A 56,321-nucleotide genomic window follows, 5' to 3' on the forward strand; every position below is an offset into this window, starting at 1 on the left:
AAATGTATGTTGTCTTTTCAGAGATATTCACAATCAAATATCTTAGAACACTGAAAAAAAGACACAACTAACTTATAAGTACCTTTTCAGCAAGCTGTAGAGAGATGTTTTAAGTAAATAATAGCAAATATAACTCAATACATTGGCAGATTATTTCACTTGTAACAAAGGGAAAATGTCTTGTTATAAATTTAATGATTTGCCAGTGTAAGGTTTTCATTATTATTAAAAAATCATTTACTTAAAATATATTTCAAGTGTACTATATCTTCCTAAACTACGGAAGAGGATTAGGGCCACCGCAAAAAAAAAAAAAAAAAAAAAAGAATTCTGACTGAAGTCAGAATTCTAAGATTAAAGTCAGAATTCTGAGATTAAAGTCAGAAATTCAGAATTCTGACTTTAATCTCAGAATTCTTTTTTTTTTTTTTCGGTGGCCCTAATCCTCTTCCATACTAAACACTTTCTTGTAAGATAGTTTTTATTTTATTTCCAGTGTACTAAGATACTTGCACTAGAAACTACCATAATATGTGGTAAGATTGTGTTTTTGCAGTGCAGTTAAAGGCGATCAATGTGTTTGTTCACACATTAATCACTCACACTCTGCTCCTCCCATCCTGCTCTCACTACAAGACACAAGGGTGTTATGTTGTAGTGAGACACCTTGTGTCTCACTACAACACAACTATGTCTCACTACAACATAGTGAGACATACTGCAGTTATGTTGTAGTGAGACACCCTTGTGTCTCACTACAACATAACACTGGGAACATAACACTGGGATCTGCCTCAGGCCCACCACACACACACTCCCACACACACACGCACGCCCAACCCCGCCTACACACGCACACACACTTTCACACCTACATCAGATGTATTAATATCTCCCCAGGCACGAGCGGCACTGTGATGCTCTGACATATGTGCAGTTAAAGGCGTCTTAAATGTCCATATCAATCTGTGGCGCTGTCAGCTCAACAATGATGGAAACAGAACACCATCGCCTGCGTCAGGCAGCATCATTCCCATCCATGCAATGTTAGAGAGATAGACGACTCTCTGCAGGACATTCCACTGAATCTTTGCCAAGCCAGAGCAAAGCTGGGTGAAAAAATAAAAATGTTGGAACTTCTGGTTCCGTTGTGCTGGCACTAAGATTTACCTCTTACATGCTGATATTTATTTATGAAGAGCCAGAAACGTAATATCCTGCTTTAAAATGGATTGGATTGCATTGACTTCATTGTCCTGCTCCCTCTTGGTAATGCATATATGCTTGTGACTGTGAAAAGTGATTGTCTTCTTCCTGCTGCACATAAAGCGTAATGCTCCACTCTCCAGGGATGGGAGATGTTTTGTTTTTTCCGACTCTTTCACACCAGCTCTCCCTACCTCGATTTTTTTTTTTAATACAATAGCCCTCTCTTCTCTCACCCAGCGAGGCAACCCTTTCAAACGGGCAGCTCCAGGTCAGTTTCCTTGCCAAGTTTTGCAGCCTGCCATGTTGTCTATTCTGCTCAGCTATTTAAAAAATGTTGAATATCAACAATGGCTTTCAGTGGTGCATTGTCAACTTTTGTATGAAGCAATCTTGGCTGAAAGAGATGGGTCCCAGAGCAGGGAGAGCTCAGCTGCAGTGTGCACGGCCCAAAGAAGTGACTGCCCAACACTCGCAACGTTTCATATTTCTCCTCTGCGCCTCGGTTGTACCATTTGAAAGGCCGAGGCTCGACTCTGAGCTTGCCATCTTTCTGTCCATAGAGTCCTGCTTCTGGGCCTGCTGACAGTCGGCTATTGATGGTGGGACCAGAAGAGGAACTGAAAGACAGAAGCAGCAGCAGCAGCCTTGGGACCAGTGAGAGCTCGGTGAGTTTCCTGGATTTTTTTCTGGTCAGAGTGGGAGGAGGTTAGTGGGAAGGAGAGGAGAGAAGAGGGAGGGGGCGTTCAGGAAGACGGCGGCGTTGGGGAGCTTTGTGCTCTCTGAGTTCATGTACTGAATTTGTGAAGTTGTTGCATTGCTTCACATGTGGAAATAATGTATTTTTCATGCTTGGCCTGTTTGACCTGATGTTATTGTGATCAGAAACTGTGCAACTAAACCTAAAGGAAGCCCCTTCATTTACAACCCTTCTGACATTTCAACAATATCCAGCCTGACTCACCTGCTTAAGGCTCATCCAGGCTGGATGCATCAGTGACTTTAAGCAGAGCTCCATATCTATGTTTGTACTCTTAAAGAAAAGGATGAAAGCAGGAATGAGAGGCTTGCTTCCAGATAATAGTAGCTTAGGCTCTTTGTCCTGCTGTCAGCCAGGAGAGGAGCAGAGGCTGGAAATCTCCCCATTGCAACCGGCAGCGTCTTGTATGTTTCATTGACATATCAGTCTGTGGGGCAATGAGCCGTTGCTTCTGCACCCCTCGGCACACTTCTGCTCCGTATTTGTCGGAGGCGTCTTTGTGCGAGCGCAAACAGGCGGCACGGCAATCTAGCTCCTAGGTGTTGGTGAGAAATAAATTTTGATGTAAGAGGGATCTGACACAATGGACTGTTTTAGGGCTGCACAGAAAAGAAGAAGAAATGTTTTGTTAGAGATTTCCAATTCTGTTTTTTTCTTATGTTTTAAGTGTTGCTGACATGGACTTCCAGTACAAGCGCCACCTTGGAAGTCCACCAAGAAAGGAAAAAAAAAAAAAATTTAGTATAATTGTAAGAACAAATCAAGTTATTGAAATAAGACTTAGCATGCAAAGAAAATTATGACTTTTTCTTAACATTCTCTCCAGGAAATTTTTTTGATTTTCTCTTCATACTTTGCAAAGCATGATGAGTTTTCTGATTTTTATTTCATTTTCAAATAAAATATGAAAAAACAATCAATTACCACCACTAATAATAATAATAATAACATTTAATAAAGTTGGAAAAAAACATTTTTTTATGCAGTGTTGTCCTCTGCCTCACCTCTTTGCGCTCAACCAGAAGCAAGGTGACCAAATTCATCTCAGTCCAGCCCATCCATTATCTTGTCAACACAGCCAGCTTCCCACCTTAGTTTGCTCTCCTCCCAGAAGACTTGATTTAATGAAACGCGCAGTAATCGCCACACTTATCTCGTCATGCTCAAGGTAATTAATATATTTAGAGGGCGATGGCTAACTCTTAATTAAATTAAGCCGGTTTTAATGAGACCTTGACTGTGACTGAATTTATGACCACTATCTACTCCATCAAGTGCTTGGCATGCAGCAGAGATTAGTCATTTTGTCCCAAATCAGAACTAGATTGCACATTATGTTATTCATGATTTATATATCAATTTATGCGTGTTTGTTTCTTATTTATGGGTTTAATAAATTACCTCCTATAATTTTGCTTCCCAAAAGCTCCCAGCCTCTGCAATTAATGCTCAGCAGCTCTGGTGCTGTTACATTTTCATTCTGTAAGCGAATACAGATAACAAACTTGGCGGCATTAATCATATTACAAAATTGGGTGTATTTAATTAATTACAGTTACACTGCAAATTAATTGTGGATTCTAACAATATTATCTTAAACTAATGAAGCCCTGACAAAGGGAGTGTTTCATTTTTAAAAAAAGGGAAGAAGAAGCTAGATTAGTGGGATCTCAATTATGGCTAAAACAAAAGAGGGCCGCTTGCTCGGGCACGGTGCAAAGCAAAACATGACAATTCAGCACTTTCCCCAAAACAAAAAACTGAGAAAGTTTCCTTTGTTTTAGTAAAAACACCGAACATGGCAACGATTCGGCCGATACATGAGGGAATAATGAGTGTTGTAATTAACTGGCCGGGGAATAACTGCACCTAAAGTGATCATCAAATAGAGGTGTTGATAATGCCATTCACTTTTCAGGCACCAGACCAGGGCTGGCCAAACATGTAAGCAATCTTTGCGGCTCCCCGCTCCCCAAAGGAGAAACTTGAACTAACACAAAACAGGTTGACAAATTTACTAGCTGTGTAGAAAATAAAGAAAATCTGTTAAAATTGTCACAATTCAAAGGAATTTAATAATTTCTTCAGCTTGTATCTAAGCTGCGAAACATTTCCTGGACCTTAAAGCTGAATTTAAATAAATCAACAAGCGATCAAAAGAGTTTGATCTTGTTAAAATCCTATCTATTATATGGTTGCCATGTTTTATTTTGAATTTAAAAACTAAATTATTGTCAACATATCTTAATTAAAAATTGCATTTCTTCTCTGATGAATAACTTCTTCAATATTTTAAGTAAATATTTCAATGTTATTACATTTTAACTTTATATTCTTTTCTTGTCAACCTTACTCAAGAAGGTAAGAGAGTCCATTCAAACAACCCAAACATACTCATAAAATTGCTTAAATTGTTTCCTTAAAGTACAATCAAATCTAATATTTTTAACATTAAACTATTATTCCAAGTGTCATTTATTTAATAAATAAAGTAATTATAAAAATGATATCAGAACTTTGATGCTCAGAATACAAAAGCATCTGCAAATTGTAGCGTTGACTTCCTTTGTTGCATATGTAGAGCCATGATTTAATCTCATAACTCCATACATATAATTTTTGATACACATTTCTGAGACCTCTAAAAAAATTTTTTTGATACTTTCTTTAAAAGCCTGATGTATCAAATCATACACATTCCTCCCACCTTCTAGTGGAAAGTCAAAGTCCAAGATGACTACACTCACCTGACAGGAAGCAAAAAATCTAGAAAGTATTGCATATGACTTTTTTTTTAAAAAATTGCATTTAACTGAGTCATAAAAAATAATTTAAATATGAAAGCGTTAATGGAGAATGTGTGTATTTGCATCTATTTTAATACAAACGTAAAATATGGGTCAGCTGTTTTCAAGTGGATTTCTACTGTGTGTCATTTAAGACACAATTAATATGCTTTTTATTTGAGAAACTATAATAAATGCAGGACCACAAAGTCCTAAAATGTATCAAATAGTACACAAAATAAAATTTTATTTCTCTTTCCTTTTGTTTAAAACATAACAAACAGCAGAATATTTAAAATGAAATTTTCTTTCTGACAAAATGCAGCTTGTAAAAATCTTGGAAGCAAAGTGCCCAGATTACAGCGTCAAGTTCTGACCAGAGGGACAAACAAGGAAGTCATGTGGTGCTCAAAAGTGTCTTAACCCAGTGGTTCTGAGGCAAAAACACATTTTCTGAAATTTTCTGCTTAATTTAAGGTGAATTAAAATTAGCTTCTAATGGACGGGGTCTTATAATTTACTGTAATTTAATGTTTTAGTTTTCATTTAACGCATCATATACCAAATGTTTGAATATGTTTTCCCTAATCTGCAAAGCAAAGAGTCAGTAATCATTGTATCTTTATGACAAAAAATGTCTCCACTGATTTCCTCTCTTGTGATATAATTTCATTTGGCTTCATTAGCCAATAACCACAGGGGGGGAAAAAATGCTTTTTGGCAATTATGGGAACTGGAGGGTCAGTAAGAATGGATTTTCACCCAGCTGCACATGATTATCTAAAGTGGCCTTGTCGCAGCGATTAACCCCGGGTCTGTGTGCGTGTGATCGACTGTGTTTGAAATGTGCATCCCTAAAATGATAAGCAGCTATGAGCCAAAGGTGATGAGGTGAGAAAACTGTTCCCCTCTCGGCTGAGTGAGATGGAGCACGGCGCTGGGTGGTCACGCCTTGTCTGCTCGCGACAGTGGCGGGTTAAAGAGATTACACTGGGTCTGTGTCAGCAGCCTTGGCCTCACACACAGGAACATAATGAGGAAGGACATGCTTGGCTGCTGAGGGAGGGAAAATAAAAGAAGCTGGAGTTTGAAGCAGCTTTCTTGTGTGTTGTTTCAGGCGGGAAGAGGTCGATAAGTAAGACGCTCGCATTCCTCATAGTGGTACAAGGTGAGCGTTTGAGTGCGGGGGATGACACTTGTGGGCCAGCACCGCAAACGAAGCACAAATGAATCTCTTACTGCTGAGGGAGGAATGCAGTGTGCTCCATTAGTCCTCCAGGCAGATGTGCACACTACACTTAATCTAAAAAAAATCAATGCATCTGTCTTCTGATTGTGTGTTTTGCTTTTATGTTTGAAGGTTGGAGTGATAGCTCCTTCTGTTGATGACTGAACCTCCAGTACTTCAGATGGACCAACAGTTGGGGACAATGACCTGCTTTTCTCAGGCATAAGGTGAATTTATGGATTTTAATCAACTTTATAAAAAAATATCATGTTAGACATTGAAAAAATCTTAATTTTATTACCAGTTATTTTTAAAAAAATTACAGATTCTGATCCATAGATAAGGATTTCATCATAAAAAGGTTCATTTATTTCAATAATTCAATAGAAAAAATTAAGCTTTTATTATTTAGATCATAAGATGCAGAATAATATATTTGTAATTTTTTTTACAGCAAATGTTTGGATAATTTGAATATATAAAAAAAACAATATAAAAAATATATTTTCATATACAGGAATTTATTGTTATGGCTTATGCATAGACAATAATGCTGATAGGACAGTTGACCAGCCGAAAGTCATTGAAACTCTCCACATAGATAATAAGCTATAAGTACTAATATTTAAAGACACTGGCCGTTCATGTATCAAAACATATTGAAGAAAAGTTGAGTGGAATAAAATACATATGGTTAAAATAAAGTGCTTGAGCAGCAGAGATAACCGCAGAATTTAGAGCACAAGGTTTAAACTCCAGACCATGAGAGCCAGTATCTTGTAACTTTTCTGCTTCAACATACCAGAGTCAAATAATGAGGTTGTCAGCCGGAGGTAAAGCCATTGGATTCAGGTGCATTGGTTGTTGAGGAAGTGAGTTTGACATTTTTGCTTTAGAGGATCGTGAATCAAATCCAGTCAAGAGTTTGATCGGATATCAGAACTGTAATATCCACCACAGACAGATGTACTGTATCAATGCACTAATTCATGCAAAAGGAGCCTCGACCAAGTATGGAATGGCTGTACTCTACAGTGAATGGATACACTTTTCAGTAGGTCAGCATTTTGTCATTAAATGTCCTTTTTATTGGTCTGATATCTTAATAGACAAAAATGAACAATTTCTATAACGTAATCACCTTAAAGGAAATAAATGCTTGAAATGTAAGTGATTGGTGAAAAAGTAACTTTGAATAATTAATTTATAGAATACAAGTTTTATTTTTTGAATTAAGTCACTAAAATAAATTTAATTTTGATTGTATTCTGATTTATTATTATCTTGTAATTCAGCATTATAATAAACTAATTTATTAAGCACTTGCATAGATAATGAAACAGAGACTGGAAAAGTACTCTAATTTTCTACATATCTAATATGTATATATATATATATATAAATATATATTATTTATATATATATATATTATCTCTATAATGGACCACAGCTATGTGTTTTTAATAAACTATCTCTCTGAATTGAACTCATTTCAGTTTTGACTAGTCTAAACATTGCAGATTTAGACTTACTTCAATCTAAGGTGGTATCAATTAATTTTGAAGCATTGATAATATTATAGTTATTATGTTGTGTAATAATAACATTTATTTAACCAGATAAACATCCTCACTGAGATATAAAATCTATTTTTCAAGAGGGACCTGGCAAAGATAGCAGAACTGTTTACATTTACATTCAATCAGAAAATCAACAGTCACGAAATCTAATCCAGTTTAATATTTATGCATGCAAAATGTAGATTAAAACAATCTTAATCTCAGTTTGTAAAAAACAAATACTTGTCAGGACAGAATAATTCAGTTTAGGTTTCATCTGTTCTACTAGTTTAAGTATTTTAGATTTTGAACTAAAGTTGATCACAGAAGATCCCTTAAAAATAAGAAAATATATCTTTTATTTAGCACAAAGTCAATAGCTGTGAATCAGACGCCTTTTTTCTTCAGCATCATTAAAAAGCCACAGTGCACTGGCATATTTTCTTATACTGCTTGCACTCAGCACAACATAAGGGAATGGGGAATGCCTATTCCTCACTGACACAAACGATCCAGCAATAGAAAACTCATCCCGGGTGAACCTGACAGGTCACTTTTCTTTCAGAGTGTTTAACATACAAAAGCTACAAAAAGCTGATCAAACCAGAGTTTCAGGACAAAAGCAGTCTCCCAAACCGTTATATAATTTTTTTAAATCTCAGATTTCAGATTTGACATTTAAAATAAAGTTCTGAAGACCCCTCACCTGGTGTTTCACGGCTCCCACAGGGGTCTCAACCCCAATGTGTGGACCCATTTCCCTAGAAGATCTTAAAAATATTTTGTATTCATTAATATTTAGCTGGATGAGATGATACAAAAAGGAGCACATTTGATTAAGACATTAAAAATGAAAGCTTTATGGAATAATTAGTATCCTCTAATTAAAGACATAAACAGTTTTGATAGATAAATACTTTGACTTTTAAAGCTTTGATGAGATAAAATACAAAAATGTACTCCAGATCTGACAATACCTGTTGACTTTATCACACCATCAATGTCTTAATTTCCTAGAACAACATCTGGGTATTCTACCTGCTACATAAATCAAAACTCATAGAGGTGATATTACACGTGGCAGGGAGCAGAGTTAAAATGTTCAGTGATTCTGCCTTACAGATTATAGCATTAAACATCATGAACATTAAACTGCATCATTTTTATATGACCAACTGCAGCTCTTACTAGTCAGATGAGTCCAATTATCATTAGGACTACCAGCGCAGCTTTGTGCGACAAAGAGGCGATAAGACCAACACTTTTATTCCTTTAAATGACCCGTGAATATTATTTTTACCTGAGCTGAACTGGGAGGACGCAGCCATTCACGCCGCACAAAGGGAACAGCAGACCATGCGTAAATTGCATCTTCATTTGCATTCCCGGTGTCCCCCCAGCCCCCTCCTCAAAAAATCATGCAAATCTTAATGAGACAGTCTCCATTGTGACTGTAATTGAAAAGCTATTCTTTGTTAATTACTGTTTCTCAAAGGGGCTCCGTCCGCCGGTCACCGAGCTGAAAACAAAACACGAAAAAAGTTACTGATTCCAGACACAAAAAAATGTAGAAAAGTATGACTATTGTCGACTTGAGAATTGGCTAATATTTAGAGTGTGTGCGGGGTTATTTTATTGTAATGTGTGTTAATAAAACGGACCAAATTCATGCAACATATAAATAAAGCCGCCAAATAAACAAAAACAAACAATTGCAGATATTTAATGTATTTTTAAGGGCATAAAGAGTCTAAAATAATGAATAACTGTGTAGTCAAGTTGCAAATAAGTCAAAATTTAATAACATACTAACCTTAAAAAACATAGATATAGTTGCGACTGATTTACTTCAGGGTAAAGCGTTGATTTTACGCTTTGTGCGCTCGATTTTGAATTTGAAAAAAAGAGGAAATACACGTTTTAATCAGGACTGAGGTTTAAGTCAAGACTTCCACATATTTCCCAACACTGAGCAGCAGAGCGCCCTGAGAGACCCCTCAGGGCTTGTTGAGCCTGAATCGGAGCAGACTGTGCTGGTGGTCCCTCCGTTCCTTAATTAGGAAATTAGCTGCACAGAGGGCCTCATTATCAAACTCCGGGTTACTCCTGACTGGGTTTCTCTCTCTCTCTCTCTCTCACTCTCCCGCTCTCTTTCTCTCTCTCTCTCTCTGCTACCGGTCAATTTCCATAAGGAGATTACAAGCGGATCAGTATTGAGATTTGCGCAGATAAACAAATAACCGGTCCCCGAGAATTAGATGACTACTAATTGGGCGTTAGTTTTATTGCTCCCGCGCTGTTTGTCACGCCCCATTGAACGGGAAAATGGAATCCGTGCGGTGATGTCTCTCTTTTTGAGTGGATTTACAACGACTATGACTCAAGACGAATAAAGTGGGATCTATCCCCACAATTTGGCAACAGAATAATTTTTCCCTTTTTTTTTTTTTTTTGCAAAACCATTCGTGCGTGATTCTGATTTAGTTTTGTCTGATTTCAGCTGTCAGTAGATTTTGCTAAATTGTTTAAGGAGATTTAACTTCAAAATTTTTTGGCAGGACAGAAAATTAACTTTTTATTTGTTAAAGAAAATTAAATCAATTTCAGTTTGAATCAGGAAGGCGTCTTGGCTTTATTCTTTGTTTTATCACAATAATAAAAACAAAACAAAACGTGCGTTTAATTTGCTTTATGCGCGTTTCCCGTGTTACTGTTGGGCCCGCGGATGGCCCAACAGTAGCTGCATTTCTGTCCTGTAAAACCCCCAGGAGGCGATTTCGCCCTAAAACGCAGCCTACAGAAGAGCTCCCGCAGATACTCAGGTGTTAATAGCTCATTCTCGATGGTCGATTCGCGTCGGGTTCATTAGCAGGTGTGAAATGATACGCACTTGGGTTTGGTTTCGGTGGCTGATGGTCGTTTGTAAAGGCGACACATGCAAATAAAAAAGCAAAGGGAGGGCTCTCCACGCTGATTGTTGTGTGGGAAAACAAGACTGCAAACAGCAGCCGACAGGGTTTAAAAGTGCTCAACTAAACTTTTCCTCATGGGGCCAAAAAAGAAAGAGCCCTTCTCATCCACAAGAGGTCGTTCATGTATTAGAGTTCCAAATAAAAGGTCCCTGAACGCAGCACAGATTCAGTCTATATTTCATGAAAGGATGATCAATTTAAATAGTGGAACTGAATAAAAATCAAGATAGGTAGTGGCTTTCATGAATGAAACTCTAAAATCGTTTTGCATGCTTTAGAAAAAGTTAGATAATTTTATCCTTGCAAAGATTGTATATGTTGACAGGAAATTGATCCATTGGAAATTCAACAAAAACCAAAACAAAAAATAGCACAACTCTGTTCTAAAACGCTGAAAGGCTCATACTAAAAATTCCAGGTCATCCCAATATGGTGTCTAAAATTTAATGAGTAAAATAGTCGAGTCGGTTTAAATTAGTCTAAAACAAAAATGATGAATCTACTGCAAATATTGCTGAAATAAATAAATAATTGGTCTGATTGAATTTCAGAAAGTAATTTTAAAGTGGATTAAACATTTAAAATATTCATTTAAACTTAATATAATTTTCTCGCTTTTCTTTTGAATTATGTATCATTTTACTATTAATTTAAACCTGCAACAAATGTAACCCAGTGGGGCTAAATTTTCCAATTCCAAACTACATTTATATTTAAATCACCACAAATCTACTCTTCGTTTCATAACACTAATCTTCAGAAATAAAAAGTCTAGTTAATAATACTACAGCTACTAATGCCGCCCAAAATAAAAAAATCCCACATCATTATTTTCTCTGGAATAAAACCAAAATGAATACGAAAACAAGTCCCTTCATTTTCCCCTCAGTATTCTCCATCCTCAGCTTCTAAATGCTGAAATTTCTGCGCTCTTGTTGCTGAAGTGCGCTCCAGTTTTAAATCTTCTCCTCTTTCCCTCCTCCTCCAACCCAAAACGCACGGATGCGCTCTCCGGTTGGAGCTGCGCGCTGATTGGTCCGCTGCCTTTCATTGTCAGTCTGTCAAGCCACATCACATGATCCGGCCTCATGGGCCTATTAACGCACGAGCTTGGCGAACAAGTTACAGACTTGTGTTTGAGAGCCGAGAGGAACGGAGCTGCTCTGAGCGGACACAAACCAGAGACGCACCTGCACACACATTCGTCGCTTCAGGCAGAACTTTTTGGCGTTCTCTTTGACTTTTTCTTTGGAGAGGGTTTGTGAACTTTTGATCCATTTTTTCCATGTGCATGTGAGTGATCGTTAAAAGTCGCCTGAATGTATAACATGATGGAAACCGAGATCAAGACCCCGCTCCCGCAGTCCAACTCGGGCTCGGCGCCGGGCGCAAAGAACAACAGCGCCAGCGACCAGGAGCGGGTGAAGCGGCCGATGAACGCCTTCATGGTCTGGTCCAGGGGCCAGCGGAGGAAGATGGCTCAAGAAAACCCCAAAATGCACAACTCTGAAATAAGCAAGCGGCTCGGTGCTGACTGGAAACTTCTGACCGACGCCGAGAAAAGGCCGTTCATTGACGAGGCCAAGCGTCTACGGGCGATGCACATGAAGGAGCACCCGGATTATAAATACCGGCCCCGCAGGAAGACCAAGACCTTGCTCAAGAAAGACAAGTATTCTCTGCCTGGGGGACTGCTGGCGCCAGGATCCAACGCCGTCAACAACTCGGTGTCGGTGGGCCAGAGGATGGACGGATACGCGCACATGAACGGCTGGACAAACAGCGCGTACTCCCTGATGCAGGACCAGCTGGCCTACCCTCAACATCACAGCATGAACAGCCCGCAGATCCAGCAGATGCACCGGTACGAGATGGCCGGCCTTCAGTACCCGATGATGTCCTCGGCGCAGACCTACATGAACGCGGCGTCCACCTACAGCATGTCCCCGGCGTACACGCAACAGACCACCAGCGCCATGGGGCTGAGTTCCATGGCGTCCGTGTGTAAGACGGAGCCGAGCTCGCCGCCGCCGGCCATCACGTCCCACTCTCAGCGGGCGTGCTTGGGGGACCTGAGGGACATGATCAGCATGTACCTGCCCCCCGGCGGGGACAGCGCGGAGCATTCCTCCCTGCAGAGCAGCCGGTTACACAGCGTCCATCCACACTATCAGACCGCAGGGACTGGCGTCAACGGGACGCTACCTCTCACCCACATCTGAATAATAAATAGTAATAATAATAATAATAATAAAGAAAGACTTTAAAAAAATGTACTTCGGATACTTGAACTTCTTTTGGTTGCTGCAGAAAGAACGTTCAGCAGAATCGTTCAAGAACAGTTTTATCTGAAAATCCTGACTCGTCCGTTTGATGAACTTTAAATGGACCCAAACTGAACGCTGAGCCCAGCTCCGCCGAGGCTTTTCATCACAAGTAGAAGCAATCAACCTGTGTAGAAGAATTGGACTTCTATATTTTAAATAAATGCCATATTTTCTCTCTTTGAAAAGGCATGTGGCCTCGTGTAGGGGCTGGCGTATTTCAGAAAAAAAAGCTGGATGGACAGTCTGTTCATAAATGTTTACACTTAATTTGTAGAATGTCAGTCATCTCCACTGTGTTCACAACCTTTGTAGTCCCTTTCTGTTTTTATTTTTATTTCCTTCCCAACATGAACTAGGTTTAAATGAAATGTTAAGACTGTGCCGGTCGCAAACGCAAGTTTTATTTATAGCAAGATTTCTGTTTTTCCCTCCTCTAGCTTGTGCAACCCGTGAGACTATTCAAGAACTTTTTTTTAATTTTTGTTTTTTGTAAATTTGTTTTGTTCTGTGATGGTTATTTTGACAGTGTCATGTTTACCCATTTATCCTGAACGAAAAAAAGGTTTATTTAAACTGACGTTTCTACATATTTTAAGACCATCCTCTATTCTTAAAAGCTGAATAAATTTTTACGAAACGTAATTTTGTGACTCAGTGTTTTGTGTGCAAAATAAGGAGAAGTTTAAAATTGAATTAACTGGCTATATAATATAAATATTTATATATATAAAAATTCTGCTGTATTTAAATATTATATCTTTTAAAGTGTACATAAACTAAACCAGTGTTTTTATTTAACATCTTAAAAGGTAATCTCACACAATTTTTCGTTAAAAATCTGTAAAGATTTTACAGTTTTAACAAATGTGACATTAAAAGTGGAGCAAATAATTTGGTTTTCCAAAAAGAGAAAGTTTTATAAAATTTTTTTAAGGAAAATACTAATTTAACTCTTTGTTGTTGCTTTTTTTCTTTTTCTAAAAACTGAAAAACATTATTTATTCACAGTACTTCATTTACAAGCTACAGATCCTTCAGCTATATTAAAGTTTTAATTTCCAAAAAGTTGGCGCCGTTAACAACTTTTGTTTCTCCTCAAATTTAGCCGTTTTGCAATCAAAATGCAGCATCTATCAGACACGAAAGTTGACCTTTAGTGCTTTTTTGTGCACTGTACATAGGTAGGCTCTCTAGAGCTAAACTTATTTTAATATTTTGAGAACATTATATAATCATTTCAGATATAAAAAAATAAAAACAAGTCTCTTCAGTCTTAAAATATAAAGCGTTGAAGTAGAAATAGTTTTGAAAAGTTCTGTTTCTGCATTTGATCTCAGCTACACTACAATGTAGACCTTTTAGATATTTGTACAGCATAAAATATTTTGATTAAAAAGTTAATTATCATACAGAATTATTAATCATAAGTTTAACATGTGAATAAGAGAAACATCCCATAAAACTAGGTATGGCTGTAACATCCTGTAATCTATGCTTAATTTAGTTTAATTATCAGAGTGCACTAAGCTTGCACAGCATCTATAACTATAGCCACACTCTTTGCTGCTGTGTTACTATTATACACAGGTGCATGGAAGAATGGGCCAGCCTGCTGTTGGAGTGTACCTAAGGATAAATAATCTGCCATCACAAAGAGGGCCGAAACAGCATGGCCCTGCCGGCCTTCCCACACTCCCTGCAGAACTGGATCCATATAGCTCAGTGCAGCAGCCCGGATTAGACCCCACGTACCTTTGTGGAGAGAAAGATTATCCAGACCTCCCTGCATTCACTGACAGGGTTTAAGTCACTCTAGCGTGCCAGCAGCCACCCGTCACCTAATCGCACTCTCAAACTCCCTTTTTTTTGTTGTTGAAATTAAGCAGCTTTTCTGCCGCTGCTCCTCAGAAGTGTGTGGACAGAGCAAAGGTTAGTGGTCAGTTATCAAACTTCAGGAAAGTATCCACTCTACACTGAGATATTGGGGATACATTTAGGATAAAAAGTTGAAGTTTCTGTTTGAAATGTGGAGAGAAATTCTGTTTGTTTCCCTCCAACACTAGATTAGGAGTTAAAGATGATGTTTAGGGGTAAAGTGTGAATATGTATGGATTGTGTTTGAATATTCTGACAGTTAGTTGATCTGAATTTGCCTTTAAAACATCCCATCCCTCATCCCCCCACATGCTGAGTGCCCAGAGGGCCTCTCTCCCCTGTCCTGTGGAGCTCTGTGCCCACTCAGCAAGTGCAGGCATATCCCACTTCCATCTGCATATGACCTCACAGCCCCTGTTTGTTTAACCCCCTCTCCAAAAACTAACCTAATTATAGCCCTGTAGTACACGGATTCAGGAGATTCCCAGAGGATTTCACCACTATGCGTCTACCTGTCACACGGAGGGCTCTCGCCATGGGCCACGTTGATCAGTCAGCCCTGTTTTTCACACTCTCTCCTCAAATTATGTCAGAACATGTCCTGCCAGTTGCACATCTTGTGCGAGTACACAGGGAGAAAAAAAGGTGGTAAAAGCACAAGAAGTGTGTGCCAAGTGTCCCCGTTTACGTCAGTGTGATGAGTGGAAAAACTCATTACACAAATCTGCTTGACAGGAGGACGTTTGTGACATCACTAATTCACCTGCACCGACCGGCTGGGCAACTCTGTAGGCGGAGCACGCCTTCCACCCTCAAACCTTCGATTTAATCGCAGTCTGCGATCTAGCAACTCCCCTGATGTGCAGATCAGAAATTGGCGTGGTCTGGGTGTAATGGATGAACGCCTCACTGCGGGTCAGGATTCCAATGATAGATTGAGATTGCAGTGGGCTGTTTTTTTTTTTGGCTGGTATCCTTGAATATGGGAGGGCCTGTCCATAACCTGTTTGAGGTTCTTGGATTGACAGCAGAGTGGTGTGTGAGTGGACGAGGCTGTTGAGGTGCGGGGGAGTTGGGGACGGGGGTTAATCTCCCTGAAATGGGGCAGATGTTGTTAACGAGCTCCTCTCAGGTCGACTCCCTGCGTGGGAAAATGGCATCAAATCCTCCTGGGGTCAGGGCTTTTGGGCTGACCCACTGAGAGCCATCCCTCTTCACTGCACCGTCCTCTCCATCGCTCTTCATTCACTGGCAGCACTCAGTAGAGACACTAGAAAAATCACATCTGACCGTCTTTGTAGCTCTAAGTACATCTGAGATTCATGTCCTTGCCTGAACCTATGTAGGCACCGATGAGGCTTGTTGCGTGATGTTAATGTCTCATTAATGATAACTGTGGATGGATCAGAGTCACTGACACAACCACAAAGAATGCTGAGTGGGAAATGCTTCAAAGACAAGCATGCCGCTGTTCAAGAAAACGCATCCGCCCAGCTGTAAGCTACTTGTTCTTGTCTCAGTAGAAAGGGAAATAGTTGCATAAAAGCCTTGCAGGCGCTGAAGACTAAACTAAAGTTAATATATGCAGAAAGACAAATAAAATTAACTGTGAATTTCTTTTATAATTTGTTGAAATAAAGCAACAGGCTCTTCGCACTCAGTGTTCTAGTTAACAATTGATTCACTTTTCCACACTGACAATGAAAGCCAGAATGTGGGAGAGAAAAATCTCAAAAATGTTTCTTAAACTCGTTATTTTTTTCAAACTGTGCTGTTCTTTGCAATGCTAAAAAGTATAAAAGTCATCAAAACATTAAATCTCTTGAGTTAGACCTTAAAGTTTTGGTTGGAACTGATTGAACAAAAGCAAGAAAAAACATCTGAAGAGCTGCAGGCTGACCTGGAGCAACGTGGAGTGGTGGTTTCAGGCTGAGCCACACAATTCCCTCTGAAATCAGCAGGTTTCAGCGGGCAAAGATCAAGGAGGACAGCTACCGAAGGCTCGAAAAGAAACGCACAAACATGTAGGACCCATATTTGATGAGCTTTAATATAATACAAAACTGTTTCTCAAGGATAATAATGTTTGATAAACCTAATGAACAGAAGTAGAGTTTTTAATTTCTTAGATTGAAAACAGTTTATTAGTAAAATAACTTGCTAAAGTATTAAACAATTACTAAAATAAAAAATATTTTTCCAGATGTTTCAATGTGTATTTCCATCATGGAGAAGTAGAGATCCGATATTAATATCTGTATTGGTGCCGATATTGAAAAAATTCCACATCAAGTATCGGTTACAACGCACGATCTATAAGGGCAGATCTACGTCATGCTGTATTTATTTTATATTCCTAATTGAAGTTTTTTAAAGATTTGAAAGGTTTGTTGCGGTTTATTTTTACATGTTTGACCAACTGCACTGACTGAACAATTTAAAGTTGTGTGGTTTTTACACATTTGACCAAGTTTGTGAAGCTGTTGGTGTATTTAAGTTTGCTGTACTGGTGCAGAATTATCAAATAAATTTGTAATTCAGAACATTTATGTCTGTATTTTTTTTTTAAAGAAATGTTTTGAGTCAATTCTGCACTTTTTTCATGTATCATATTGGTACAGACCGTTACTCTACGAAACAGCTACACAACAATAGTGTCTTCAGTCAAAACCTTCAGATTCGTTGCAATGGAGACTCTTTGAAGAGACATGTGTTACATATATTACAGCAACATTTAATTTCCTTTTGTGATTAATAAACTGAATATGTACTGATATTTATATAACCATTCAATATATAAAAAAATATTATTAAAAAGTAATTTTATTTCTGGAGTGTATCACTAAGTTAGACACATTATTAATTACACATAGATGGATATATGAAAGCCTGTATTACTGTTAATTTTGATGATTTTCCACTTACAGGTAATGGAAACCTGACATTTAGAATTAAAATATTACATCAGACTATTAAAAAAACATTTTCAATACAAAAATGTAAACCTAATGAAAAGTATATTTAATTCCTGCTTAGAGGTTGTCAGTTTTCAAAAGGTACTTTTCATGTGAAAAGTACCTTTCACAGTACCAAGTACCAAGTATTCAAAGTACCAAATGAGATTTATTGGACTGCATATTCTACAAAGTGTTGCATGCGTTTATATTCCACACTTTTTAGATTTCTTTTGGGAAAAACGTTTAAAGTTATAATTTGTGTTGCTCTTAAAATCCAAAATAAAGCAGGTTAAAGTTCTCAGTTGCAGCGTAACAAAATGTCAACAAGTTCAATGGATATGAATCCTTTTGGAAGTTATTTCAGATTTTTATCAAATGTTACACTCTGGTTAGAAAAATTATGATACCACATTTTCAATTTCATCGAAACTTCAAAATAACCCTCGAACAATGGCACAAACTAAACGCTTTCAAGGAACTATGAAAGAATCTTTTTTTTTAAATGTAACATTTGGTTTAATGGAGGAGTCTGATGGCTATTTTATTGTTCGACCCATGTACAGACTGAACATACTGTACACAACTTAGCTATGATGTGGCTTCTCCTCATCAATCACGCCCAGAGTGGGCACGTCTCTGTTTTATACCGTGTCAGCGGTGCCTGCCTTCGGGTTTATCCCGGCTCAGCTTTTAATGCAAAGGTCATCCATTAAGGTGTTTGACTCTGAAGGCGTGTTTACTCTGCCTCAGCAGGTGTGTGTGAATATGAGACTTGTCAAATATGAGTCAGGATTACCGTGGCTTTTGTCCCAAATAGAGCAAATACAAATCGCACGAACGACTTGAAACGGGACGAATCTGATTTATTTTTTCTTTCTTTCTCTGGTTCCTCTGATATTTTCTTCGGTTAGAGATCATCAAGCTTTTCTTGAACTTGTTTTTGCTTGTAAATGTGGTTGCAGAAAACCACAAAAGCGCACACACTGGTAGTTCGCAGCAGGATAAAGCGACTTCTTTGCGAGTAAGTCGTGATGGCAAATAGATGGAAACATTTGGTTTTGATGTGAAACCGATTGACTCACTCTAGTGTGAAACATCTATCTGCTGCAGATGGTCTTTTTCTGCACCGCATGTTTGTCTATGAACACTGGAGCATGTAGAGCTGAAATTTGCTAAGATATAGATTTTTTTTTACCCTTCCAGGGTGTCCTGTAAAAATTGGGCCAAGTGTATGTGAGCTGGTGTATGTGCTGTTCTTTAGGCATTATGAGGAGTGTATGGGACCTCTGTTAGACAATGCAGAGCTGAGGGGGGCAAGGACATAGGGGGGGTAGCAAGGGGGAAGATTAGGCCTCTCATCTAGGCCACAGATATTGATTAGTGTATGCTGAGGACAGTGAAAGGGAACACGGATTGACAGATAAACAATGGCCATGTGTGGTGACTGTAGTCCATCAGAGACCCTCTGATCACATCTCACTGTTCATTCTGCAACACGTACCCACATCTGATGGCAATTTGATGAAAATATGCTTTGTGACTTGAGAAAAAAAAAAATTGAGTCTGTGTTTGAATCTGAGAGAAGATGAATGTTTTTGGCCAAGTTTGGGGCACTTTTTTGAACTTTTGCCTGTGTGCGTGCGTGGGGGCGTGCACATGTGGTTTTTGGGGATCGTATCCCTGGGAACGTGGGGGGAGGTGGAAGACGCTCGGCTACGGGTCAGTCGTGACTGACTCTGTCACTTATTGATTAGTTGCCATGGAGAGTTAGTCGGGCCATCTCTCTTGGAGGTGTGTCCCCAAGGGCCAGCGGCGGTTTCCAGATGAGCCTGTGGAGGCTTAGTACACTGGGGGTTCGGCGTGTGTGTGTGTGTGTGTGTCATAAACCCTCACTAATTCTCATTCACAGTTCCTTCATCTTCCTCCAAATTGTGACCTCATATTTTTATTAATACACTGACTTTGCATCCCGTCTCTACCGTTCCATGTTGCAGAATCTCAGAGAGAAAGTGTTTCTTCACACACACACACACACCTACTCCCGTGGGGATCTGCAATAAAGAGGATTGTAAACAAATTGTCCAAACTTATTGAGCTGTGAAATCCACCTCATATCCCCTGGATTTGCCTGTTCCTGTGATCCCCAGTCATCTCTGTTTTTGTGCTTTTCCCTTCCAAGGTTTACGAAGGAAGAGGGAGATGGAGGGAGAGGACGTCTTGGAGCCAGCGATCCACCTGCAGTAGCTTACGACTCTGACTGCACAGCAGGAGGAGACAGTGATGGTGCTGAACCTCACACCTAACATTCAGATTGAAAACAAAACAGGTAGAGAACAAGTTAGAAGACAAATTGAACTGTCAAAGATAAGGAGGCCCAAGTAAGATAGTGTTATTAATGGATAATTGTAATCCTTCTCTGACTGTATCATTTCTTATAACTTCAGCTAAGATTTTTAAAATCAAAATCACTTAATTTATAATGGAAAACCAAGGAAATGGCAACAGATTAGAAAGATTTTAACATTCTCTTTCTTCAATGATGGTAAAAAGGATTGAAACAGTGACTAAGCACTGATTCTCAAAGTTCAGATTTTGATCTCGATCCCCAACGCTGTTATTGCAACAAGACTCGTCATTAGTTATTACGGCATTGCATTAATGCAAATTAAAATTCATTAATAAGTACTCTGTTTAGGAAAAAGGAGAACAACATTTTCTTTAAGTTAGATCCACACCTAGTGCACTTTGATTTGCAAGGTCGACAAGAATCCTCAGGTTTGATATCTTTGATTTATCCAAGAAAAACTATGTGAAAAAAATGACCAATATCTCTTCAATACCAAATACACTTTTATGCATTAACCGCAGGATCACACACTTTTTATGCATCTCACTGAAGGCAGATAGGGCATTTTTACACTCAGTTTACTCTGTACAAAAGTAATTTGTGTCTAAGTTGTTTCAACATTATTTCTTTCTTATTCTTGTGAGTCAAAAACCACATTAATTGAGTTGATACTTTTTAACATCTAACATGTCATGTTTGATTCTGACATTAATTCTTTAGGAAAGTCTATGATTTCTTAGAAGACCTGCTGTATTTTCTCTTATGCTTTTCCTCTGGTGGAAGAAGGCCACACACACATCCTCAGAGAAAAGTTTTAATGGACTAAAAACTAATTTGCTGGACATGGTAACAGGAAACATTAACTCATTATTCTGTCTTGAAATCATTACATTAAATGCCCTGCAGAAACCTCTAGTGAAAATCTCTCTCTCAGTTGTGATACTTGACGTATGTGGATATTTTTTGTGGGTCAGAGCATCTTTTAGAGAATTTCTGCCATATGTATTTTTTTTTAAAAGCATACAGTCAATACCCTGTTGGTTGAGAAAAGACGACAAATTTATGTCCATAAACATGGTAATACTTAGGATAAAAATATAACAGAAATTCAGATGATGATTATTTATTGTGCTAAAATCATCCATTAAACAGTTTTGTCAGTATGTTTTTATTGGAGTATTGTTCCCTGTATTACACTTTCAATTGGCTGACTTGGATTCCTGTAAAATTAGCCCTCATTAAGCTTTTGTGTAACAAAAAAAGAGAAGGTTATCGTCACAATGAAGTAACTGTATGCATAAAGTCGTATTTCTTTTGCTTTGTGAGCTTTAAAGAGTGATGAGAGATTTGCTCATTGATGTTTTTCTAAACCTTTAATCTTACCCAGAAACCTGATTTGGACCTTTGAACAGGAAGTTTGACAACCTTTGGTGTTATGTAAAAAAGTTCTATCAAACAGTTAACGTTGTTCCCAAGTTAAGTTTTTGAATGCATGCAAAAGTGCAAAACCTATTTCCAGGTACAAAGACTGTCCTGCAAGTTAGAGTAATGAAATTGTGCGATGAAATGGTTAATTCCTAAGACGTTGAGTAAGAATTATTGCAATCTACCTCATACTTAAACAAAATATCCCAATACGATGACAGTATAGCATAACTTCTTCACAGTAAATCAAAGTTTGAAGAGTTCACAATTCTTTAAACCTTCTCCTCCTTTTCAAGGATATGCGCACAAACTTCGTATGCCCGAAACTTGACGACGCCCCCGCATCCCTCCTCAACATCACACCTTGGGTGCATAAACATGCCTGCGCTTCACACATCACCCCACCCCGGGGGACCTGCATGGCTTTAGTGCCGCACTGTGACACCAATCAGGGGAGATGGCGGGCTCCTTTGTCATGCAAACACTACTTGCTTCTTGTCTTATTCAAATGTCTGCCCTCTCTTTTTCTCCTCTCTGTCGGCCTCTCATCCCCTCCACCTCTCCCAACCTCAGCCCCTCTCTCTCTCGCCCTCGCTCTTCTTCTCAAGTCCAAGTAAATCCTCTCGGAGAGAAGAGACGGAGCCTCTGGGCCTGAGGCTGCTGAGGAAGGCCTCTCCCTCTTGGGGGTCAGCCTGTGCCTCAGTGCATGGGGCTGTTTCTAGGCCCGACCAAGTCTTATTTCATATTCAAATGTTACAATCAGGCCTCTGACCCACAGGGGGCTCTTTATGGTTGCGGCTCCAGGTCGCAGGGTCAAGATGGTGATTTAATAGCTCAGGCAGAGGTAAAGAGTGGGGGAGCAAACTGATTTAGGGGATGAATGAGTAATGAAAAAGCATTTTTCCTAAGTTGTCATGTAAATTTCGATCCTTATTCAATATGAGGCTCTCGGCACACAAGAGACCTTCCTCTCTGGCTTTCTAGTGGACTTTAGCCACTCAGAATTAAGAAAGTCTATTTTCTGCTTTCGCTCTTGACTTGTGCTTGGTGTAAACAGTAGCTGCTGGGGAGTCGGACGAGTCTTAGGATGGAGATAAAGGAGACGTTAAAGAGTCATCATGTTAGTATGGTGCCACTGTGTCTCAGATGTCCTCATACTCTTGAGTGGCCTGTTATTCCTGTCCCGGAGGGTGTGTTCCCAGCTCTGCAGCTCGAGTAACATAGGCAGGTTTGAGTGTTTGTGTATGTATGACAGAGAACCAGCTGGATTGGATGCGCTCTGCTCTACTATTCATGCAAAGAGAGGGATTTTTTTTAGTCAACAGGTGATGGGAAAATTGAGATGCACAAAGATGTACCATGCAATATCATCACTGTCCTAAGCTAAAGGCCTAAGTGATTTTTTCTTGTCAAAAGTGATTTGGGCAGAAAAATAAATAAATTTAAAAAATCACTTTTGGCAAATAGTTATTTAGGCAGATTTCTTTTTCTTAGGATTCATTGTCCTGATTTAGCTGGACAAAAACAAACTTAATTTTATCAGAGCAGAAGAAGCTTTATTATAAAGTTGCTGCTATTTATTTTCTAAAAAGGAAACAAGGGTTGAAAATACAGCAAAAACAGAATAAATACTGAGGGAAATGCACCTACTAACTTAGAAAACATAAAAATACAGTCAAAAATTATATAACAAAATGTAGGAATAGTGTTTTTGCCCGTCTACCTTTTCAAACTTTTTTTTTGTTTTTACAGTTTTGAGAGTAATCTGCGATCCAACGTTTCTTTTTTAACAAGCCATTTCTTACTTGCTTTGACAAGTGATAATTAAATGTAGTTTCTTAACATTTTCTTATATCTGATGTGAGTAAATGTAATTACCGTATTTTCCGCACTATAATGCGCACCATACTACAAGCCGCACCTACAAATTGTTTGAAAAAAATAAAACAAAAAACAAAACAACTGGAAACGTACATATATAAGCTGCTGATATCTCCGCCGCTCTCGATTTTCTATAAGGACGCAGACGCAGAGAGGGCAGCGTCCTAGTAAATCTGCTGGACTTATTAAGGACGCAGTCATCCATCTCCAATGCCGAACCATGGTTTCGTTCACGCCAAGCTTACGTGCAGCGGCTCTATTTCCCTCCTGTACTGCCAGATTGATAGCCCTCAACTTAAAAGCTGCATCATATGAGCTTCTTCGCCGTACCTGCTGCTAGCATATGCTTGTTCTAAATGAAAATTAGCACTTTCTTCTTTGATTTCCAATTTCCAATTTTGACTTCCAATGATTCATTTCCTGCTAAAGAACAGGCGGTTGAAGAAAAATCCACTGAAAAGTCACACCGGGCTATAAGCCGCATGGTTCGAAGTGTAGGAAATAAGTAGCGGTTTATAGTCCAGAAATTACGGTAAGCTACTCCACTAAATATTACTATCATCAAGATGTTGCTCAGTAGTTCTGGTTGAATTAAGGGTCTAATCTATGGCTCTGAAACAGTACAGAAAACACAAGATTTTTAGGATTAAAAAAGACAATGATAGATGATTTCTTCTGATATAGTGATATATATTCTAATATTAATATTTAAAATATTTGCACAAAGGTGCAAATCTTACTAGGTCTGCTCAAACTTACAAAAACAGAATGCTATATAACCTTCTGATCCATTCATTTTTGTCTTTTTGAGCTCACATCTAACATTAAGTAAATTGGGAATTCCCAACAAACACGTTTTGTGCTCTGAAAAGGAGCTTAATTATGCTACTTGGACTTTCCTGACTTTTGTCCATCTACATTCTTCTGCTAAAGTTTTAGTTTGCAAAGAAAAAAGAAAGAATCAGAAGAACGTAGTTGTGCAAAGGTTATCTATCAGCAGAAGGGTCACATTATTTATATTCCGTTGGCACAATGAAAACCGCCATCAAAAACTGAGGAAGCTGTAGGACAGAAGGGACACCGGCTCACCCAATCTATTGAAAAGACAAGATAGACTCGAGTCAGGGAGGCTGCCAAGAGGTCAGCAGCACCGCTGTAGCTGTGGGAATTCCTAACAAGTACGTTTTGTGCTCTAATGATTCATACCACTGGCAGGTGTAGATTCAAAATTATTTTTGTTCAACACAGATGTCTGTCTCTGATAAGAAATGAGACACGCAACTCTCAAAAGATAATAAAACAATCCAAAGGTGTGTCAATTTTGAAAAAAAAAAAAAATCTATTTGGATAGACATCTATGTAAAATTATTTATTCTTTTCTCAGTTATCAATGAAACATCTTCACTTCTTTTTAAGTGCTGACCAAGAATTTCCAGTGGTATTCTGAGAATTTATGTCTGGTGATGATGTTTACCGACGTGATGTTGGAAGGCCTCCTTGCCATCACCCTTATATTTAAATCACTCCACAGATTCTCTTTTACAGCTCAGGACACTAACTGCATCACACTAAAGTGGAAATATCACTTCCAGTCTGAAGGAATATGTTGCTAAAATAAAAAAATAAAAACTAGTTTAGCCTAAATTTTCAATGGAGTATTAGGGTCTCACTAAGAAAAAAAATAAAACAAAATAAAATTACGAGAATAAAGCCATAATATTACAATTATTAACTTAGATGAGAACGAAGTCATAATATTACAATAATAATGTAATATCATGAGAGTAAAATATTATGAGAATAAAGTGGAAATAACACAAGAATAAAGTTGTAATAATATGAGAATAAAGTCACATTATTTGAAGAATAAAGTTATAATATTATGTAAATAAAATTGTAATACTATGACTTTATTCTGTGTGTGCATAACATAGCTGTGTTATGCATTATAGGCAAGTTTAGTTTTGTAGGTTACTTTTATGTTGACAAATCATCTCACATCCATGTCCCTAAATAATGTCCCATCAGTTAGTTTCTATTTTTTTAATTATTAATTATGATCACGAAAATGCTCAAATCTCACAAGTAATTTTTACCTGACAGCTGTATAACACACGATTTCCATTTATTTTGGCTCTGACTCGTAGTTTACTGTTATTAAGTGTGAGAAATTATAAAAATGATAAAAATTTACCAATATCTCTTCAAATCAATGATTTTGGCAAACAAGATGTTTATAACCAGAAATTAGCCAAAAACAGATTATCCAAAATTAAAGCAATGGATGAACATAATTGGATAAATCTGTTATGGAGAAAAACATATTTAGCCTTAAAACCAAAGAGAGAGTCTGAACACGTCTGGAGAAAACTGATGCTGTTTATTAAGAAGGATTTTCCAAGAGCTTCTTCCCCTGTTTTTATGCCTTTATGAGTTTTTTATGTGTATTTATGAATTTTGTCAGCTCTTTTAAAAAGACATAAAAAGTAGATCAACACCATAATAACTGAAACTCAAAGAAAGCATGTAATACACCGAATAATCAACAAGTTCTATCAAAACCTTGAGGAAGCAAGTTGATGTCAGCCTAGCATGACTGCAGAAAAATAATCTCCATGTGACAAGATCCTCATCAGTAAGAGATTTGCATTTACTGAAGACTTTTTGTTGCACTTTTATGAGTCAGATAGTTCTTCAGAGCTAATTGATAAATGTTTTAAATGAAGCGTTGTTAGAAGGGTATAGTAGCTTTTAAAACCCATTTGACCCCCTGTTGGAGCACAGAAAATGTCCAGAACCTCCTGGTGGACACATCATTGGTTACTGTCGAACACACCGAACAAAAGCATTATATTATCCCGAGGAGGATTATTCAACTAGTTATGTAGAACGCAACCTCATTATTAAGGACCATGCATCATTAATTAAATAGTTTAAATCTAAAGTTGGCATCGAAACAGTTTTTATTTGCCTTTTGTAACATGTGGCAAGAGAAATTATGACTTATTATGAAACCAAAATAACTTTAAGACATGTCTCATTTTTAGATATTATTGACTGGAGTGGAATACAAATTTCTTTGCTTATAGAAAATTATAAATTATAGACAGACAGCTTCTTTTTGTACCCAGAAAAATCTACTTCGGCAAAGGTGCAAAATCACCTGTAACTAAATTATACATTACTTAATACACAAGTGAGCATATACAGAGTATCTTCCTATTTCAAAAAACAAAAAAACAGCAATAACAAATAAAAAGTTAAACAAAAGTATTAAAAACCACAATGAGAAAACTAAAATTAACATCAAAAACACATCCTAGAAAACACAACCTTTCTGAGACCAAAATATAACACTCCAAAACATTACCAACACTAAAGATATACTTCATCAACTCAAACATAATCAAGAAAATGCATAAATAGCAAACACATTTGTAAACAAGCAGTTTAATGCTGGAAGACACATGTTGATTGGTATGTAGAACCCTGATTCATGTCACATAACTATTCATAATACATAACGATCAAAACATTTTCTTATTAATGACATCATTTGTTGATTTTGATTGGCTGTGCAGGGACATTATGGCATTTTATGAGAGAATATAGACCATTGTATTCCTTTTTATCTTGTATTTTATTTCTTGCTGGGTTTTTTCACGTTTAAAATTAGGTGGAAAACAAACCCAACCACTGCCCATAGTATGAACATAGTACAACACTAACTAACAATTATATACTTGAATGTCAGGGTAACTTCGATTATTGAGGAGTTAAAATTGCTCTTTCAAATTCCATCTTTCGGAGTCTTAATTTCAAACTGTTCCTGGGTTTGACATTCAGTCCCACATTGCCCTGTTATGTGTCACTCTCTTTTGTTTTGATTTGCTTTGGATACACTTCTCTCTGGAAGCTCAATGTAATGAATGTAAAGTATCTCTCGAGTGTGTACACACGCATGATAAAATGACAGGTTTTTTTTATGTAAAAAATCAGAGGAGGAATTGCTTATTTCATACATCTTGTATGATGAGTATGCATATAGTGACATCAGAAAGTACTGTAGAACTCCCGTTTAATAGAAACAAACCTCCAGCACATTTACTTATGCACAGTTCTTTAAAAATCCTGCAGCAACATTTAAAAACTACAAGTAAGGCAGGGCAATTTTATTTGGTTAGCGCATTTTTAGTAACAAGGAAAATAAAACAAAAACATTACACTGCAGTGGCAAAGCAAAGGAAAACAATGACAAGTTGAAAAAACAGACTGCAGTTCTTGATGTCCGAGGTGTGACTAATTCAGAAAACCTGAAAAGTTTTAAAAGTTGATACAACAACAACAGGTCTTTAATGTGTTTTGGTGCTAAGCCATTCTGTAATTTATAAACTAACAACAGTATTTTAAAGTTTATTCCATGAGCTACAGTGAGCCAGACTTCAGAACTGGGGTGATGAGGTCTATCTTCCTGGTTTTAGTGAGAATATGAGCAGCAATATTCTGGATCAGCTGCAACTGATTGATTTTTGAAGCAGATGATTGATTTTTTTAAGCAGACCTGTGAAGACACTGGTGCAGTAATCAATGCAACTAAAGCAAGATAAACGCATGAGTGAGTTTCTCTAGATCTTGTTATGATATTAGTCATTTAATCCTGGTAATGTTCTTTAAGTGATAGAAGGCTGACTTTGTAATCGTCTTTGTGCGTCTCTGAATGTTCAAGTCCTTTCACCCAGATTTCTGGCCTGATTAGTAGTTTTTAGTTGTAATGACTTAAATTGTGTGCTGACTCTTGATCATTCCTCTTTAGGTACAAAAATAACTACCACATTTTTGTTTCTGACACATCCACATATTGATTTTTTTCCATGCATCTGCTCAGCTCTTTAATAGTTTTATAGTCACCATGTGATGTTTGTGAACAAATCCACACACTCATAACTTTGCTGTGAATCTTCTTGGTATGTCATAGTAACTTGTTCAGATACAAAACAAAAAGAAGGAATTTATGTTCATTCCCATTTGATCCTAAAAGATATACGTGCTGTTTGAGCATTTACTAAGAGTTTATTTATTTTTTGTGAAAGTTTCAGAGTTTGTAAAAACTTTGTCCCTCATGGTTTCTTATTTTCTCAGCAGAAGCAGTGAACAGAAGACAAACATGTTCAGATTTGGTTGTGAGGCCACTCTAGGGCAGGGTTTGGTAAGCCTCGGTAGGCACAGCTGTAGTGCTAAGTCATTACTGCTCCTCTGGTGCCTCAGAAGAAAAGTGCCGCTCCCGCCACATGGCCAGCTTGCCTCTCCTGTCTCCAGCCACACACTCTCCTGCAGGCCTGGCAGCACCAGGCAGCACCAATCACACTTTGCTCTCGTCTTAAATTTGGCAGAGCAAAACAGAGGTGTCGCAGGGGAAATAGAGGACTTTGTTGGGGTCAGAGGGAAGGATGGATGGTGGTAGAGGTTAAACCAGGGTAGGAGGCTCTGTTCCTTTCCCTCTTATCTTCCGACTGACCATTCTCTTTCCCATCCCACCCCCTCCTCCTCCACTGCTCCCCTGTATTCCCTTTTGTGGCCTGTGCACCTGCAGCCCTTGAGTCTGGGCATTAAAGCTGAAGGATTTGTCTACTGGAGGTTGGAAGGAAAAGTAGGGGAGGGGGATCATTAGACAGCATGGGAAACACAAAAGCAACAGGTTCAAACTGTGGCTGTTAATATGGTGCCATTTAATATTCAGAGCGATGGTCTTGACGTGATGCCGTTTGACATAGTAAGAGCAAATTTAAGCAGATTTACACTCTGTTTGGGGTTGTGTCATAATGAATCAGTCTGATAATAATGGCTCATGCTTTCAGACATTAAAGGGGCCTCATATATGTACAATGAGCAAATTGATTGTATTCTGTGAAGGCTTCATGTCTGCTAAATGTTAAAGGATGGTGTTATGTATTTCCCAGGCTCATAGTGCAATTTTATCGCACAATCAAGTAACTGTTACCTTCAGTTGTTATAAAAATGTTTTATATGTCAAACTTAACTTAAAAGAAATATAACTTTGCAATGTAACAGTTTGAAATTGGCCCTTGTCTCTTTAAGAAGCTCCTGCTCCTTCCGATACTCCTCCTTCAGCACATCATCACAAAGTTCGTCTAGTATGCCATTTACAGATGTTCTTAGGGGCGTTGCACTGAGAAGTAGTTTCTATGATAAGCTCACCAGAGTTCCACCAGGTGTTTGCTATTTGCTGCAGCTAGTCTGGAGGAGCTGAGTGGAGAAGGTGCAGGGGAGGGGTCCTGGGAAGAAATTTGACATGAAACCTCCCCTTTAACCTTTTCACTTAGAATTGATTAAATGGAATTTCTGCAAATTTGCAGAACACAAATTGCTAAAAAAATTTTCTGAAGTTTAAGTAACACTTCAAAATGGGGAAACAATGAAAATGTCTATAGCACTCAAAATCAAATAAGTGTCTAGTTTTAAACCATTTATATTTCTGCAACCTCTGTGGAACTGTTGTAGACTGGTTCTGCCACTATTAAAATGTTTTGTTTACTGTTCCCAGTTAGGTTTGGTTTCAGTTTCTCCTTTGCTTCCATGGATGTTTTACACCCATCGCCAAACAAAACTGAAAGTGCAGAGGAGCAAATATTTATTTTAAAAATCTGAAAATCAAAACGATGAGTGAATCAAGAGATTTAAAAGTTTTGTTGATAACTATTGATAGAATATTCAATATTGTCATTACTTAGTAAAATATTCATATCCCATTAAATGTATTAAATGCCATAAATGCAGACTTTAATGTATTGAGATTTTACATGATAAACCAACGTAAAATTGTGGAACTTCACATTTGCATCCTTTATTTCAAATAAATCTCTGAAAGTTGTGGCATGGATTTGTAGGTACCTCCTTTCCCCCAGAAATTTGTGGAGAAGTTCAAAGTAGAGTTTGGTTATCAAACAATCTTCCAAACTCGGAAGATTTCCAAGAGTGCAGTTCAGTTCATCATCCAAACAAGGAAACAGTTTGGCACAACTGCAAACCACATGTCAGCAGGAGGAATCTGTTGAATGAAGAACTTAATTATTGCTTTTCTTAAATTTGACTTTTGTTGGTCAGAATTGATAAAAATGATGGAAGGAGCTAAAGTCAAGGAAGAAAACCTGGTAGATGTTTTCAAAGAGTTGAAACTGGGGCAGAGCTTCTGTATCCAGCAGGACAACGACTGTAAACATGCAGCCAGAGCCAAATCAAAGGTTTTGGGTGTGTAATTATTTTCTCCAATCTGACTCATCTTGAGTCATTTTGCAGTCAAGGATGGCAAAATTTTTGATTCTCCATATTCCAAACAGTGTTGCTACTATATATTCCATGAACATTCAGACTCCTCTTATGGATTATTTATACTATTTCTCATATTTAGTTATACATCTGCCTTAGTGCATCCATTACAACTTTGCAAATTTGTTGACAACATAATCCAAAGACTTCTCTCTGACTAAGCTTGAGCTATTTTGTAGAATAATTGGCAGAATTGTTCCCTTTCTAGATGTGCAAAGCTGTTAGACGTACCTCAAAAGCCCTGCACATCTAACTGCAGCGAAGGTGGTTGTGCAAAAGTATTGACTCAGACGGGCTAAATGCAAATATATGCCACAATTTACATTTTTTATCCTTACACATAAAAAAGCAACACTGTCTTTTTCTTTCCCCTTCTCAATTATGTGTCACATCGAGGTTGGAGATTCTAGCATGACAAAATATGAAAAGGTTCAAGAGTTGCAAACAATTTGCAAAGTGCTCTATATGGTGCTAGTTATAAAATCCGCTAAGTCTGCTAGAAAACAAAAAAAAAATAAAATGAAGCAAAGATAAGTAGTTGTTTTTTAAGGATGTATCGATATAGTTAAAATGTTCTGCAGAGTTTCTTTCCATTTCCCCACCTGTTGTAATGTTATGTTCAGTCATGTAGAACTTTTCTCTCACCAGTTGCATGCCAGACCCCCCACATTGTAAATGTTCGCAAAGGGAAAAAAGATTCAGCTCTTTCAGGGAGCGGCCATGAAGGCAGAGGAAATCACTCTAAACGGTCTTAATTCTGCCATTAGACGAGAGCGAGCGCTGTGGGGATTGGCTGGCCCTGCGCTCCATATTCACAGAAGCAGGATGAGGCTGAGAAGCCCGCTGAGAAAATGGTGTCGTAATCAGAAGCCGGCAGTTCTGCCTGATCAGGTACACTAGCCCCTCTTCTCGTTTCCTCACTCCCCTCTTCCTCCTCCTCTTCTTCTTACTCTTCGTCCTCACCCCCAACCCCTTGTAATTTTTTCCTCCCTGAGCCTTGCCCCGTGAGGAGATCCTAATAAGAGTTTGGATGCGCTGTGCTCTTCTTATGTGAAGGCCTGGCAGGAGGGAACGGAGATGAGGCCTTAAAGTTGCAGGGAGGTGGTATGTGTTTAATCTGGAGGTATATGGAGCTGTGATGGTGGGATGATGGGGGCTTGTTTTTTTGTTCCCACATTTGATTATTCAGGTTGGCTGAACTACATTCTAAACCCATAAAATTCGTATCCCCTCTGGGGAACCATTTGCATATATTTCAGTGCCCCCTCCCTCACATCCCAATTCCCCCCTTTTATTTCTCAGAAAGTGAAAGAGAGGGCGAAGCAACCAGGCCTGTCTAGGCTTTAAGATGTCACCGTGGTGTGAAATATGGGCGAACAAGCAGGGTCTTTGAAACCCAAACTAACCCCCCACCTGCCTCTAAGCTTCTGACACACACACACACACGCCTGCACACACTCAAACACACACACAACTAGTTGCTTCCTTATACTGAAATTAAATTTTAAGTCTGTGCAAAGTCATACAAGCTCTGCAGCTTCAGTCGCACAGCATTACAGCTTATTTGCTTTGGGCATTTCTCTTTCAATCACTTCAGATATGTAGAGGCTTCCCTTTATCAGGTTTTGCACATGCATCTGTTTGCAAAATACTTTATTCCATTACATGTCAAAATAAAAGGAGTCATTATAAAGCCAGGGCAAACTGCTGCAGGCTAGGAAGAGTACCTAATCTCTGGTAAACAAAGCAGCAATGCCTCGCTCTGTAAGTATGCCAGATCCACTCTTACCGTTGACGATGTAAGGGGGATTATTTCTCAGACAAAAATGATCTGAAGCCAGGTCTTAAAATTCCTCTTAGGATGTGTGCCCAGCAGCAGCGAAAAGAAGGGAACACACATGTAGCTGTTCAGGCAGGAAAAGCGAGCCAATGAATTGCCAGTCAGCCATAAGAGACACCTGTTCATTTGTCTGGCTGGTGAGGTCGAGGTTTTTGTTTTTCGTCGTGCCAACAGGCCCACTGGCTCTACTTTTACTGCCCATCTGTACGGATGGGTGAAGTTGGACGCCGGTCTTTGAAAGAGGCGTAGAGCAGGGGGCGGTGGTTGGTACTTGATGGCATTTTGGTCACATGGGGTGAGTTGCTGTCATCCTTTAACCTTCCCCCCTGGACCTCTTTTCCTCTCCCTCCCGTGCCCACTCCCTAGTGCACAGGCAGAATGCAGTGTCAGGAGGGTGAGCACTGAGCGCCCATTGTGTGTGCTAACCAAAGCGGAATGCCCGGGTGACAAAAGGGGGAGGAGTGGGCTCAAGGCACACAAAGCTAGGGGGAGGAGAGGGGAGGATGGGAGAGAGAGGGGGTGGAAGAAGAGAGGGGGCAATCTGCTGGGGGCTAAATAGACCCACTCTGCCCCCAAAACTCTAGGCACCCTAAAAGTCTTCCCTCACCTCCCCCGTTGCCTCCATTAGCTCCTGGGTGTACAGTACACACTCTTACTGGAAGCAGCCCTTATGTTCCCAGTACTGTGGAAAAAAAAAGAGAAACAACGACAATGAAACCTTCAAACTATTAAGTGTTGGGTTAGGTGTTATGAGTCATGCCCTGAAGAACCAAAACAGGATCCATTTGGAAACCGTAGTCATGGTTTCCAGTCGCTCGTTAGTCAGGGTTGTCCTGAAATGTGTCACTGCCAGGATTGTGTGATGTGTCCTGAAAAACATTGCAAACTTTTCCCTTTAAACAAGTAAATCTCTCCTCAGTGAAGTCCAGCATTCGTTTTGCACAGATCTCTTCACGGTTACATGACCCGGACCATCCATGTGGCTTTGTGTCTATGTTTTTAGCGTGTCAGCATGACAGAACAGGGGGCACATGCGTGTGCTTGTACTCGCCTGTCTTTTCCAGAAGCTGGGAGCAGTCTCGCCTGTGTACTATTGCACGTCACTGTGAGGCTCTCAGCTCCCATAAACAACCTGGGGCAACAGGGCAGTCACCTTAAAATGAGGGAAACTAAGCTTGAATTAACTATTAATTCCACTGCAAGTAGAAGCAGATCTAATCTGATGATTTGCTGCTGCAGTGCTTTTACTGGCAGTCTGATTAACTTAAATGCGTATAAGTGTGTACCTGACTCTTTCAATTATCCCACAAACTCACCTCGTCACCCCCCATTTTATGAAAGGATTTATCTTCAGTGTTTCTACACCGGTCAGACTTCATATGTTCTTTTGACATTCTTTAGGGTTGAGATTCAATACAGTTTAATCAAATTCAAAAATACTTTATTAATCGCAAAGGAAAATTGTGTTGTAACTTTTTTCATCCAAGAGTTCAAAGAATTTTAGAGCCTGTCACAATAACAAAGTTTGCTGGATGATAAATTGTCCCCACAATTATTGTGATAAATAATAATATTGTTGTTTTGAGATCATTTTCAACTAATATATTGGTAATAGCACATGAATACAAGTTAATTCACTTTTATTTTGTGACGAACACACAACACTTGAGTGGAAGATATTTTAAATATCCAAAATAAAACACAACATCCAAAAACAATAAGTGAAATGGGAATTAAAAACACACAACCGATTATGAACCATAATGATGTCTCTCTAAACAATAATCATCAGAATGGAAATTATTAAGCTTATCTTGATTTACAATACTTATTTATTTATACAGCCACAATGCACAACATTTTAAACTTTTTCAAAAGAAGAGGTGCATGGTACCAGGTTATAGCAAAAATGCAAATTTTCACCTGCAGTCCCTGGAAAGGTTGACATAATTCAATTTGACTCAACAGATTGCGACTTGGTGAAAATCCAACTTGGTAATTACATAAGTATTACATAAATATTTACGTTATTATTTAGATCTCACTAAAACCATTAAAACAAACTACAAACCAACAGACCAATCATAAAACAATTTCTTCATCTTCACCAATAAAGAGTGCAGGTCTGCTTATGAAACAGTCATATTTTTGACAAATGTGTAGTAAACTTTTTATAATGTAATTTGACAAATTATTCCAATGATTTATAATGTGATTATTTGCTTATTGTGACAGGCTTAGTGGTAGATGCTGGTGATGCTGGGCTAGAAGAATCTCCTGTAGCAGTCAGTGTCACAGTAGGAATAAAGAAGCCTCTGACTGAAGACGCTCTATTGTTGTATTCCAGTCTGATAAAGTGGATCCACAGGGTTGTCTGTAATGTTTTTAATTTTATAAAGAATCCTGATGCTCAGTTCATACCTCTAGAATTACCAACGTTTGGTTCATCCTCAATAAAAACCAAGAACCCGGGCTGGAGATGGTCAGTTCATCCCCAGTTCATCTTTACCATTAGAACCACTGAACCAGGGTGCAAATGATCCGTATTTCACCAAACGATGAGAAAATAACTTGTGTTATTCCCTTCAAATAACAATGTGAAGTCTAATCAGAGTATTTTATTATTAATTATTTCATGCCACTTTATTCATTTTTTTCTTTTATGTGCCCTAAACACAACTAGTGGGGAACAAGAACAATAAAGGATGATCACATTGGTAAAGTTTTTTGTTTCTGTGACACATAGACATATAAATCACTCTTAGTAAAGACTCCTCCACTCTACCTCCCTTCATTCATGCAGAGATCAGCCTTCCCCTGACACATTTACATGCATTGCTGCAGGGCAAAGACAGTTTCCCATTTTATCTGTGCTGAGTTTATAGGAAGTAGCTTGCTGAATTGTTTTGATTTACTTGTGGGAAGGGTCAAATGTCAGCCTTGAGGGCAGGCTTTGAAGACCAAGTAAACTAGGCAAGGATTGACATTTTTGACTAATACAACTTTTTTTTAGGTTTGCCGACGCTGTTGAATATGCCCCCATTTGTGATTTAAAGTCATGCATTTATGCACATCAGTGCATCAGGTGAGTTGAAGCTGTCTGTGCTGGTGCAGTTAGAATCTCTCCATCAGCGCTGACCCAGGCAGCCATCATCGTTCTCGAGATGTAATTCACCCCACTGCAATCAGGGTCCTGATCTGGGCTTCTGTGAGACCTCTCCACTCCAGATGATTCTTCTCCTGATTGGCCTAACTGGACTCCTGTCTGTGGCGGCAGATTAGCATGAATTGTTTTTTCTTATGTGGCATACAGATTGGGCCTTGTTAGCATTCACACCTCCACATCCAAAGCTCCTGGGAGGCTCAAAAATGCAGAGGAAAAGTAGACTTGGTGGATGATTTTTACTTTCAAAGAAGCATAGGAACTGCAAATATTAACTTTTGTAACACGGGTTTTTTATTGTCTGATAATAGATATTACAAAAATTTTAAAAAAAACATAAATGGGAGAGCTTTTCAACACATTTCCATTTGAAAGAAAAGCATGAGACTTATCAGTTCAATTCTGTGTAGACGATAAAGATTTGCTTTCAAATGTGTTTTTAGGTAATTTATTTAAATACTTTTGTTGTTTTTTTTGTCCAGTCCAATAATAACCTAGGGACAGAGTGTGCATTTAGGACATTGGCATCTTTAGTGAAGATGTGTAAAAAGCCTTATAGTTGTTTTATCTTTTTATGCTGTAGTCTGATCTCACACTAAAAACAACAAAAAACATGCAACCTTGAAATTATGGAGGAATATAAAATTTGAGAATAAAGTCATGTGAGAATGTAGTCTAAAATCATAATATTACAACTTTTTTCTTATGAAATTGTGACTTTGTTCTCATATTATTACCACTTTAACCAAAACAAGATAGGGTAGAAACTTATGACAGAAAACGCCACTCTGGAGTAGGTAGAGCTAATGTTTTTATTTACCAGGAGTGTTTTGATGTTGTTTTGTGGAGGGACAGTGACAAGTGTTTTAAATTGATATAATATTTTCAGAATTATAAATAATGTATAACTCTTCTACTGTGCAAGCCATATTTTCTGTCAGCATTAACTGTATGAGATTATAAATCATTGAGGTCTTTTTTAAGTGTTATGTGCATGTGAAGTAAGAAGAATAACTCCTTCTGTGAAAGTTATATTTTAGAGTTTAAAACTCAAAGTAAATGCTGTAAAATTAGCTACAGTTATCACTAAAACCAGAATTCAGGGAAGAGATAACCTAGAAGTCCACATCAGGAAAAACTCTCTAAAATTTGTTACTGTTTCATGACATATCTAGTGACTCTACATAAGTTATATAGCGCTATTACTGTAATGGAATCGTCTGTTTTTGGCTTATTGCTGAACTTTTAATGCACAAACATAAAGGTATATTGTGAACACTTAGATAAAAAAACGTAATCCTACTCGGGTGCACATCCTTTGAATATTTCTGATAACTTTACATTATTTCTAGGTGATAATATATATACATATATTTCTTTTCTTAATCTTATATATATATATAATTTTTGTGTAAACCTACATACCTTATACTACACCAGAATTTCCCCACTGTGGGGCAATAATGAATATTCTATTCTATGCTATTCTATTCTATTCTGTTCTGTTCTGTTCTGTTCTGTTCTTACAAGTTGTAATTTGTAAAAAAAAAAAAAAAAAACTATGTCGAACACAACATGGTTGTTATGTTAAATGGAAGAAATATTTAAAGTTATTGTTTGAAAGTTTATTGCGGCGCCAAACAGGTGACTCCAAACTACTTTTCAAAGAATGAGGAAATTCTGGGTTACTAAAATGCTTATCCTGTCATTATAAAGATATTCACTGTTCATGTGTCATCTTATCCTGATGACATCATGGCTATTTCAGGCTCTGCACCTTCAGCAATCAGAATCATAACAAAAATAAAGTTGACTTTATTGAAGTTGTAACAAGTCTCCAATTGCAGAAAGATACCAAAAGTTTTAAATTCTACAGTTTTTTGAAAAGTACAGTCATTTCTTAAAATTCAATTAATTTCAGCCTATTTATACAGCATTATTTTCCACAGACTAATCTTGTTTTTTGACTATTAATCTAGTCAGGTCAAGTGTATCTATATCTCAAATTTCAGCAACAAAGCGCTTCAAAATGCTTTAAATGACAAAAACATAACACCCAAAAATTTGTCACTAAATCAAGCATACACTAAACTTTAACCTTAAGCTTTAACTAATTTAATCAGTGATATCTTGGTAGCAGACTGAATGAATAAGTCTTTAGTAAATTGGTAATTTAAATGTCTAGTCTGACAGCAACACATCAAAGTGGATGAAAAAGTTGTTTTTTTTTGTTTTGTTTTGTTCTTTGTTCTGAGTATAATGATGTTCCTTAGCTTAATCTTTTGGATTACTTCCAGACACTTGATGCAAGCCCCAAACATCTGAGACCTTTTTTTTTGTCTTTTAAAACCTTTTTTAATGCAAATATAATGCCTTTGCATGTTCAGCATTTACAGTTAGTCAAACCGAATTGCCCTCACAGAAACAGTGCTAGCACAGGTGTGTTTATTCAACAACACAAAAGGAGCATCATTTGCGTAACTTTTATTTGATGCTTTTTATTCAGAGGATTGCTGGGAAGCTTGAACTTGTAACACAAAAATAGCAATTATTTTAAAAAGAAAAACAACCACGAGTAAAAAAAAAAGATCTGCTTCTAAAAATATTTATAAATCATAAAAAAGACACTTACACCTTTTTTCTGCTTTCCTTGAAACATTTGGGTTCTACATACCTGATATCTACAGGTATCCTCCCATTTATATATATATATATAAGCAAGGACACTATAATTTTACTGTATGTAAGATTCTAAATTTAAAAAAGTAGTAACACAAATTCTTTAAACAATTCACTTTCTCATTATCTTAGCATTTAGCAAGTATAGATATGTAGAATTTTTAAAATTATGATTTAATGTCAAACATTGAGAAGAAAAAGGCTTATATGTCTTTTATACACTGTAAATAAATATGTGGTTTCAGCTCAACCATATTGGCTGTTGAAATGAAACTTGAACTGTATTTTTTCTGTTATTCAATAATGATTCAGGTTTCACTGGAGAAAATTTGAATCAGATAAATTTCCCTCGGTGGAATTTCACAAGCAGAGGAGGAGAAGGGAGGGAGAAAGGGAGAGAATGCCCTCAGGTGTACATATGTCAGATAATCCCACCTCTTGCATCTGAGCAACACTCTCTTGACTAGGGCATAATGATAATTATGATGATTTACAACTTGTTCCTCTGGCTGCGTTGGCTACATTACATTAGCTATTTATGTTTGACAGGCCCGGAGTAAACCTCCAAGACTGTAGCATGATAAAAGAAAGGCACCGCTCTGATTTGCGCAATAGGCTCATCCTGTCGGACTTGTGCAAATCCTTGTTTGCTTGCGATAGCGAGGCAACATGGAGTTTCTCAGGATTAAACCTGCACTCCTGTGTTTGCTGAATTCACTCATGGAGTTGATGCATTATGTATGTGTTTGCCTATAGTGTGTGTTTAGTATTGGAAGGCGGGGCAAAGGGCTCAAAAAGTTGACGATCAAGATGGGGGTAGTAGGGGGTAGGAGGGTGTTTGCGTGTAGGGACCTCATCTCCCAAGAGGCCTGGACGAGCCAGAAACCCGAGCTGGTAGGACAGGGATGGGAACACGTGAGACTCTGGCACATGGTGGCTTGAGTTACCTTCCCTTGCTCTGAACTTTTGGCCCTAGTGGCAAAACCTCTCCACCCATTATGACTCCGGTATTACTCCACCTGCCTCTTTTTCTTGCATCTTATATTAACATCATGCAGCTCACCCGCTATATGTTAATCTGTCATTGTGTTTCGCAACTAATAAGCTCTGAATTGCTTATTTTTTCATGTTTGTATGTTTGCTGTCTGTCCAGACAAAAGACTGGCTGGGCCCCTGTGATCAAATCTCCGTCTTTGCACCAGTCTGAAGGTAAACTCCTTCCACCAGGCAGCCAGGAGAACCTGACTTTCAGGTCTCCCACCCACACTCATTGGACGGCTGTCCTCTCACCTGTGCAAATATGAAAGCGGGAGAAAGACATAGCAAGCGAGGGAGGGTGGGGGAGAGTGAAATGGAAAGATATCCCAGTCTTTGGTTGCAGGGTGGGGCGCAGAAAAGAATACGAGGCAGCTGAGCAAACCTCCACTGCCATAGGACTTCACCTGTGTGCTCTCCACTTTTCTTCTGTCTGTTTTCTCTCTTAATCCATTCTTTCTTTCCATAACTGGCCCGACAGCAATAGAGAGCAAAGGCGTTCTTTTATAGCCGCTGAATAGAGATTTCCTTTGAGGTTATGGAGTTGATACACTCCGTAATGCCACTTTTATGCCGTGGTCACAATGGACAGTGATTTACTTTCTGCCTCGGGGGACACATCCTCTCTTTAGAAGTGTTTCCGTGTAGGTGTAGGCATTAGCTGGATATTAGAAAGGAAATCCTTTTATCTACCAGTATCCTCAGTGGATTCTTAGCTAGATTTAAAAAGCAACTCATAATGGCTGTTGTTGTAAATAAACCAAATTGAGGAGCCACAAATCCAGCTGGTGAGGATGGTGGCATGTCAGTCTGAATACATTTATTCAGTCTTTATTATTCTTTTCTCGGGTTCCTTAATTAATCTGGTGTTTTCCTACATCACATTTATCTATAAGCAATGGTTGCTTTAAGCTTTTGCTTCTTTTTTAAATGTAGTTTCTTGAAATAGTTTACCTGTCTACCTTATGTAAAACTGTGTAAATTATTAGAAATGTTCTTTTTGTTCAGATTGTAATGATCCCACATGAAGCAACATGAATTGGGTGAAATTGTTTGAATTTTATTTAAAGGTTTCCTGAAACCACACAGGGTCAGAAATATACATATAGTCCCAATAATATGCATGCACCCTTAGGAACATTTCCCTAAATATCCACAGCAAGTTGCAAAGACAAAATTTTCAGATATTGGCAAGCTTTTGGTATCATTTTTGGTTGGATATTTGTCAACTAGATATGGTAGAGAGTATTTTAATTTGTTTCCTGAATTTGGCCTTGCTTTTATTTGTAGTAGGGATGCACCGATCCACTTTTTTCACTTCCGATACCGATGTCTGAGGTTTAGTATGAGCCGATACTGATCCAATACAGAAAACAGTGCTGAATTGACTTAAAACATTTCATTTCTAAAACACAAACATACATGCACTGAACTGCCAGTGCTGCAGCTTCTAAAGCTTAGCCAAACATGTAAAAACAACACAATTTTAATTTGTTCAACATATTTAATGTTGATGAAATATGGTGATCAGTATTCCATTTGCTTCTAATCAAAATCAACTCTAATTCAGCTCTATTTTAGAATGATAAGCCTTATTGAGATGCTCATTTCAGTTTCCAGCTGATACCTGCTCATGCATTCAAAAGTATCAGTAGCTGCTTTAAAGACAATAATATCACTGTTCTTGAGAGGCATTTTGGGTTTTGATCAACTGTAAACCTTAATCATTAAAAGTTACGGAAATAAACACTTGAAATATAGCACCTTATTTATGTTAAATCTGTATGATTTTACTCCTTGAACTAATTTGCTGAACTATTACTATGTTTATGCTCATGATGAGAGTATGTAAACTTTTCAATCAGCAATTAATTTGTTTCAAAATATTTTGACAGAGGTTTCCTGATTTTTAGGATTTTAGGGACTAATGAAAGAATAAATGAGAAAAAAAGGTTTGACAGCAACGTTTAGCTACAGTCAACACCCAACAACAATAGTGCAAATACAAAAGCATTGTAATGCATAAGCAATATGTTGTCATATTAAAGCCACAGGATATAATTTTATGCACTGAGGACTTCTGCTTAATTTCACACAAACAGTTTTTTGGCTCTATCTTAATTGCAACAGAAAGGCAACTTTCCTTTGCTTAAATAAAGGATCTAAGTACTTCCTATTCCAATGATGTTTAATAAAGTGACCCAAACCAACTAAACCTCAGGAAGCCAAAATCAAAATAAAAAAGCCAAACTGTGTGGACAGCTGCAGGAGAGACAAACTATATGAGCACCGCAAATAGACTTTAAACGCATTCCTGGAATGCGTGACTACTGAAATACAATGAATTCATCAGCCACGATGCGCCTGGCTGACATGGTGAAGCAAAAACAAGTATGCCCCACATGCCTGCTGCCTGCAAGGTGGTGGAGGAGATGTACAGATATAAATCTTAACTCAAAACAAGAGGGAGAGAACATAATATAAGTGTAACAAGTGGAAACAGTGACCACCCAGCAAGATACAAACAACAAATTAAGGTGTGCAAAGATTTAACTGGAGATTAAAGTTTGTGTATCCTGATTGCATGAAGTTAAAACATGTTTTGTTCGTTGCTGATTTGCTCCTGTAATGACTGTAAAATAAATCCAGAGACAGTGTTAAGCTGCTTCAACAGTGTGAGGAGCTTAAAATGATGGTGAGGAATAAGTGAAGCTCGTCACATGAAGGCAGATAGTCTCACACCTATTTACTTTCTGCCTCTTTAGTTTTTCCCCTCTCTTCCATGCAGGTTTGGGCCTGAAATACGTGCCAGACCTGCTGCCAAAGCCTTGGCCTCCACCTCACCCTGCAGACATGGCTGTACACACACGCATATATGCAAACACTCACACACACTACCATATATACCAGTTGGGGTGAACGTGAATCTCTTATTGGTGTTTTTTCACACCGGAAAAGCACTGAACTCACTTACACCTCCTCAGATACATGCAATCAATCTTTGACGAGCTTATCAGTTCTGCGCCCTGTCTATCTCTGATGACGACGCTGTCGCGCGGCTTCATACCACATGTGCAGACTCAGTCACGATCAGAGCAACATTCACACGGTCCCTCTCGAGAGACAACATAAACATACACTTTTGATTTGTCGGTTGTCTGTCAGGCATGCCCTATTTTTAAAACGGTAAACACACCTACACACATTCTCCCATGCTGGGTCACACCCACTGCAGCCCAGGCCACGCAATGGGTCTTCCCTCATTGCTGAGGACCTTTGGCTAGATTATAAGGGAGAAAAATTTGTCAGGTGAGGTAAATCTCGACACCTGAAACTCGCCGCCTCTCTTTAAAGTTGTTTTCACCGCTGCCCCCGCACTTAATGCTACAGCACCGACTGATAATTGCACGCTCTGAGCTAGTCTTGTAATTGCCTAGCACATACCTGCTCAGGGTGTAAGCCCATCTACTGAACATGGGGCCCCTCTGATAGATATGTAAAAATGATGCATTTGGCTTTTTTGTATCCGACGGTCTTTTTATGCAGCTTCATTCTGCTGTGAATGAGTCTCATAGAAGCAGATGTTAGCTCACATCCAGATGTTTATTTTTTCTTAAATCAAAACTCCAAATGTCAAAAAACTAGTTCTTAAATCCTTAAAATAACATTCAGCAATAAAGTCAGACCAGCAACGGTTAAGTGTTGACGATTTTGAGCTGTCAGTTGCCATGTAATTCAGTGGAGAATTTAATCCTGTGGTTATTTTCATGACATGTGCATGAGTCAGGTTGTGTGCATGTGTTTGGCCGACCATGACGCCTTTTATCAAGGCACAGTGCAGCTAAAAGCAGTCCAAACGTCACACAAAAATACTCATGGCTGTGTCATATTACCTACTTTCATCGTTTTGAGTCTTTATATTAAAAAAAAGTGAAAGACAGTGGGAGAAAGTGGAAGCAAATGAAGGCTGACAGGGAGATTAAGCCACCTACTATTTACCTGGCTGATCCGGGGAGAAGCTAACTGGAATGAGGAGTGGCCACAGAAGGTTGTCACACAAGGTCTGTCAAAAAAATGCAGAACACAAAAAAATCAGCCATTATACTATACAACACAGATTATGACTTAAGTACTTGGCAGAAATGTTTGTTTGTTTCCTTTTTCCCATGTGCCACACTGCAGTAAGTTATTGTTTGCGTTTTGCAAACACTAACCCTTTAATTTACCTGATAGAACATTGTGTAAATGCATTGATTTTGACCAAAACCTGCTCATACCTGTGTGAGTTTCGCATCTCTGTCATTTTTAATCATGAAAATTTTCCGGTTTTAAGAGTTTGCAGAAGCTGTTTATAAAACAATAACCAGCATGGCAGATACATTAGACATGACATTATGACCTAAAAGTTTGTGGGCCTGATTTTTGCTGCCCAAACTTCACCTGACTTCCTTAGGCATTTATAGCCCTAAAAGTGAGTTTTGATATCTAGAAGTGGGATGTTGGCAGGAGATTGCTAAAGTCCCATTAGCTATTAAATGGGCAACCACTGATAAAACTTATTTGTTAAGCATATCCAGAGGAAAGCCAAGTCAAGACACCAGGCTCAATGTTTTGCTCTTCAAACCATTTTTGTCTTGTATTAGGGTGAATTTTCCTCCTCAAAGAGGTCAGAGTGATCAGTTGTTATGAAAGGATGCAGATAGTTTGCAACAACACAGTGCTGGAACATTGCCCAAAGCATCACACTCCTTTCTGGTATCATGTGCTTCTCTAAGTGACATTAAAGACATTTAAAAGGGCAGTATTATGTATTTTCCAGCACATAGTACCATTTTATAGCACAATCAAATAAAAATATGACCTTCAGTTGTTCGGGAAAAAAAATGCAAATATGACTTAGAAGGAATTTGACTTTGCAACTGAACGTCTTAAAATTGGGCCTCTAAAAACTCCTGCTCGTTCTGAAAGTCCACCTTCAGGAAGTCATCACAACATCACTCCTCCCCTTTAACAATGTTTTTACCAGTGTTGGACTGCAAAGTAGCTCATATAATAATCAGCAGCTGTACAGTTCTACTTGGTGTTTGCTAATTGTTGCTGGCTAGTCTGAAGGAGCTGACTAGGGTAGACATGAGGGTGAGGTGGTCTGTGAGATGGACGCTCGGAAGTTTGGAAACTGCAATTCTGAGGAGGAACTGTGCCTAGAAAGCAGAGCAAGGTCCAACCAGGAGTTTTGCATAGCTGAATGATTGCTATGGAGATTAAATTCTGATAGTCTGATGTCCATTTTGCTTCTTTCAGAAAACAAACAAGAGCAGTGGACAGCCTTTGCTTCTAACCTGCTTCAAAGAGCCCTGGCTGCCAGTGACCCTGTCAACAGTTCCCTACCATTTCTTTCACTTTTATAGGGTACGGTGGATTCCAGGTATTCGCGGGGGTAAGGGACCACAGTTGCCAACAAATAGTTGAGATCCACGAACACCTAAGACTCCAATAAAAATGCTTCTAACTGCCTGTTTTAATAGTTCAAACCCCAAATATACTTCAATACACTGTGGAAAATGCACAAGCTTGTATTACCTCTGCACTGGAGGGTGCAGCCAATCATGCAAATGTCATGAAGCTTGTCAAGTACCATTGCTCATAGGCATTTCAGCTTCCCAAGCTGCATTTTCTTTCAAATATTTTAGAAAAAAAATCCACAAATAGGCAGATTTTCCAAGAACAATTTGGAGTTATGTTACACAGAAAAATCCACAAAGAGGGTAAAACAAATATCTTTAACCGATTTTCCCTTCCATCAACTTTGAGGACTGCTTAGTAACGAACTGCCAATTTGCCACTTTCTAACAGGTAAAGATATAATCTGCTACTCAATTCTCCTGCCAGGTATCACAATATTATGATCAATACCAACAGTGCACAGTCTTGCAAATTGAGTATTGGCCCCTCACAGATTTTTCCTGTTTTGACTTTTTTTTGTCACACTTACATGTTCAAAGATTACTTGAGTAAATACTAAAACCTTTTTAAAATGATGAATTTATCCCAACCAGATGAACTGCCCCCTGAAGCTAATAATTAGCCTTTCTACTCTTGGCAGCAACAACTGTCTTCAAGTGTTTTCCAAAGACTGACAATAACTATTTTTATTTACTGTGAAGGGCTTTTGACCGAAATTTTGTAAAATCATATCTTAGCATTTCCATCAGATTTATATCTTGGCTTTGAATAGGCCTCTTCAAATGCTGTGTTTTTATTTTTTTTAACCACTTAGAGGTCGACTTGTTGGTGGGTCTCAGATTGTTGTCTTGTTGAATAACCCAAGAACGATTGAGATCCACGTCACAAACTAACGGTCTAACTCTATTGATTTCTTTAGTACTTACAAGCCATCCAGGTACCAAAGAAGCAACTTAACCCCAGACCATCACACAACAACCACCATGTTTCACTGTGGTGTGTAGCTTTCGGAAATACTGCGTTAACTTCAAAGTAACAGGGTTCAGACCCTGTAATTAGTGCACAGAATATTTCCCCAAAAGTCTTTCTCAAGAGATCTTCAAGATGTTTGTCGGCAAATATGAAATGGGCCTTTGTATTTTATCCTCGAAACTCTCCTGTGACAACTACTTCAAGTTGTCAGACAGGTTGTGTTTAAGAGAGTTCTCGATTCTTCAGGTCAGACCGGGTTCAGGAGTGGTTACACCTTGAACCCGAAAGTGTGGCTCTTTACAGTTAATTTGTGGAGGGCAATTGTATTATTAACATAAAGACAACAAGATTTTCTGACTCTTGTTCAAAGTGACCAGATGTCCTACTGTTAGTGATACCAGCCAATTGCAAGGTATTTCTCCACACTATGAACTCAGACAGCTAAAGAACATAGTGGACCACTGCTTTAGTGTTATACATAGCATTATAAGCGAATATTTGTGTCTTAATGCGCACAAAAGCCACATTGGTTACCTAACTCCAAGTTGCATGAGAGTCTTTAACTTCTCATGTTGGAGTTGTAACTTCAGTTGGTCTTCAATTGTTTTTTCCAGTTTGAAACTTGAAATTTCTGAATACAAAAGCAAAGAAGCATTCAAGTCATTTTCAAGCAGTGTGTACCTAATCTATGCAAAGAGCATTCAGACAGCAATGTTCAGACGAAAATTCATTTTACAGCACACAAGTATATTAGGTCGGAGAAGGTCACCCCTTTAAGTGACATGTTAGGTTACACAAAGACTGTAGGCCGGAAAAAATAGAAGAAACTGAAAGGCTATGACAAACTGAAAAAACATGTGATTGTAAGTTGGATTTTTGCTCTTCATATCCACAACAGCCCAGCTAAAGCTCTTATCTGTTTGTCCAGAAAGTCTGGTTAGTTTGGGAAGGTGTGAATGCGCAATCGAAATCTGATGTGAACTCTGGCCCGCCTAAAAACCTTGCTCTCGTTTTGATTGAAGTGAACTCTGGTATGGTTTAAATAAATATGTAGATGCAAGTGGACTGGAGATCGCTCCAAAAGCAGGAACCAAACTCCAGCTCAGGGCATTTTTGGTAAATACAACCAAAACAAATGCAAGAGTCTATTGCTAATGGGAAAAAAGGCTCAAATACGAACTCCTACAACCAGTAAAATCTGATGCTACTCCATATTTGTTTACATTTCATGAAGAAGCAAGAAGCTCTCATGTCTTCTTTAGAGGTTTTTATGTTGTTTCCTTCAGTGGTTCTTGGAGCAGCACCACCACAGGCGATGGAGGGAACAGGTTTTTGTTAGGGTTTGGTTTGTTTGACACAGTGCAGTGTGAAACCAAACTGCACCAGCTGAAATTGTAACAAATGTTGCAAACGGATTGCGTCTACCAGACTATCAGGTGTGAAAAACCCTAAAAGGTATTCCATCAGTTGGGAGGCGTTGTGTTTTTATCTCGGTTGGAGGCAGCTGCTGTTGTTACTAATAGCCGCAGGGCCTGCCGCTCTTTCAGGGTGACGGTATCGAGAACTTAAAGCCTGTAAATCTTCAGGAAACCTCCTTCCTTCCCTCTAATTCCTCATGGCAGGCTGTCTCAGGCGATGGTTGGAAGACCTGCGGGGCTGCTCCGGTGGGGAAGAAGGGTTTTACTCAGTGTGTGTGTAACTGTGGTCAGAGCAGGACCACAGGGAGAGCCGCTGACCACAAGCGTGCTTCACCATATGTAGCTTCCATCCCTGATTATGTGTGAGTTTAAGTGTGTGGTTTCATGCTACAGGTAGGAGGCAGCAGAAGGAGACAGAAACCTAAAATAGAAAGAATTCAAACCAGAGGGGTTAAAAACCTCTAATCTATCTCCTCTTCTTCCCTGAGTCAGTTGGGTGACAGCTCAGTATTTCGGGACACGTGTTATATCTCATCTGCTCTGTCAGGCCTGCCTAAATGTTTACAGACTCATCCTTTTAGCCTGCATCAATGTAACCTAACACCCAGCCTCTTTACAGTCATCTGTTTAACTACCTGGCTGTCCAAAGGCTTAACCTGTGTCTTTAAACAAACCTATAAAATCACTGTTGGCTCCCAACACTGTTCAAACAAGACTTTTTTCCCCCCATCAGATTGGAGCCTGCAGGGGAATCCTTGGGTCCCTTTCTGTTTGATAGCGCCCACTAGTGGTTGCACAGCAGTACTGTCACTGTTAATGTGAGTGGATTAAAGAGGCTGTGTTCAGTTGTCATAAAAATAGTGAGGTTAGGGGATCGGATTTGATTTAATAATATTAATTTATATTTTCATTTTCAAAAATAGCAGGATGTGCATTATTTAATTTTCTATTTATCTTAGTTTTTCCATTTTCAAATGCCTCTTTTCTTTGAGATTCCAGATTCTTGTGGATCATTCAGCAGTGTGAGTGACCCACTCCACTGTACTGTTTCTCCTGCAACAGTGTTTACATATAATTGAGTAATTACCTGTAAAAGATAGCACCCCTGTGGCTGTCATTTTCTCATCTGAATCCCCTGCAGCTCAGATATTTTACTTCAGAACAAAGAAAAAAAGCACAACAGCTGAGCAGAGATCTCTCACTTGGCTGCTGTTATGCATAACCACCTTCATGTTGTTTCTAAATGGGCCTTTCCGGCACTGAAATCACAGGAAACAAGAGCGAGTCCAGAAGAAATCATTTGCCAACTCTGACTAGATGACGGTTGCTCATTCAAAATTGCACAAAATCACGGGATGATAATTTGGCGTTTCTTTGTGGGTTTCAGAATCCCACAGTGAATGGAAAGTTGTAACAGGCACATTGTGCGTACACTAGAGGCCTCACCCACAATGGCATTTGAAAGACAAACAGCAGAGCAGTGCGTGCTGCTGGCCTGAGTGCCACAGACGCGAAAGTGCTCATTCTTTTTGACATACACCGGCCAAAGTTCAGCCTAATGGCCGTGTCATTACAGTGTAAAGGGACCTTTGTGCGGCAGACCTGTCCCTGTCCTCCGTTCCTTAAAGTCTTCAAATCTGCTCATCCTCTTTCTTTCCTTTCATCTCCTTGTATAATGCTGCATATAAAAGTGTTGCTCTGCATTGTGCAATCAATTTAGGTGATCTCTTTGTTTCGCATAATCTCAGATATTAAGATTGTTATGCAATTAAATGAGATGTTAAATTGGTTTGTAAGTAGATTTAGACATGTGTAAAACAGTCAGTCTCAATTGGTTTTTTGAATAAATAAAATGAACTGTTCAGTTATTTATTAAAAAGTGAGCATTTCATCATCCCAACCTACTTTCAGTGCAATTTGCACTCAAAATGAATGACGTAAACTAAAATTGAGGACATATATTCCCAGGTTTCAGTCTTCTGCTGAAGAAATGAATGAAATTCCTTTTTTATCATGCTTAGGATATTTTTGTACTAAATTCTGGAGGAATCATATTGGGAAGGTATTTTACTCATTTCCTCTTTGATAACCTGGAGATGATTAGAACCTCTAAAAATATTTCAAAGCCAGTGTAGTTTATTGTTGCAGGACAGAATTAAAAACTGCTGAACCTGTTCTGCAAGAAAATACTGTACCTTCTTAAAGTATCCATACTCCCTGAATGCTTTCTCATTGTTACCTTATCAATTTATTGAAATTTTATGCGCCAGATCCACACAATGGGGGAGATAATTGTAAAGTGGAAGAATAAGTAAAAGTATTTTGCAAATATTTTTCCAAGCATTAATAAGTGTGGTTTGTGTTTGATTTCAATACCTGTGAAGCAATAAAATGGGAGAATCATGTTTTTTCTTAAATTACAGTTTCACATCTTTTTGGTCCAAACCAGTTTTACACATCCAGAGACATTTTTGCTATTTTGTCTTTGTGAAATATGAATTTGATAAAGATCAGTCATATTAGTTGATGAGCTGTAAGATCTTGCTACAGATTCTTTACTGGATTTAGGCCTGAACTTTGACTGGACCATATGAATTAATTTTACTTAACATTACAGCGCCTGCTGTTTGTTTCAGGCTGTTGTTCTGATGTAAAACTCTGCTCTATAGTTTCACTTTTGTCGCCTGTAATTTTCCAGAATTGAGCTAAATTTAGCTCCAACTAATTCTGATCCACTTTCCTTTCCTTGCTGTATGATGCTGCCACCACCATGTTTCACTGTGGGAATGATGCACGTAGTTAGAGTTCTGTCTCTTCTGACCAGGTAACTTTCTTGCACTTTGTTTTTTCTCCTCCATGTGATTTGCATCAGACTGCAAACAAAATGTCTCCCTTTCTTTTTGTCTCTTACAAAGACCAGACCTGAGAGATGAATCTTTTTCCTACCACTTCATAATTATGTTCTACTTTGTGTTGGTCTGTTTGTGATTGTACCATGACAAAATGTGAAAACTCACATTTGTAACTGGAGAGCTTCCCCTTCTCTTACATTGAAGTTCACTTGAAGTTCTCCCCCCGCCCCTTTATGCATTTTTTGGGTAGAAATCAGCTCCAAACTGGGTCTCAGTTCAGAAAGAAGTGGTAGAAGCTGGAATATTCGGTTACGGATGCATTTCCATTCGATTGTCCTAAAGGAGGGCGAGTAGAAGTAAGCGAGATGAGTTGAGGGGATCATATTAATGTAACTAACACACACCATAATCCCACAGGACTTCCTTCCCATTCCCATTATAAGACACACCCAGGATGACAGGTAACATGAGAGCACCTTTCACAGGGTCAGATTGGAAGAGGTGGGAAAAACAGGTGAGGTTACTCTCTGATTATATTCTGCCGAATATCTCTGGTTTCTCTGATTTGTTGGCGTCTTATTTCAGTTATTCTTTCTCTTTCACTTTAACACACACACACAAACTATTCCACATGAAAGATTCATTTCGAATGCAAGAAGTGCCTGAAACACGCCACATAAGCCACTGTTTTTTTCCGTATCAGTATTTGCCCGAGTTTCTGGAGTCTCGGAGGGACAGAAATATGCTCTGATGTAATGCGCAAGATAGGGATCTTTTGTGGCTGCGTTATGAATCGCAGCATAATATGAGCGAGTGCGCGGAGAGCCGCGTTGAAGCTGGGGCTGGCATGGAGAGGAGGGGTGGGTGGATCAAGCAGTGTCACAGGAATCCACAGTGTTGTGAGAGCTCCATACCTTTCAGCTTCATTAAACCAATTTCACGCCGAGGTGAGCTAAGAGAGGAAGCTCTGAATCTCAGCGCCGGCAACAATGGTGCATTGAAGGGATGAGGCGAAAGTAAATTAGGTACCACTTCACAGACGGCAAATTAAAATCTGAAAGTTGGATAGGAAAAGTTGAGGGTAGATGATTATGTCTTTATTGTGGTTTCTCTCCTCAATCTAGAAAGCCCTCCTTTCCTTTTAGCAACCACCTTTGCCCCCACCCCACACACCCCACAACCCTCTAAGAAAAAATAATGATCTATTTCTTGTCTGGTAATTGGTTTCTAAGATGCTCCCACTCAAAGGCTGGATCTTAAATACCAAGCTGCTCATGACCCTCCTTTCAGCCACTTAATTTGCTTTAGCTTATCAGTAAGATTTCATATCCTGGAAAATCATATAAATTAAACATTAATGTCAGGCTTATTTCAGTGCGATCATTGACCTCCACTATGCATTGACCCACTTTATCGTATTTGGTGCTCAGTATTTGTAAAGGCTTTAATGCAAAACTGTGACCTAATCATAATTGGTTATATGTTATCATAAAGTGTTTTTATGAATTTTTCAACTGGATTTTGAGCATTTGCAAAAAAGAAAAACTGCTGAGTAATTCAGGGCTCAAAGTAATCACACACAAATGTTCCAGCAAGAAAATTTAAAGAGCGGGCCGCAAAAGAAATAGTAATTAGAGTTTTCTTTCCAAACTGTTATCACTGCTTTATTTTATTCACCTAATTTGTCTAGTTAGGTCTAGGCTTTGAAAACCATTTACTTGATCTCTACACACTGTTGGGTGAAAAATATTCCAGGCAAATTTTAATTTGGGAGACTGCCACAGTTGGTAGCATTATTGCGTTGTAGCAAAAAGCTATTTGAATCCAGTTCTGGAGGCTTTCTGATTGGAGTTTGCATGTTCTCTCTGTGTATCTGTGGGTTCTCACCTGGTACTCCAGCTTCCTCCCACAGTCCAAACATGACTGTTATGCTAATTCGTTACTGTACCATTAATCTTAGGTATGCGTTTGTGCTTAACGTTGATTGTCCTGTGTCTCCAGGATAAGCAGCATGATAATTTGGGGTTAAAAAGATATAATTTCTGATAGCACAGAGACCTTTGGTCTACTTAGCAGTAGTCTTACACTGGCACTCAAACAAGGAAAGGCACGTATTCTAGCATGATTTAAAGATGCTTGAGGCCACAAGTTGAAGACCAGATATGGAAAATGTGCAAAAAACCTGTGTTGAACGTAAGATTTATATGTTGGGGAATGCCAAATATGGTGCTGTATGTGTTTTGGCCAAAGATAAAAAGGAATTCTTCTGTAATTGATGTTTGTTGTGATATGGTTTCCAAAATGAAATAAAATTCTTTGTTGTTGTTCGATGTACTGAGCTTGGGGTTGAAAGGTAATAAGAGAAGACGTCCAAAGAAAGACGTCTTCTGTTGTCTGTTGTCTACATGGTTGAAATGTTCTTTGATTGATCAATCCGATGGACCAAGCCTGACTATCATGTCTTCACTGGCCTATGTTGTAACAGGAGATAAGTCCAAAAACGGAAACATTTTCAACATATTTTTCTAAGATAACTCAACACAAGAAAAAGTAGGAAGAGTTGTCAAAAATATTTATTAACTACTGAAACATATTTCAACAATCAGTCTTTAAAAGATCCTAATTTGAGTCGATCCACCATCATCTCCTGGTATGGATTGAGTCTTGGAAACATGCAGCAGCAGGCGACTCCATGACTAGGCCTGTTCCCACAATTACTCCTCCAGTAGTAAAACTAGTAAATGTTAATAAATCTCAAACATAGACTAGTCAGAACCTTTAACCACCTACCCTACTGAGTCCAGTTGATCATCATACTGTATAAAATAAACATAATTACTAGACACAGAAATTCAGCAGGGCTGCTGCTGACTTTACAGTATCTGTAGCTGCTACAGATGCATAAAATGAAGGATAAATTTCACTGTACAGTTTTTAAATGATTTATCAGTCTCATTTGTCTCAATGAATACACAGCAGTGGTTACTTTTAAGAGCCACTTTAATGATTCTCTTCTTTTTTTTCTCTGCACAAAACATAAACCGAAATTGACTTTTTAAAATGCTCTAGTGCTTGAACTTATGCCTGTCTTTTGTGTGTAATCACTGAAAATAAAATCAAAACAAGTCAGGAAAAATATCAGGACAATATTTGTGCTTGAGTATAATTTTCAAGTGCCTGAATGTTAGACATGCATCTGTCTATGTTTGCTATAATTCTGAGCAGAAATTAAATATCAAGTCATCATGCTAATCCAGAAGGAGACAGGTTCTGTGTACCAAAGTCTTTAGGTGCAGAGAAACTGGTGCATGCTTTTATTTTCAGTAGGTTGAATTATTGTAGCAATTTCCTCACTGGTCCAAAATTGAGCTGTTAGAGTCCTGAACAACACCAGGACCATAGATCATATCACACAAGTTCTCAGATCAGCTATTGGACAGTTTACTTTGTATTTTTAACCAAGAAATATGGAGAAAAAACAAAATAAGAAGCTATGCAGGAACTTTAAACCAACTTAGACAAACATTGGATAGTATGTAATGCAAACAGAAACATTACTACAGAAGCCAAATCTCAACAAGTTGATCAGGCTTCCTGTTAACTTTCTTGGCTGACAAGTTCAGGGGGGAAGAGCAGTCATGGAGTGCAGGCCAACCAATCAGAGTCTAGATAACGTGCAAGTTATGCCACGTTACACACACCTTAAGAAAAGTATTTTTTTTATCACATTCTTCAGTCTAGAAAGAACTGAGAATGTAAATAAACCCATTAAAGAGATATCAGACGCTAAATCTGTGTAAATTACAAATTTAGCATAATTAGTCAAGCTACAAGTTATATTCAAAAGATTTAGCATACTGCTGGCTAAAGACAAGAGATCGTTATGACTAAAACAAACAATCAAGGATATTTTAAATATAGTTGGGGGAAGTGGTTAAAAATATGAAAACATCAGATCACTACTTCTTTGTTTTACTTAACCTAAATTTTTATGTTGTTTCTGAATTATCTGTCAACAAAATGGTGATATTTTAGCCAAGTTTAATGATGTATAAATAACCTTATTTAGATAAATTGGGGACTAAAAGGGCTTTTACTTTGAAAAAAAAAATCATACGTATTTTTCAGAATACTAATTTCCTCAATTGCCTCAACGAGTCTCGTTTGTCAGATTATAAGTACCTTAAGCAAGTATTAAACATGCTTTTCATATGGCCCACATTTCTGTTTTTAAAATTACTTTCGTCATTTGTATATGATATAGTATTCTAATTGTAAATGTTGTTTTCATTACCTGTAAGTTGAAAATCATCATAATAACAGAGATAAAGACTTTGAAGCATCCATCTTTGTGTAATTGATCTATATAATGTGCTTTAATGAATGATAAAGTTTTTAACGTGTAATTTATTGTGGCATTACAGCTGAAATATCATTCAATCAATCAATTAATTAAGTTTTTGTATAGCATATTTCTGCAACAAGTGCTTTACACCATAAAAACACAAAAAAATCAACAATTCAAGCATTACATTTTTCCAAGTGTCACCATTACACATCAAAATGTTGGTCAGTGTTTAATTTATTATAGTACTAAGGTAACCCTAAACAGGTGGGTTTTTAGTCTAGATTTAAAGGAAATCAGTGTTTTGTCTGGTTTACAATGGGAACAAACTTATAAATCAGGAAGTTTGTTCCCGATTTGTGGTGCATAGAAGCTGAATGCTGCTTCTTCTCACCTGCTTCTATTGGGAAATATCTTAAAAGTCTACATTCATTACATTTTTCAAAGTCAGTTATCTGTTATGTACATTTTTTAACCTGCATCTGTCCATATATCAAAGTGTAAATCTGTGTATCTGCATTTTCTTTGTAATATTTGTTCAATTCTTCATAGGAAGTGAACTGGTGGGGTCCCAGGCAGCCCCCACACAATGCCATGGCAGCAGCATGGCTTTCACTGGGCCTCGCGCTGCTGCCTTTACGAGAGCCAGCCAGACGGATCCCCTTCACGCCGTAAAGCCATCAATAAGGGGAACAAAGAGGGCAGGTGCTGAGGACTGCATTGAGTGCTCACCTGCACCCAGCAGGGGAATATAGTGCGTCCAGCCATGCCAAGAGACCCTCCACATTCACATCCCCACTCACCAGGCACTAATGGGCTAAGATGGCAAGCCAAAGAGAAATTATTTCTCTTTATTATAGACTGAAGCAAATCATCAGCTGATGGTGTTGAATATGACAGTACATTTACCTTATGCACTGTTTAGTTCAACCAAACTTTGGCTTCTGCAATATCTGAAGCAGGCTGAGACAGAATGTTGTTAACTGGGTATTTATCAACATTTAATTGGTAACAGAAATGAGTATGAGGGAGCTGACTCTTGGATCTGCTTTTCAGATTTTTATGTACTGAATTGAATTTTAAATAGGAAGATTTGTTACTGGCTTGCTGAAGTCCTTATACCCCTGCAGTATTTTACATTTGATCACATTTCGACCTCAAAGAATGTATTTGATTGGAATCTTGTGTCCAGGCCAGCACAAGGAAGCACAAAGTTGCAAAGTGGAAGGAAAATATTTTTTTTCTATTGTAGACTTTTATTTCAAAGACTGCATTTTTTCTTGTATTCTGTTTGTTGTGTATTGATTTCGATTTTTATTTTAGTGTTACTCTTTAGTCTTTATTTCAGTAGCTCTTCTTGTGACCTGTGTTTCCATTAACCAAATAAATGTGAAATTTTCTTAATGGAAATATGTCAATTTAGAAAAAACTTAGTTTTTTCAATAGAAAGTTTTTGCACTAGGAGGAGATGCTTTTTCAACCGTATCAAAATAAATGTGTTTTGCAAAACTGCAATGGAAACATTTTTTTCACATCACAGGAGTCACATGATCAACACCTGGATGTTACTACTGTCGAAACCGACAAAGAAGACGACAAAAAGAAGGAGAAGGATGGGGGTTTTTTTTCACACAATGTGCAGCTGGTTCCACCTGAGCTCTCACAGCATCGCTCTATTTATGACGCTCAAAAAGCGTCTGTCATTTGAATACGTTGAATCCATAGTTCTTCTGTGGATTTTCTTCTGTGGCATTTTCCCAAAATGCTTGCATACATTGCTGCTCCCAAGTACAAGGGCTTGTTGTTCCAACTCCTGAATAAGACGCCAACATCTCCTCTGATGGCTGATTGATAATGAGCTGAGCACATGGCTGAATTATGGACATA

The 56,321-nt window shown here is 38.3% G+C and overlaps 1 protein-coding gene and 1 long non-coding RNA gene across 3 annotated transcripts; both read left to right on the forward strand.

Moving 5' to 3' along the window:
• Window positions 1-1,653: 1,653 nt before the first annotated feature.
• Window positions 1,654-55,907, forward strand: LOC111607171. Of its 2 annotated transcripts, none has more exons than XR_002752317.1 (5): window positions 1,654-1,874; window positions 6,113-6,207; window positions 19,850-19,996; window positions 44,686-44,821; window positions 54,987-55,907. It is a non-coding gene; the product is annotated as an uncharacterized LOC111607171 (long non-coding RNA). The 2 variants fall into 2 exon arrangements; XR_002752318.1 differs by having other exon boundaries at window positions 19,850-19,953.
• Window positions 11,496-13,474, forward strand: LOC102231761 (transcription factor Sox-3). Its single transcript, XM_005799502.3, has one exon. The coding sequence runs from the start codon at window positions 11,831-11,833 to the stop codon at window positions 12,731-12,733; it is 903 nt and encodes a 300-aa protein (XP_005799559.1). The 5' UTR covers window positions 11,496-11,830; the 3' UTR covers window positions 12,734-13,474.
• Window positions 55,908-56,321: the final 414 nt, after the last annotated feature.

This window comes from Xiphophorus maculatus, chromosome 23, assembly GCF_002775205.1.
Source record: "Xiphophorus maculatus strain JP 163 A chromosome 23, X_maculatus-5.0-male, whole genome shotgun sequence".
In the NCBI taxonomy this organism is placed as follows: Eukaryota; Metazoa; Chordata; class Actinopteri; order Cyprinodontiformes; family Poeciliidae; genus Xiphophorus; species Xiphophorus maculatus.

Excerpts from the sequence above, each read along its gene's own strand:
- LOC102231761 (XM_005799502.3), top strand. The coding sequence starts at position 11,831 with ATGTATAACATGATGGAAACCGAGATCAAGACCCCGCTCCCGCAGTCC.